The 72089-nt window shown below is 40.9% G+C and overlaps 2 protein-coding genes across 2 annotated transcripts; both read right to left on the bottom strand.

Annotated features, from left to right (window-relative positions):
• Positions 1-39601: 39601 nt before the first annotated feature.
• Positions 39602-51278, bottom strand: CCKBR (cholecystokinin B receptor). The gene is made up of 5 exons (XM_081262789.1): positions 51052-51278; positions 42531-42782; positions 42136-42385; positions 41675-41847; positions 39602-41512 (listed from the first exon to the last, which is right to left on the bottom strand). The coding sequence occupies exons 1-5, from the start codon at positions 51200-51202 to the stop codon at positions 40974-40976; spliced, it is 1365 nt and encodes a 454-aa protein (XP_081118915.1). The 5' UTR covers positions 51203-51278; the 3' UTR covers positions 39602-40973.
• Positions 51279-66643: 15365 nt separating this feature from the next.
• On the bottom strand, positions 66644-70518 carry CNGA4 (cyclic nucleotide gated channel subunit alpha 4; the record flags this gene model as incomplete). The annotated part of the gene is made up of 6 exons (XM_081281804.1): positions 66644-67104; positions 67953-68302; positions 69024-69669; positions 69927-70033; positions 70230-70331; positions 70457-70518. 6 exons carry the CDS (start codon positions 70516-70518, stop codon positions 66644-66646), a joined length of 1728 nt encoding a protein of 575 aa, XP_081137930.1.
• Between the last annotated feature and the right edge of the window lie 1571 nt (positions 70519-72089).

The raw sequence follows: 72089 nt of genomic DNA, 5'->3' as shown, positions 1-72089 counted from the left end.
AAGTGTACACCTTCCCCAGTCTTGTAAGATGGAGCTTAATTATTCTGGTAGTTATTTTTATTTAATCTACCACATGTCTCTTGGAGCATGGACACTTAGGAAGTCTGGCTTATTAGAGAAGACAGGTTTTGGATGATCCTACATTGTGAGTCACATTGCTTTTGGGCTTTTGTAGCCCTTCCCCTTTCCTATGCAAAATGAAAAGGATGAAGTAGTCTAACATTGTTCCAACTGTGTTTATAGAACTCCTTTTATTTCTCAGAGGCTCATCGACTAGACCGATATAAATCAATGTGGATTATTAGATACATCATTATTTTATGACACTTGTGCTGCTTACATATTTATGAGTCTACCTAATTTTTTTATTTCTTTACCAGTTTTCCCAGATCGTCTAACCATTTTACCTTAATTTTTAGATATCTCTTTTAATCTGGCTGGTCAAAAGTATTTTAATACTCTTTAACTTTTACTTACCATTTGAAATTGTTAACGTATGTTGATCAACACTTGAATGTGTGATTCAGGTGATTTGATCATTATTCCACAATTTTGTAAAGTTTATTTGAAAGACGTATGTCTTATTTTTAGCAAGTTTTTCTTTCTCCCATGCCATATTTTGAGGATGGTTATGGATTTATGGCTTTTTAAAAGACTCAATATGAGCTGATTATTGACTGGTTATTTTCTTTACCTTATGCTTAATTGTCATTTCCTGGTCAGTGGAAGCAGTTTTCATGACGGCTTCTATTATGGTCTGAATGTGTACCCCAAAATTCACATGTTGGAAACTAAATACCCAAATCAATAGTGGTAGGAGGTGTGTCTTGGTCATGAGGCTGTTCTAACAAATGGGTTAGTGCCTCTATAAGAAGGGCTTTTGAGAGTAGGTTTGCCCGTTTCTCCCTTCTGCCATATGAGGATGTAGCAAGAAGGCTCTAGTTAGATGCCAGCACCTTGATCTTAGATGTCCTAGCTTCTCAAATTGTGAGAAACAATTTTCTTTTCTTTAAAATAAAAAAATTTCTTTTCTTTACCCAGTCTAGGTATTCTGTTATACTAGCACAAATCAAATGAAGACACTTTTTTAAACAAATACTTGAGTCATCTATGAAAGTATTCTTGTTTTCTTGCAAAAATATTATATTCCAGGCTTGTCCTGATTTTATTTATTCCAATATTTGGTACTATTTATCTTTTGGTCTCTTCTGTTGCAAACCATATACATAATAACAACTAACTCTTTACATGGGTTAAAATATGTCCTTCACCGGCTGGGGATGTGGCTCAAGCGGTAGCGCGCTCGCCTGGCATGCGTGCGGCCCGGGTTCGATCCTCAGCACCACATACCAACAAAGATGTTGTGTCTGCCGAGAACTAAAAAATAAATATTAAAAAAAAATTCTCTCTCTCTCTCTCTCTCCTCTCTCTCTCTTTAAAAAAAAATATGTCCTTCACATGTTTCCCAAATGCATTTGTAATAATAATTTTCATGATTATAACAGAAATAAAACATGTGGCCACCTTTAAGTATTGAGGCCCATACTCAGCTTAGTTCACCAATTAACACTTTTCTATTTTTTTTAGAAACAACTAATAAGGATATTTCCAAATTAAGAGATAGTTTCAGTTTGTTATATTATTCAGCTTGCCACTACATTTCTGGGTTTAAAACAAAACATTTAGTGCAAAAGTTGCCAACTTGAAATTATATAAATTAATTTAAGAGGCCTCAGAGATTTTTACTAAAGCAAGAGCTGTGATGGATTCTTTTCCCCCTTTGATTCTGGAGCAGCAGTCTCACGAAGGATTTTTAACTGGCTCAAAAGACTCCCTCACACTCAATTCTCCTACTAGAATCTCTCTTCTCAATTATCAGAAGAAACTGCCTGATAATTTTTTATGTATGCTTCATTTTAAGTATCTTTTTTTTTCTCTCTGATATGTTGTTGGATTCAGTCTATCAAGATCATACTTATCCTTGAAAGAGAAGATCCATGGAAAAAGCATTCTGAAAAAATGGTTATGGCTTTAAACATAATTCATGGTGACATTTTACTTTCCTTGTTCAGAGTCCATCTTATTTCAGTATACTTGTGATTCATAGATAATTCTGGAATACACATAGCTAATAGCTTCAACTTTTTTTCTCACAGACAAATAACACATTTATTCAGGAAGTGATGAGATTTACAGTTTCTTAACTTCTCACACATATAAATTACACATTCATTCTGGTCAAAACATACTCTTCCAAAACAGAAGTTTCTTATATTTATGAATGCAAGCTTTATGTTCCAAATTAAGTATTTTTTTTTTTTTTTACATTCTTGAGAATGCTGTCACATCACTTCAAGGTCAGAATATCTCTCTCAATTCCTAAAACCCCCAATGCTTCAAGACATTCCTTTCTTTCATGGATGGATGAAAAAATTAAATATACACATTTTGAAAAGAATAATTTAGAGTTAAAAGCATCAATTTACAATCAGTATAGGAATAAGTGCCAAAATTCCAATGTTTCAGCACTTATCCATTTTTTTGCCATTCCTTTAGAAATGGTCCATGAATTTGGAGACTATACATAGTTATACTTCATACCCTTCACATCTAAAACCTTGACTTCTATCCTTTGCTAAATTAGGATTCTTCATTATTTCAAATTCTCTCTATTTTAAAGTTGACATGTGACAGGTAGAAGAACATTTTATATTAAGTAGGATTTATTACTTTTTAATTTGATAGAATTTGTCTTTAAAATTGGCAAAACATTACGTAAATCTCAGATGATTGATGTGCCCATACAATAAGAGATCACAGAGTAAGGACAATATCAACAAATGAAGCTTAAAAAAAATAAGTATCCATTAGACGAAGCCATTAAAAGATCATGTTATCACCTGATAACCTCACAGGACAACAGATTTTGGTATAGAAAGCATGCTAATAGACTCAACAGAGGCTATCATGAAATTATGGTGTGCACGAGATACATATGCAGAAGGGTGAAGAACTGTCTCCCACCACCAAAGCAGCTTCCTGTCATTTCGGTGAACTGTTTATAGCACATATCAATGGAACTGGCCTTCTACATGTCTATGCCAGAATGTCAGCTATAATTATTATTCAGATATTAGTCTGATAATTTTAGCCAATGTAATAAAACAAGAATATAAATATGTGAAAGATGTTAATATATTGTTAACTTAGCATATATAGAATCATATAAATTATATGAATCTATTAAATTCATTGCAATGGAAAATTGTTTAATTGTGGTAGTGGAATGGAGAAACATACACTTACATTTTTAATATGTCCCCAATTGTTTGCACATAAGTATGCATTAATTTTGGTAATAAAAAGGGGAAATTCTAAACCTAACTCAGTAATTCTCTGTATTTCTAATTTGTAAACATAAATTTTTCACCTACTTATTGTCAAAACAAAACTATATTTCTTAGTCAACTTATATTTTTTTTCATACCAGAAGTATAAGCAGAAATTTTTAATTAAGAATTGTGTAATTTTAAAGTATGAATCTTAAATTTTAATATTCCCTACTTGTAACTATTCATAGGCTTACATATATAGTCCAGGAAACATTTATTATAAAGTGTTAGCCAATTAGTATAGAAGATGTTAACAAATTTAAAATACCATATCCTCAATAATGTAATTTCACACAGCTATCAAAAATGACTTAAACTTGGCATGGTGGTACAAACCTATAATCCCAGCTACTTGGGAAGCTAAGGCCAGTTTTGGCAACTTAATGAGATCCGGTCTTAAAATAAAAATAAAAAGGGCTGGGAATGTAGCTCAGTGGCAAAACATCCTTGGATTTAATCTCTAGTTCTGAAAATAATAATAAAAAAAGATTTAAAATAATTTTAAGGATATGATAAAATTCTCAAAATATAATGGTTAAAAATATCAGAAAACCAAATCATTCATTCAGTGTGATCTTAGCTATGTTTTAAAATTAAAATGTGCATAAAAGGAAAAAGACTAGCTTAAAATGTTAACAGTGATGAGTCACAGCTTTTTCTTTATACTTTTTTCTTTGTTTCCGAATCAAGTTATGTTTATAATGAGTATATATTGCTTTTATAAACAGTGAAAAGTAAATATTAAAAAATGTTAAGCAACACTAAAAACAATAGACCCAAGTAAATCAAAGCTGTCAGAAATGAGAGAGAAGTTTTTAAGTATAAAGTAAGGGAACGAAGATTGAGGCAATTTTATGATGACATGTGGAGAATTCTAGGAGAGTTGAAGAGTGCTTCATTTGATTTATGGAGGAGGTTGACTTGAGATTGTAAGTTTTATTTTTCCAACATCTACATCAGGTACTGTCAGATTGTGCTGAGAACCCTAAAAATGCAGAACTCAAATTGTTATAGTCAGTCATTCTTGCCTTGACTGGGCTTTAATAATGGAGTACTCCCACATTCTAGCTGAGGAAGCTCATCCCAACCACGTCAGCACACACAGGAAAATAAAAATGCAGGCATCTAAGTTACTCATAGGGAGCTAAAGCTAAATAAAGAGGTGATAGGATGGAGGAGGTGGTGATGGCATGAATCCCAAGCACTGACTTTCAAAGCATAAATACTTGTCAGCTCAGTATATCTTCAAACAAGGGCCATGACTATGAACAGAGTCAAAAGACAGGAGTCTTCCCTGGAGGGAATAAGACAAAATGACAATACCCCATATAATCACCTACCTCTTATATATTCAGTGTACTATCCTCTATAATTACCAAGCTCTTGCATACTTAGTGTACCATATTTAATGTATGTCTCAAAAAAATAAGTTTTCCATCTCCCACCCCATTTCCTTTTTTCTTTGTTACTCCTGTTACCATGCCTCTGTTGCCCTAATTCCTGATGCTCAGACATGTTGTCTCCTTCCTCTCAGTCCCCACCCCCCTCATACTCAATTAGATAACACATCTTGAGGAAGTCAACCATGCAACATTTAATAAATTTATTTTCTTATTTTTGTGTCTTATATGAGCTCCTTATTGTGTCTTATATGGGCTCCTGAAATCATCTTTTAAATGTCTATACTTAAACTTATTTGAATACTCTCTTCATCAAAGTTCTATTTTTGATTTCCCCCCAAACTTGTTAACTTCCTTCATCTTAGTTAAAGTAGCATTTTTGTATGACATTTGCCATATTCTATTTGTGTAATTGTTTCAATCACCAACATGTAAGCTTCTTTCTTGAGAGAGGTGATGTATCTAATTTATCTTTCAGTATGTTACTGTTTAGATATTAGGTGTCCTCCAAAAGCTCATATGTATAAGACAATGAAAGAAGGTTTAGAGACGAAATGATTGGGTTATAAGATATTTTACCTGTAATCCCTGATAGGGATTAACTTGGTGGTAACTGTAAGCAGGCAGGGTGCGGCTAGAGGAAGTGGGTTCCTGGGGCATGCCTTTGGGGTATATATTTTGTCCTTGTTGAACAGAGCTCTCTCTTTGTGCTTCCTGTTGCCATGTCCCCAGCTGCTCCCTGCCCCCCACTCTTCCACCATGGTTCTGCCCTACCTTGGGCCCTGAGAAATGGAATTGGCCATCAATGGACTGAGACATCTGAAATTGTGAGCTTCAAAATAAACTCTTCCTCCTCCAAAATTGTTCTTGCCAGGTCCTTTGGTTATAGCAGTAAAAAAACTGACCAAAAATGCTTGTTCCATTTCACAGATGGTCTTGAGATGTAATTATTAACTTAACTTTCCTCCCTTTTTTCCCTAGTGCCAAAAAGTTCCTTTCAAAAGCATATCTTAGGTAAGAGAAATGGAACTGATGTCTTCTTAGAACCATAAAATCTATCTTCTGAGCACCTGTTTTTTTTTTTTTTACCAAATGATTAATTAATGATAGAAATACATGAATACCCAAAATACATTGAGGCTATCACCCCTTTTTAATAACCACCTTTATGCTGAAAGTGTCAACACCTCCACCTGTGTTGGGGGTTGATGCCCATGAAGTATTTTCTACTAGGCACAAATAGTACTTGGTTAGACACAAGTATAGCTCCTGTACTTTGATAGACACAAGTTCTTGATGGCACCCAGCTCTGGGATGCCTGCTCTTATATTGTTGCCACTACATGGGATGCTGTGCTTACTTTCCTGGAAGTTACTTATTCTGCCACTAGCAATTTCTGTCAGGAAGCTCTCTTTCTCACTACCATTGGTAGTGCCCCAGTATTCCACCACAGAGTTGAAATTCCCTGCCCTTGTTCCAACCAGGGTTGGGGGTGAAAGATTCCTAAGGGGAAATATTACTGATCTCACCATGTCTGTGGAAGCCCACCTCTTTCAAACATTTTATTTCAAAGGGGAATACCTCTGTTACAGGATTTCTCTTTTGCCCTACAAAAAAGTCAACTTGAAACCTTTCTCTCAAGGGAATAACTGGGATCCTCTGTCCTTTCTCCTGGCAGTGGGTTTTGGGGAATTCAAAACAATAACTTAAACAGACTCATCATGGTCTTCTGACTTTCAGTCATATTACCAGCCAGACTATTAAACATTATAAACCTTACAATAATGAGGGGTTTTATTTCTGTAAGCTTTTGTTGCTATCTACTAACATAGTCTTAAGAGTTCCAAGGTTTATAAGCAAACAAGCACTGGATATTTGGTTGTGACTGTCCCCCTTATCCTTCTTTTTTATTTCCTGAAGGAAAGACATAATTAATACATTTTGCCTAATAGTTTTTAGTTTACACTAATGAGAAAGAATTAAACAGGAAAAATGGAGTTCTGATTTACATTAAACAAAAATATCAACTTAAGGCTTATTTGAAGATGGCAAACTACTAAACTGTAAGGATAATAGAAATACCTGAAAACAGAGGAAAAACTTCAAACACAAGATAAGAAATTTCAGAAACAAAATGAAAACCAGATGCATTAAAAGTTAATTAGCATGTCTTGGGATGCAGAGGCAGGAGGATCACAAGTTTGAGGCTAACCTCAGCAACACAGCCAGACCCTGATTCAAAATAAAAAAGACTGAGAATGTAGGTCAGTAGTAGAGCACCCCTGGGTTCAATCTTCAGTATCAAAACAATGGTAACAACAACAACAAAACAAAATACCCCAAACAAAGAAAAACCCCACAAGTGTTTGAAATATGATATGTCAAGAGCTTTGTAATGTTGTGAACAACCAATAAAAAAATAAAAATAAAAAAAAACATACACACACACACACACACACAAATGGGAGCTGGGGAGGTGGCTCAGTGGTTGAGTGCCCCTGAGTTCAATCCCTGGTACCAAATAATAATAATAATAATAATAATAATAATAATAATAATAATAATAATAATAATAAAATTTAAAAGTTAAGTAAAAAAAAAAAAGAGTTAATAGTTTAGGTCTTAAATGTTCTCCAATGTCTTACGTATTGAAGGCTTGTTCCCCAGGGTGGTTCTGTTGGGAGGTGTGGAAACTTTTAGTGGGAGGTCTTTTTTTTTTTTTTTTTTTTTTTTTTGTCAGCACTAGGGATTGAACCCAAGGCCTCATGCATGTAGGAAAGCACCCTACTACTGAGCTATATCACCAGCACTTTTTATTTTGCTTTGAAACAGGCTTTGCTTAGTTGCCCAGGCTGACCTCTAACTTGGATCCCTCTGCCTCAATCATCTGAGTATCTGAGATTACTGAAGTGCACCATCATGCCTGGTTTAGTGGGAGGTCTTGATGGGGATTTGGGATCTCAATCCCTTCTTTTGCTTCCTGGCCATGAGGTGAGCCATTTGGCTCTGCCATGTGCTCCCTTCATGATGTGCTGCTGTGCCACAAGCCTAAAGCAACAGAGCCAACCAATCATGGACAGGAATCTCTAAAACTGCAAAAATAAACCTTTATCTTTACAATTTGATTACCTTAGGTGTTTATTATAATGTCAGAAAGGTGACGAATACAATGTCTTAGTCTCTTGGGGCCGATATAACAAAATACTCTAAACTGGGTGGCTTATAAGCAACAGAAATTAATTTTCCACACTTCTGGAGGCTGGGAAATACAAAATCAAAATGCTGGCATATTTGGGGTCTGGTGAGGGTCTGCTCTGGTTCACAGAAGGAGCCTTCTCTCTATGACCCCACGTGGTGGAAAGGGTGGGGTGTTTTATAAGGGTCTATTTTATAAGGGTACTAACCCCTTCATGAAGACTCCAAGCTGAGGAAAAGCACATTTGTGTCGCACAGCCCAATCAGTGTGCAACGACAGACCAGTCCCCTCATATGCTCAAATGTGCATAGTTCACACACACAGCCCATGGATGGCTTGTGACACCTCTACTTTCATTAACCTCCCTAAGGCCCCACTTCCTAATATAATACCCAACATCACCTTGGATGTTAGGATTTCAACACATGAATTTTAGGGGAGTACAAATACTATAATACCTTCAACAAGGAACAAAACTACACAAGTCAAATCCTTGAGAGAATCTCTGCAATGTGGTAGGCACTTAATTGACTTTTCAGTACCTCTTAAAGGATCAGCCATGTAGATTCATGGTGTAATTAGAGTTATATTATAATATATTATTCCATATCCCCTGATCAGAGCTGACTAGCCCAGGACTATGCTGTCCACTCAAGGTAGGTCAATTACAGTCCCTTCTCTAGAACCAGTTTTTTTTTCCTCTCTCTCTGGCACTGGGGATTAAACTCAGGTCCTCACACATGGCAAGCAAGGGCTCTACCACTGAGTTGACTCCCCTGTCCTCCACCAGTGTTCTCCACTGAAGGTAAGTTGGTCCCCCAAATTATGTTTGGAGATGTCTGGAGACATTTTTGTGTCACAACTGGCCTCTAGTTGGTAGAGGTCAGGATGCTACTAAGCATGTTACAGTGCACAAGGTGGTCTCCCACAACAAAAATTGGTCTTTCCAAAATGTCAATAGTGCAGAGGTTAATAGCCTTCATACTTGGTTGATCCCCTGTGAGACTTACACAGACTGTTTTTTACTTGGGTTTCTATAGCTAAGAATCGGGTGGAAAATATTTTCCTGTCATGCAGTGAAGGGCTCAATGGGGAAGCTTTATGTTTTACTTATTCTTTTGATCTGAGGGAGGACATTGCTTAGAATTTACAGAAATACTATAATAAGACAGGTTGTAATTTAGATAAATTATTTGATGAAGGCAGAATTGGTTTATTATTACTTATTATCTTAGCTAACAAATATACTTATCCTATGCCTCTTTCTTTATAGCTCTCAGTATAAAAGACTATTAATTTAATAATATTGAGTGTCAGTTAAAATGAATCTCCCTCAATCTGGTGTCCTATAATACAGAACCAGATATTTTAGTTGTGAAGACTGTAATCCATGCCTCTGCATAGGGTGCATAAGGAAAAAAATGAAAACTTAATTTAGGGTGATCCTTTTATACCACCAATGATATTGTATCAGAAAACCTCCAGGAACATGGGGAAGTATTTTCATAAGGATATGAGTGAATTTTGTTCTTCATATTATTTTCAGAAATGTTAGTACCAATTATCAGGACACCAGCCTGTGACTGTATTATAATGGAACAGGGTTTGGAGTGTTTCCCCCAAAGGCACCAATGTATAATATACAATACCAGATCTACCAGCAAAGCAAAATAAAATTAAGTGAAACCATGTACAATTATTTGCTGAAGTGATTTTTGGGGCAAGAGACCAAAAAATAGGACTATGTATATATGTGTATGTATTTTTCAGACATATTTTAAAAATTAGTTCAATATATTATGTTCTAACTGTGACTTAAGTATGATTATACAGAATGGGGGGAAGAGATAGTATGAATCCAGTGTGGATACATATTATTACCACAGCAGGGAATTTAAAAGGGACTTAACCATGTGAAAAAGGGCATTCAGTCCAGTGTTCGATGACCATTCTTGTCAGCAGTTCTTCTGAAACTAACAAGGAGGATTTTAAGTCAAAGTCTAATGCCTGCTGGAGAGTTGAGCATCTCATGTTGCTATGATGCGAAGGCCACCTGTACAACCTGTCATGGCAGCAAGTTGCTGTCCCTAGTGTCTGGTTCATGGATTGTTCAGCTCAGCCAGCATGGATGTAAGAAGCAGGGAGGGTTTCTGAGATAGGGGAAAGTACTGAAATGCTTAAAGGAAGCTCAGTAGTTCTTGGGCCTCCTCAGAGTAATGTCAGGAGGTATTTAGAGTTTGGGAAAATATCAAACACTGGAAAAGGCTTATGATACACATTGGGGCTACTGCATATTTCCATAAATTTTGTTTCTTTTAATTTAACAACAAAGAAGGTATCCAAGAATGGTATCCAGAGATTCCTGAGTAAAACCCAGAAGTAAATGAGTCCTGAATATTGCATTTAGGTTCAGTGGGTTGGAGAGGGTTCAAACAGATTGTTACTCCCCTGATGTGGATGGCAGTTGAGTTATATGTGAGAACTTTCCCAGTGTACATTTCAAACATATAGCAGAAATTTGGAACTTGCTGTGCATGTTTTTACCAAAGTAAACAGAGACTGTTAGAAAGAATAGGTGTGAATGGAAGGCAGAGAAAGTTATTGTTTTCTGTTACTTTTAATTTTAAAGATCTTCCTCAACTGCCTGAAGAGACATTTAGTATTCCAAGTTCTTTCTTTCTTTCTTTCTTTCTTTCTTTCTTTCTTTCTTTCTTTCTTTCTTTCTTTCTTTCTTTCTTTCTTTTAATAAAGAAAGCAAGAATTAATTTAAATAAAAACAAAATCTGCTGGTCATGGTGGCACATTCTTGTAATCTTACAGACTTGAGAAGCTGTGGTAGTAGGATGCAAGTTCAAGGCCACACTCATTATTTTGTCTCAAAATAAATAATAATAATAATAAAATGTCTGGGGATGTGGCTCAGTGCTTGCTTAGCATGCACAATTCCTTAGGTTCTATGCCCAGATCTGTGTGGGCACTCCAGCAACATACACACAAATATGGAAAATAAGAAATTGCTTTTAAAATCTAGAGTTAAATAAGTGAGAGAGGGTTTAGGGGTGGGGGGTGGCGCTACTGAGTTTTGCTGCATCCTAGATCACTAATGTAGTATACAGAGAAGAGGTACTAATTAAACAACCTTAGTTTCCTAGCTCCATCATCAAAAGGAACTAAAGAGTATGTCAGCTCTCCTTGAAGAAAATATGACTGCCATTTGAACATAAGCATGGAGATTTACCTGGCCTTGATTTAACATGTGGCAGAGTTTCAGCAATTATCAAGTTTGCCTTTGAGAGTTATTAAGAATATGAGGGATTTAAATCTCTATTTTTCTCCTGAAGTATAATTTTTGGGGCATATATAACCCATTAAGAGCAGTAGAATGACCAGGACAATGTCTTCCAAGAAGAATAGAAAAAACACCAAGTAGCCTCAGAACAAAGTGGTTACTATAAAGTTTCTAGAAAGTGCCCATGCTGTTTCTGGGGAAAATCACCAAAAGTTTCTTAGAAATGGTTGTCTTAAAGTCTCTAGTTCCTCCATGGCTGAGGCAGAGATAGGGTATACACTATGAGCCACTGGATGGTGCTTTAGTTCTAAGTAGGTATTAAACAATATTTTTTTCCAGAGATAGACAAAATCATGACTCTCATACAAATATAAGAATAAACACGCTGGATGTGGCTGGCAGTGCACACCTACAATCCCAGCGACTTGGGAGGCTGAGGCAGAAAGATGGCAAGTTTGAGGCCAGCCTTGGCAACTTAGGAAGGCCCTAAGCAACTTAGTGAGACTCTGTCTCAAAATAAAAAAGTAAAAAGGGCTGGGGATGTGACTCAGTGATAAAGCACCCCTGCGTTGAACTCTCAGTACCCAAAGTGTTAAAACCTGGTCAATGAAGAATCCCAAGAATAGATACATTTATAGAGCTGGAACATTGAAATGAATGTGCAAATAGAGCCCAAGTGAGGTTTTTTTGATTGTTTTTCCACTGGACAGAATTCATTTGCATTTCTATGGATAAGAATTAGCATTGCTGGCAGTTATTCACAATTCACAGAATCAGAGTCAGACAGTCCAGGTGTGCTCTAGAGTGACAACACATAATTTTCCATTTAAGCACAAATTTTTCCTTACTGTTTCCCCACTTTTGACAGAAAGTGTCTCTGAGAGTCTTGATCACAAAATGAGTCTGGTCTCATTAAGTTTGGCCTAGTTATTTGCATAGGTGCAGCAAGAATGTTAATTTACCACTTGGGCCTTCTTCAAGTTTGCTCTGCTGGAGGTTTCTCTAAGGAATCTCAGCTTGGACTTCTAAGTAAAGGGATGAATATCTTTGTTTTCATCTATTCTTTTTAGTGTGTGTGTGTGTGTGTGTGTGTGTGTGTGTGTGTTGCTAGATAAGGAACCCAGGGTCTCAAAAAGAATGCTAAGCAAAAGCTCTATCACTGAATCCCCTGTCCTTCAACTTGGACTTCTAAAAGCCTCTACTAATTTTCTGTCCTGAGGATAGAAGCCAAGTCCAAGGAACTTTCTCCAGAAGATTTCCTCTGCATTTGGAAACCGTTGTACATACCTGTACTTCCAGTGACTCAGAGGCTAAGGCAGGAAGATCACAAGTTTGAGGCCGTCTGGGCAACTTAGTAAGACCTTATTTAAAACCAAACCAAACCAAACCAAAAATCTGCAATACCTATATTTTGAGTACATTCTCCTCTTCTTGAATTTTTCAGAACATCCCAAGGATCCTGGCCTGCTGTGAAAGTGACACCCCCAACCCCACTTATCACTTCTAAGACTGGACTCTAAGAGGTATACAAGGCCAGTTTTCCTCCAAGGGCTTTAATTGCACTGGCTCTATTAACTCAACCTTAGTTTTCTAGCTCAATCAGGCTACAGCTTCCCCAGCCCGACAGAGAACCCCTTCGGTGGCATAGGGGGATCTGGTGAAGAAGGCATCAAGGACAGCCTGTCCTCTAAAGAACTGCTGCCTGGCAGCTACAGAGGCCAAAAACCATGGACTTGAGCAGTTGGCACTGGGGTCAGGGGCAGTTGTGCTCTTACCTGGGCCAAAGCACAGGGGAGGGGAGGGGGGCTTGGTTTCTCTCACCTTAGCCTGAACTCAAGGGAGGTAAACACTGCTGGAGTGCCTGCCGCCTGCCTCTGGTTATCTGAAATCTTTTCCAAAAAATACAAAAGGAACTCAGCTCAGTTGTTCCTAGTGCTTCTGGTTGGAAAGTACTGTATTGGGTAAAGTCCCTCAGGGAGAGAAACTTTAGGAAACTTCCAAAAATCATTCAGCAGAAATGCCAAGTACAAGCAGGGAAGACCTGTAAACCACCACTTCCATCTTTTTTACATAAGAATTTTGAATTTGAGAATTTTTTGTTGTTGTTTTTATCACTAATCTGATTATTAAGCATGGTCCTTCTTATGATCGTTTACTACTTTTGTGTTATGCTTAAGAAAACTTTACTCACTCCAAGGAAATCTTCCTGCCCAATCTGTGGAAGAAGTTTTAAGTAACTAACAAGAAACTTGGACTGTGACTCAGAATTCAGAAATCAAAGCAGTCCATGAAGAGAAGAGAAAGCACTAAAGAAAAAGGTAATTTAACCAGGAAGAAAATATTGCAAATTCAACGGCTATTCGGACCAGTGAAATACTGCCCATTTGGGAAATAATGCATTGCAGGAGAAAAGGTGGAAGATTGTGCAGGGGTTGCCCCCGGGCATTCTTGGGTAGGTTTGTAGTCTCCAGTAAATAAAAGAAGTATATTCCTTATCTTTAAGAAGCATTCCTCTAGAGAGGAAAAGAATGGTGAAGAAGCTTTGGTGAAATAACTTCTCTTTTGAATATATATCACTGTTTATGATCCCGAAAGTGTATCCATGATTTATCTGGGTGCTAGTCAGGGATTAAGGTAAAAATAAATTATGCATTTCCATGTTGCTACATCTTTCAGAAGGGTGGCACTTTTCATGATGTTTTACAGGGTATTGTAGGAACATATTTATGTTAAAGTCCTGATATTCATTATGTCTAAGGGGTGTCCATCATTACAGGAGTGTTCATTCTCAATTTTGAATAGACAGACGGCTTCATCACATTTGCAAAAATCTCCTAAATATGCTATGCCAGTTGGCCTTTTTCTATGTGGATCACAGCAATATGTTGAAATTGCTTGCAACATTTGAAGTATTCTTTGATGAAAATCACCCCAAACTGTTTTTTCATGTCAAGTCTAATTGTCTTCCACCAGACACATACTTAGATTGGATCTTTATATGAATTACAAATCGTTAACTCTTTGTGATCTGGCCTGTCTAGTCCAGCATGAGTTTTGTAGAAATGGGGAGAAGTTTTTATTTAGAACTGGATTAGGAATCCTGCAACTATATGGGTTTTATTCAGACAGCACAATTTCTTTTTTTTTTCCTTTAATTTTTATTGTTGGTTGTTCAAAACATTACATAGTTCTTGACATATCATATTTCACACTTTGATTCAAGTGGGTTATGAACTCCCATTTTTACCCCGTATACAGATTGCAGCATCACGTCAGTTACACATCCACTGTTTTACATATTGCTATACTAGTGTCGTATTCTGCTACCTTTCCTATCCTCTACTATCCCCCATCCCCTCCCCTCCCATCTTCTCTCTCTACCCCATCTACTATAATTCATTTCTCCCCCTTGTTTTTTTCCCCTTTCCCCTCACTTCCTCTTATATGTAATTTTATATAACCATGAGGGTCTCCTTCCATTTCCATGCAATTTCCCTTCTCTTTCCTTTTCCCTCCCACCTCTCACCCCTGTTTAATGTTAATCTTCTTCTCATGCTCTTCCTCCCAACTCTGTTCTTAGTTACTCTCCTTATGTCAAAGAAAACATTTGGCATTTGTTTTTTAGGGATTGGCTAGCTTCACTTAGCATAATCTGTTCTAATGCCATCCATTTCCCTGCAAATTCTATGATTTTGTCATTTTTTAATGCAGAGTAGTACTCCATTGTGTATAAATGCCACATTTTTTTTATCCATTCGTCTATTGAAGGGCATCTAGGTTGGTTCCACAGTCTTGCTATTGTGAATTGCAGACAGCACAATTTCTAACTAAATTGACAGAGGATGTCATGTCAGACGGGCTGTTCAGCTGCATTGCAGACACTTGGCTGTAGAAGCACACTAGAAAATAGACTTAGGTCTTTGTGTCTATAATGAAGGATGTTAAAGAAAGATACAAGAATAATACCACTGCTCTGAATAACCATTCTAAATAATTAATATACTAATTGAAATGTAAAAAAGTGTTTTTGATGAAAGCTTTTTGTCCCCTGTGTAAGAAATGTTAAGGAAAGTCAGAGAAATCCAAAAGAATCAGGAGATGAAAAATGATTGATTTCAATTTTTATGTCTGCAGTAAATGAAATGAAAATCTATTGACACTATTATTTATAAAGTATCCTATAGGATATTATATGAAGGAAAAAGTGTAAATGGTTAGCTTATACTCCATAATTTAGGGTAAATAGTTAAATTCAAGAATACTTTAAAATATTTTTGTTGAGAGCCACAGTTTAGTCGGAATGACGCCTGGCATTTTGCTAAAGGGAATGGTTGAAAGGTGACCCTGCTCTGGGATTAGGGCGGATCCGGGATTAGGGCGGATCCTGCTGCCTCCGGCGGGGCGCCCGATACTTTGGAGTTCCCGTGGGGTTCCAGGAGAATTGGCCGCGTGTGGAGGGAGTGTGTTCCCGAAAGTGGGTGTAGAGTGCCGGTGAGAGTTCTGGAATAAAGGTTGCTGTTTGAACCTACAAGGCTTTGTGGCGGCTCGGTTATTTTGTGCCCAGACAGACTGCGGCATTTTTAGTGTAATTAGTGACCAGGCTGTAATTAATTAAATAAATTGCATTCTGAAATTTGATGCTGAAGATTGGTTTGGTTATGCAAGGCACTGGTTATATAACCATTTTCCCAATTATATCTACTAAAAATGACAGTAGATTCTCATTGAACCTATACAATAACTCTTCCATTAAAAGTAAAAATGATCAAATTTCCAAATTTTGTGGGAAACAAAGAGAAAAAGATGTCACCTAGAAACTTACTCATTTCAGTTTAAAAAAGCAGAATCTACTAAATTTTATGGGTTTGGGCTGGGGATGTAGCTCAGAGGTAGAGTGTCTGCTTAGTGTATGCAAGACCCTGGGCTCAATCTCCATCACAGGGGGGTGGGGTGAGGGTGAGGGGCGGTAGGTGTTTAAATTGTTATAGATTATAGATAACTTAGTTAAAAAGAAAAAGTTTCTTATATATCTGGAAAATAAGACATTAAAACCTCAACCAATATTCTAAACAAACCACTATAATCATCTCTCATTAGTTCATTCAGTCCTATGTAATTAATTCTTTTTCTGCTGAATCTTGGGTTAGCAATTTCATGAACCCATCTGTTTCTTGGCTAAGAAGAGTTCTGGAAATCCTGACTCAGCACGTGGGTACTGTTCTGAAGTGCTTTAAGCAATGACTTCAGAAGCCTGTACCCAAGATGTATTCATTAATGTGTCAATGGTTTGAAGAGCCTGGTATGGACCTTTCCGCAGGCTGTGAAACCATCATTCTTTGTTGAAGACAAGAAGAGACAGAGCCTGTAGCTGATTGCACAGCCTTTGGGGAAGAATTTGAGTAAAAAACAAAACAAGAACAACAATAAAAAAACCTATCTTTTGATGCCAGAGACTTCAAATGGTTGTAGTTAATGACTGACAATTTTTTTAAGAGGAGAGGTCTGATGAGAGTTCTTTATGAGAATAATGCAACTGACAAGTAAACGTGGTTGTTTCTGTGTTATATAAAATAAAGCTAATCTTTTTTCCCCCAAAGCTTTGGACAACAAGTCTGCACATTTAATGATTCAGGATATTTTCAAAGAAGACAATGAATATTATGCTTGATATATAAAAGTAGACAAACATAATTTTTTCCTCTCTCTCCCTCTCTCTCTTTCCCCCTCTTTCTTTCCTCCTCCCCAACAGCCCCCATTTCTTTTCTTGCTTTCTTGTACTAGATATTAACCCAGGGGCACTCTGCCATTGAGCTACATCCCCAGCCCTCTTTTTATTTTTAATTTTGAGACAAAAGCTTGATAAGTCTTCCCCAGACTGGCTTCAAACTTGTGATCCTCCAACCTCAACCTCCTGAGTAGTTGGGATTACAGACACGAGTCAAACATAAATTTTACAGAAGAAAATTCTTGAGATATATATAACATATATAATTCCTGAATCATAATATATATAAAAGAATATGTTGATATATTTATAATAATAACATATCAAGAATGTACAAATAGCATCAAGTAAGGAAATATGGAATAGGTCCCAAACATCCATGTTTTAATAAAACTCCATAGGTAAGTCTGACGTTCATCCCCACATGAAAACCACTGAACTAGAAGATACTGGATTCAAACTAAAGAAGTAAGGTTTCAATCAAGTAAATATTTTAAGTAACAACTAAAATTATAACTGATAACATTATACTATTGTTGTTTAACATCAGACAAATCATCATCAAGACTCTGATAAATTGAAATATTGACAAATCTCTAAGAACTTCCCATGAAGGATTCAATTTCTAAAATATTTATATTAATAATATTTTACCTATACAAATTTAACCTAAGGAAGTCTGAGTATTTTTTTCTGATTTGACAAAATTCTTCTCCTGGAACTCATCAATAGTAAGACAAACAGGAAGATCTTAAGTTTGAAGCCAGTCTGGGCAACCTAGAGAGACATTGTCTCAAAATAAAATTCAAAAAAGGGCTGTGGGTTTAGCACCATGCTTGCCTAGTATGTTTAAGGTTCTTGGTTCAATATCCAGTAACATATGCATATTCCCCTCCCCCCCCACACACACACCCTGCAATCAAGAAGTGTTGGGATGGGATGGGATCATGGGGATGCCTAATATGTAACATGGCTGTGAAGAACCTAAGTTCTTTCATGAATGAGAAAGTGTTGTTTGATTTTTACAAGTAATCAAGAACATAATAAAATTAAAATAAAGCATAGAAGATTATTCTGGTAAAATGTTGAATCTCGTAACTAGGCAGGTTATACAGAAAAAAAGAACTTTTCATATTGTAGGTGAAGGCAATAAACAGTAAACCAGGGAAAGAAGACTGTCAAAATGGAATAAACTTTATTAATATCTTAACACATATCATAGCTTTTCAGACTCAGGTATTACAAAAATAAAACTTACTTACAGACAGTAGAATAGTAGTTAGCAGGGACTAGGGCAGGTATCAGTAGTTATTGTTTCTTGGTACAGCTTTAATTTGGGATGACAGAAAAGTCCTGAGGAAGGATGATGGTGATGGCTGCACAACAATCCAAAGGTTAATGTCATTAAACCACACACTCAAAAATAATTAAGGGCCGAGCATGGTGGTGCATGCCTATAATACCAGAGGCTCAGGAGGCTGAGGCAGGAGGATCACAGGTCTGGAGCCAGCCTCAGCAACTTATTGAAGCTCTATGTGACGTAGCAGGACCCTGTTTCAAAAAAATAAAAAGGGCTGGGATGTGGCTCAGTTGGTTAAGTGCCCTTGGGTTCAATCTCAGGTACCCTGCTCCCCACAAAAAATTTAGGATGGTAAATTTTATATTGTGTATATTTTACCATGTAAAAATATTTCTAAGTTTTGTCCTTCATCATGTTCTTTTATATTCTGGAACAAATTTACACTTAATTTTACACTTTCTTTTAGGACCAATTCTTACACTGTCTGCAATGTCAGAACTAATTTCATAATATTAAAATGTTTTTAATTTGTGATATATCTGTCATTGCCATCTTAAAATGATTCAGTAAATAAAATTTTAAATGTTTCCCATTTTCAACTTCCAATATGGTAAACATTGACAGTTATTCTCTACTGCTCTAATCCCCAAACACAACACACACAACACAATTTAAAGTCTTTGATATACTCAAAGAATGCAAAGAGTTTGGAGAGAGAAGGAAACAAACATAAAATCCTGAGAACTGTTGCTTTAGGACAAAACTGCTCTCTTCCCTTGAAAAACAGAAGCATACACACAGGTGTGTTTCTTTGAAACTTTTGCCCTCAAATATGATCTCAATGACTAACATAAATTATAACTTAAAATTTTTTTATTTGTTCTATACCTGATAGTAGAATGCATTTTGAGACATCATACATAAATGGAGTATAACTTCTTGTTGGTCTGGTTGTAAGTGATGAGTTCCACAGGCCATGTAATCATATATGCACATAAAGTAATAATGTCCAATTCTTCCTACTATCATTCCTACCACAAATTATAACTTTTAACCAAAGTAACTTATTCTGTTTCACAGAGAAAACTGAAGGGGGGGTCAGTGGACAACTGTGAACTATGTATCATACACCAGCTTTTTAATAGACCAATAGTTCATAAAAATATATATAACACAACTATCGATAATGACATATATCCCTTTTACTTTCATTTAACAAAGTGGAAAAAATAATACATTCTTTAGCAGACCCAAAGATATAGCCTCTCTGTAGCATATAAGAATTGAAGGGGCTGGGATTGTGGCTCAGCGGTAGAGCACTTGCCTGGCATGGGCGGGACCTGGGTTCAATTCTCGGCACCACATAAAAATAAAGGCATTGTGTTATGTCTATCTACACCTAAAAAAATAAATATTAAAAATTGAAAACTTCACAAAAGCTTAAAATTATGCTTGATAATCAATACTGCAGTAATCTTATCTTCTTAGGAATGATCTTGGTACCCAAATGATTACCCATTAATTAACTCAATTTCAATTCATTAATAGGGTTTTAAGTGACCTAAAATTCTTGGACATTATCTTTAAGTGGAATTAGTACAAAAGTACTGTTGAAATAAAAAAAACTGTAGGAATAATTATTTGATTTAGTTAATCACCATATAGTTTTTATAATCTTAAACATTAGGAGTAATATTAGCTTATTGCCAGTAAAATTGTAAAAGTTTAGAAAAAACACATCCAAGTAGAACATTATTACTATTATACTTGACACTAATAAGTCAGAGAAAATGTTTTTTTTTAGTCCTAAATATTAAACTAGACTCCCTTTCCAAAGATTAACCTAAATTTTTGAACTTAAAATATTGCTTTAATTTCTTTTTTCTTTTCTTTGTGCCACCCCCCTCTCTTTTGTTTTTGGTGGTACCAGGGATTGAACCCAGGAAAGGGGCACTTAACCACTGAGCAACATCCCAACCCTTTTTACTTTATTTTGAGACAGGGTCTCTCTAAGTTGCTAAGGCTGGCTTTGAACTTGGGATCCTCCAGCCTCAGCCTCCTGAGCCACTGGGATTACAGGTATGTGCCACTGCATCTGGCTGCCTTAGTTTCTTTCTTTTTCATTTAATTTTATTTTATATATTTTTATTTGTTCTTATTAGTTATACATGACAGTAGAATACATTTTGACATGTTATGCTGCCTTAATTTCTGTAGAAATAATTTTTGATGAAGAACATTTCAAGTATTAGAAGTTTAATTCAACTATTTTTTTCTGGGTATTTTGGGAATATTCTCTTAGTGTAAGTGTTTATTATCTCTATTAGAAAATCAGAAATCAGCTCCTTCAACACAAGATTTTATAATTGAATTTGTCAATACCCTCTAGGGAGAGGAAAATTTTACAAACACAATGAGAGGTAAAGGCCTTTCTAAATTACAGACACATTGGCATACAGAGACAGATGAAGAGAACTTACAGTTTCAACTTAAAATTGCAGTCATGGCTTAGGGGTAAATACAGTAACTCAAAACCTCACCAGTCCATGTTTGAGGGATCTGTGCTCTTTCATGCAGGGAATCCTGAGCCCAAATCAATCAAGAATCTGTGAGCATGAGATTCTTCACTGATTTGGGCTCAAAAAAAGTAGACAGACAAAAAAGACGAATATTCCAGATTCTCTATTGTTCTTTGCAACAGAGAATAGACCTCCATAAATTATTAATCCATTTCTAGAGATCACCAAGTGGTCATATCACAAAACTAAATTCTCAGTCTTTGTTACCACTCAGGATCATTACCTATGAATCAGCTAAAACCACAACCAGAACACAAAATGAGCAGACAAACATTAATATTAGAAAAAATAGCAAAGCTGCATGTGTAAATGGAAACAAAACTGTCTTTTGTGGGGAGAGGTCAAGGGAATGGTGTTTTGCATTGCTATTATCTGTAATTTAGAATTATAAGACAGCTCCTACAGAATCAGATTCAGATGGCAGGGTGTGGGGGGCTATTGACAATGCATTTTTTGTTGAAGCTCAAATGTTTCCTTACAAAAGATTATCATTAAGGTTGAGATGCTGATGTCATCTTCTATACCAGAAAGATATGGTCCTATTGTGCCCTACCTTATTACTCCAGGATTATGTTTATAACTCTCCAAACAGCCCCACAGGTTTCATTCAACCTGGCCAGGAACCCGACCCAGTATCAACAAAATCCCCAGTCAGGCCACACACAATGGAAAAAAACAAAAACAACTCTCCTTCCATGTTTCTGAAATCCCAATGTTATTTTTTGTTGTTTGTTTTTGGTATTGGGGATTGAACCCAGGGGCACTTAATCAATAAGCAACATCCCTAGGCCTTTTATTATTATTTTTGTATTTTGAGATAGTGATAGGGTCTCACTAAATTGCAAAGGGCCTCCCTTAGTTGCTGAAGCTGGCCTCAAACTTGTCATCCTCCTGCCTCAACCTCCCAAATTGCTGGGATTACAGGCTTGAGCCACCATGTCAGCTGAAATCCTGAGTGATTTTTCAAAACTTGAATTTGTTTAAAATCTTCCTCACTTCAGCTTCCAATGTGGAAAGAAAATACCTGCAAATCTAAAGGCATTTTCTTCTTTAACTACTTTCAACTTCTGTGCAGCCCCTATATAAAAATTATTTTTGATCCAAGGTCATAAATTGCCCATTCTCATTTCTCACCGGTAAAGGAAAGGAAAAAAGGAATTCTCACACAAACATACAGGGAGAATTACAGAAGGCAGACTATAATTCACATTTAGAATAGTGCTTAAAAATGGCAGAGGTGCTTCCTTCTCCTCTCTGCTCTTTAAAATGAAATGTTACTGTGCTCTAGAGAGCATGGCATGGTGTTAAAATGGGCTCTGGCTTGAATATGATTGAAGTCTAGAAGCAAAGGAAAAAAGAGTAGGCTTGATCAAATCCCCTTACTTCAAGGAGGGGCACTAGGCCACCTGTGCAGGACCAAAAGGTTTTAGGAATCTTTTATTAACACCCACCTCTCCACCCCTCTAGGATTAATGTTGAAGGACTTACAAAGAGACTTTGGGAAAATGGTTGAGGCACAGTGGCGTTTTCCCCTCCTACCGTCTCACCCTGGGGTGGGGTTGGGGGCAGCTCCTCTGAATCTCAAGGGTTGTGCGATACCAGGCTTTGAGACATCAGCTGGAAAACAGTGTCCCTTAGAACCGAAAGGGCCAGTGTGTCTGGTATTTGAGTGTGTCAGAGAAGATCACAGGCAAAAGATAGTGGCTGGAGTCTGTTTGTCAAGTGAAGAGGAACATCTAAACCACTAAAAGCAGAACTTATACCTTTTGTGGACCAGCTAGGGAAAGGAAAAAATGAACATGAAGGTTGTTTTCAAGGAGCCCCCACCCAAGTGGGTTTCTGGTTAGAAGAAATGGGTTCTCTGTCTAGGTTGAAGTCTAGAGCATATGGGTGAGAATCAAATGCTGAAGGCAGTGGAGCTGGAAGAAAGGCAGGTGTTATAGGCCAGTGACTTCAGTGGAACCAATTTGGAGGACCCACATGAGTGCCCCATAGAGATGAAACCCATACTGCATGCCCACCAAGACCATAAAACATCAAAACACCATAAAAAAGCCATGACATTCCCCCTAAGTGTGAAGAGAACACCTTCACCCTTGCATAGAAGCCCACTCTGTGCCACAGAGATTCAAGATAAGTCAAGTGGTATAATTCTTGAATGGAGATTCTGAAAAGGACTCCTCTGGATCACCAAGCACTCCAGTGCCCTAGAAGGAAGGTCTTTTTTCCGATCACTCTGCCTATCTCCTACCTCCACCCAAACCCTGCAGGATCCACAGGATCCATACTCTACAATGGCTTAATGGGAAAAGAAGCCAGGTGAGCCTGTGCCCTGCTTCCCCCCTCCCCACCCTACCATCCCTTCACTGCAGTTTTCCAGATGGAATCAGTCTGGGCTGGGAAGGAGAGAAAGGAGAAATATTTGTCTTAAATAAAGTTCAGAGCTTTGACTGTTACATGGGAGTGGACATTTTAACTACTGAAATGAGACTGCTTTATGACTAAAAATGACTGGAGGGCTTATTCTTCTGAGTATTTAGAAAAGCTATGAGAACTCACCTGAGGTTTCATTAAGGGACAAGGAAGAAATTAGCCTTTAATCAGAGGGAGTAGAAAAGGAAATAAAGTTGCTTTATGATTACATTCTTTCAAAGGCCACCCTTTTAACATAATGACCAGGCATGTTAGCTCCAAAAAAAGGCAGACTCTCTTTCCCAACCTCCAGTAAGCCTGCCACTGTTTTACAGGGATTTAAAAATTTCTGTCTTTGGGTTTTCCCAAACAGAAAAAGCCCTGCAGGCTCTGAGGAACTGATCAACCACAGCAATCAACCTGGAAAATATTAATAGGATTTCACTTTTTTTAAAAGGAGGGTCTTCTAATAGTGGCTTCAAATACTGAATATTTCATGGTATTCATCAGACAAAAAGTTCTAGGGATAGGGCTTGTTTGTCAGAAAAGAAAAGAAAAAAAAAGGGTTGGCTTATCTGGCTGTCAAAACCATGGAATGATCAAAGACGACAGAAGATGCAATGAATCTAAAAAACTTACATGGCAGTTCTCTGCATTTTGAGACTAATGTTCCAGGAAGCCTGCCAAAGATCCTCTGAGTTGTGCTCTTTATTTCTAAGCATGGTGAGTGTTTATGTGCATTTTCTAACAAAGTAGGTGCATTACAATAATTTTCTCCTTCACAATATATTGAAATGTCTTGAAACTTATCTGCAGAATAGGGTATTCTGGAGTTGTGGGTGCAGATGATGTTAATAGTCCTTCAAAAATCTGCCATTTATCATATACGTGTGCGTATGTAAGCCTATATAATATTGCGTATATATAAAAGAATTATCTACAATGAACTGATGTGAGGCTGCTTAAATGGAATCCTGTAGCACTACTGTAGCAAACCATACAGATTGGCTGGCTCAGTATCCAAGGATGCTTACACAATGAAGAACATATGTGAAAAGTGGGGAGATGTTTTGGGTACTAAAAATTAACTTAAATGTGAATAAATACAGCAGGAAACCCCCCAAATTTCTGTCCTGTATATCAGTATTTCTCAAACTTTCATGTGTATAAGAATTACCTGGGGGTCCTGTGAAAGCACAGGTTCTGATTTTGAAGGTCTGTGGTGGGTCTGAGATCCTTATTTCTAGCAACCTTCCAGGAGATACAGATCCTCCTGGATCACACATTAAAGAAGGGAACACCTTAAAGAAAGGAATGCATAGAGAACGGGGGAGATGGAATGAGGATAGTAAGCCCCAATACTGTTCCAGGGTCAGGTTCTGGGACCACTTCCAGGATAGGAAAGGCCTTCACCAATCAAGTCTCCCTAGAGGAGTCCTTTTCAGAATCTCCATTCAAGAATTATACCACTTGACTTATCTTGAATCTCTGTGGCACAGAGTGGGCTTCTATGCAAGGGTGAAGGTGTTCTCTTTACACTTAGGGGGAATGTCATGGCTTCAGAGTAGTGAAATCCTGGTAGCAGTATCTTAGGGTAGGCAGTGAAAGGACCCCCAAGAAAGGAACAAAGAAAACAATAGCAGGAGGTGGTAAAGGGAGTTCATGGAGAATGCTCATGATGTGTCACTGGAAATTCCTAGAAATAAATTTCTGGTGGGGGGGATATTAAGGGGTATAAGAGTTAAGGAAATATTTGACCTCAAAAGAACCAAATATGTGTTCCTGGAGTGCCTGAATTTGGATGCTTGCCTTACAGAGACCATCATGACAGTCTGTGTTAGTCAGTGAAAGAGTAACCCCTCAGGAGGGAGCTCAGAGTCACCAGTCAAGCAAGGGGACACTTGCTTTTTTGCTTTTCTCTTTCCCTAACACAAAAGGGAGAAACAGTGAAAAAGAAGTCACAGGAGTATCTGAGAACCTGCCCCTTTCCCTCCTCTCTACTTTGATAATACGTATTTAAAAATTATAAGCCTATTTCTTTCTGTGAAGTTTTGTATTTAATATCCTGGCCCACTTTTCTGTTGTGCTTATATTTTCTTACTGATTTTTTAATTTTTTTTTTAGTTGTAGTTGGACACAATGCCTTTATTTTATTTATTTATTTATTTATTTTTTATGTGGTGGTGAGGAGTGAACCCAGTGCCTTCCATGTGCTAGGCGAGTGCTCAACCACTGAGCCACAACCCCAGCCCCTTTCTTATTGATTTATAAGAACCTTTTTCTATATAAACAAAATGAGGACTTTATTGTGAAAAAAGCCCAATAGCTTGAATCTTAGAGGTTATCAGTTATTAACAATAATAGTGTCAATCAGTATTTTCCAGACATTCTATTCGATATTTTACATGGATTCTCTCATAATCATCTCAACAATCTCATAAGGTAGGGAATTGTTATCATCTCAGTTTTATAGGAAAAGGACACTGAGATTTGAGCAGTATAGATAATTGATCCATTGGAACAAAGTAAATATTGATTGGCATAAGGATTTGAACCCAGGCATACATTCTAGGAGAGGACAGGGGAAAAAAATGCAAAATCTTGGGACAAAAGGTATGCCAAGGCCTCCAGCTAATGATTATTAAGGTTATGATTCTTCTTGCCTCTCTTTTTAAAACAAGCATTAATGATGAGAGGGTGACTTGGTTAGGTACCGATTAAAGACTGGCAAGGGCCACAGGGTCACAGGATTTACTGTGTGAAAGGAAGGGGCACAAAAACAAATAAGTATGCAATCTTAAATACTTGTATGTGTTGGAAAGAAAACTAAAAGGAATATAAGAGATAATGGATGGAAGACAACTTAAGGAAGCAGGAAAGGCTTCTTTTAGTAAAACAAATATTTTAACAGAGACCTGAGAAAAAGAATATAATAAGTTGATCAAATGAAGAGAAAGGGAAAACATTTTGGGTAGAAGAAATTACTGATGAAAAAGAGACATTGTCCTTTTACTGATGTAGGAACAAATAGGACATCTGAATGAATGAAAAATGCTGGGTCCTTAGGCAAGGGTCAGAACACCCAGAAAGTGTTAAAAATCTCACTGAAGTGGATTATCAAGGATTTGGGCATTTTAGGGCTAATACCTCAGGATTTTCTGGTCCGTTATGGCATCAGAAAGTGATTCTTAAAAGTGAGATGATTGATTGTTCTGAGACAGGAACAAATCAGGGGCTTTCTCTGTCTCAGGGGGTCCTAATCTCAGCAGATTTTTCAGGTTCCACTCCCTTTTCTCATCCATTATCTCCCCTAACGTGATCAAATCTCTGCCCTGGGTTTTCAAACCATCCACTCATTTCTACCTTTCCTTTTATATCTTATAATTTTCTTAGCACAACACTTTTCCTGCAGGGAAGGAAGAAATAGCTCAATTTCCTTGCTTTTACTCAATTGAAGCTGATATTTTCTGCCTTTCTTCATTTGCTCAAAACTATTTTCCTGTCTTGAAATTTCATTTTCTTTTAATGTTTACTTGCTAGAGCTCTATAGAGTAGTTCAACTCAGAGGGCACTTCCTTCACAAACATCTCAGATTCCCCACAATCAAAAACTATTTTGCCCATTCAATGCAAGCATATATTCTTGCCTTAAAATATTTCATGTATACCTATATCTTCTAAAAGTGAGTGAATTAAAGTGAGTGAAGTGAGTTCAGAACATTGTACATCCACCTTCACAGATCTAGCCTGCAATCTCTCCTTCTTTCTGGTAGTGGGAAATATTTGCTCACTCAAATTAATTAGTGGGTATGGCCAGTGTGGTAACCCTTATCTCCTACCCATATTCCCAATATTCCATGAAGGTAAGAGTTATCTGAGTGTTTGTTAAAAGTCAGATTCCTGAGTTTTGCCCTAAATCTAAATAATCAGATTGTCCAGGGGAAAAGAACTGAGAAGTGTATAATAATAATAAATGCCCCAGGTAATTCTTACAATGATGGAAATTTTGAAAATATTGCCGAGCACATTTTTAGGTTAGGGAATTATTAGACACACTTTAATTTAGATGTTTGTTCCATTTGCTTTTTTTCCTGTGGCTGAACAGGTGTTATTGCAAAATAACTACTTTTATTGAAGCTCCCATTCCTTTATTTTTATTTTTGGTATCAGGGATTGAACCCGGGGTGCTTAACCACTGAGCCACATCTCCATCCCTTTTTTCTATTTTATTTAGAGACAGGGTTTCCCTGAGTTGCTTAGGGCCTTGCTAAGTTGCTGAGGCTGACTTTGAACTCATCATCCTCGGGCCTCAGCCTTTAGAGCCACTGGGATTATAGCATGCACCTACCTGCTGGGAGCATGCCTGGCTCCCAGTCCTTTGTGATGGAAACAAGGAAATGTGTTTTAGATGTAAAAATATTTCAAGATACATGTTTGGAGCCATGAAGAATGCCTGGACTACAGACCTAAGCTATAGAGTGAATTTCCATGGAATAGATTAGAAACCCAAATTTGGAACAGAATATGCCTAGAACAGGAGCATACAATATACACTAGGATATTATATTATGCTAGGAGTTTTTTATATAATGCAATACAAATTCAGTTCTCATACTTGTCTTTATTAAAAAAGTTTTTTATTTGCATTTTATAGGTTAAGAGTCTGAGTTTCGAAGAGGTCAAGTGACAGAGATCATAGAGCTAAATAACTCCAAATGTAGTGTGATTGTTTATTCATTTAACAAATACTGAGTATCTCCTATATACCATGTTCTTTTCTTTAAATGTATGCTTTCCTCTAGCAGCTTTTAAACTTTTTTTTCTTTGATTTTCTACAGTTTTTCTGTGATGTTCTAGGTGTATATTTCTTTTCTTTTTGCTGAGATTCATGGTTTCTTGAATGTGTGGCTTTAGTTTCTTGCTAGAAGCTGCCTGAATTCCTTGATGTGTGGGTTTCCCTAACTTAGTTGATAACAGCTTATTTCTTCGAAGCCAGCAACAGAGAGAGACTGAGTCTACTAACAAGACCTCATCTTTTATAACATAACCATCTTGGGAGTGACATCCCATCACTTTGTCACATTCTCTGTGTTGGAAGAAAGCCACAAGTTTCTTCCCCCACACTCCAGGTGGCGACCCTTAGAGCTTAACACAGCCTCCTATTAAACTACCTACTCCACCAGCCCTTGCCTTGATTTCTGTACAGTGTCAAAACAAAGACTGGCATTTGGGGAATATGCAAGAGTCTTCATGGCAATAGTGGCTCTGTTGCCTTCTTAATCCTTCAAAATTTCCCTGAACTTTCTGACATGATAATTCCTTATTTTTTGACATCTCTTAATTGAATTAAATTTTTTTTTGTATTTTGTCCTGTTTTTCTTTTTTTTTTTTTTTATTGGTTGTTCACAACATTACAAAGCTCTTGACATATACATTCATACATTAGAATCAAGTGGGTTATGAACTCCCATTTTTACCCCAAATACAGATTGTAGAATCGCATCGGTTACACATCCACATTTTTACATACTGCCATATTAGTGACTGTTGTATTCTGCTACCTTTCCTATCCTCTACTATCTCCCCTCCCCTCCCTTGTCCTGTTTTTCTTTCTTTAAGTTGTTTTTAGCAGGAAGGTTGATCTGACTAACCTGGTCCACCATTACTGATAAAAGGAAGTCTTGGTTTTCAGACTTTAGAAGTTCTAAAAACTTCTTAGAAGATTCACATTGGCTGCTGCTTTGGGAAACAGTTTGTAAGAGTGGAAGGAGAGAACTAAATTAGTTATTGAGGGTAAGAGATGATAGATAGGTCTTTGTCGAAGGTGGCAACAGAACAGAAACCCAGACAGAGGGGGAAATAATTTTACACTAAATTATTTGAAAACATAATTTAATAGTTTTGCATCATTATTTTCTTTTAAGCAACCCAGTAAAGGATAAGGTTGTATAGAAACTTCTCAAGATTCCAAAACTTACAGTGTTGCATTACATTCCAGTGTTTTTTGCCTTCAGGTTTTATTCTCTGTTGCAACCATACCAACCATCAGACAATCTATTCAACAATGTGAGTGTGTGTGTGTATCCTAGTTACATATTTTTAGAAGACAGTCCTGAGCTAGTGAATAATGAACTTCCATGTACTGCTACCAATGGTTTTCCATTTTTTCTGTAGAGTGGACAATGGGAAGGTATAGTTCCATCCTCAGAGGAGCCTTCTGAAGGGAGGTCACTTAAGACAGGCTGCAACTTTGATTTGGGTTGTAATCACACATATCTTCTCAACATCCCAGCTTCTCTTTCTAAGTTTGAGAAGATGTTGTGAATCTTAATAAATTTCTTTAACTCACTGACTATCTATGTTGCCAATTCGTAGTCATTGTGTTCCCCCCTATCTACCCCTCATCTCTATTTGACTTCTTGGTTTAGGAAGCTCAGCCTCGTTAGGTTGGGTGTCCTCAGTTTCACTTCCTCTGTTGTTCTGCAGTATTAAGTTGGGTACTTCGAAGGTTCCTATCTCCTCCAGCAGTACTCCCCTGGACAGATTCTATGTCCTAGTCTACGGGACCCATGGTCAAATATTTGCCTTCCTTTCTCTCCAGTCTTTACCCTGCTCATTGTTCTCTGGCCTCACTGGATCTCCATTTCCTGAATGAACCAATACCATTCCTGCCCTAGAAAATTCCCCTCCTGGGGATTCCAACTGAAAATTATTTTCCTAGACCTTCAGGTTGCTGGCTCCTCCCCACCAATCCAAAGTCTCAAAATCTTCCTTGGGTTCAGCATCATCAGTAGGTTAAATGGCCACCTAAGTCATATGGGTCCTGCACACCATTCTGAAACAAAGTTTCAACACATTCTAAAACAATGAGGGCGGGCTGGCAAGGCAGTCTAAGAGATAAGACAGCTGTGACCCTCCCTCACTCCAGAAGAACAGAGAAGCAATATTGTCACCTCAACATATTTGGTACTATTCAAACAGCAAGTGATTTCTTCATGGCTCCCAATTTCTAAATTGATGATTATTCTCAGTAATAACATGCCTGACATAAGGCTCCACACTGAAGACTTTCAAAGTTTCTGTAGAGAGACCTGGAGACCTGAGATAAGGTAAGGAGAGCACCTGCCACCCTGAGATTAATGAATGAGGAGGGAATAAGTTTTGACTCTGAGGACATTTTTGTAGGTTCGGCAAGTCATCATCACTGTGTAATCTATAATTGTTTTTATTCCACACTGGTCAGTACTGGTCAAGGTGTTGTTTCTACTCAGTTATTTACTTGATCTATAACTCTGGACAGGTCAGTTTATCTGACTTTTAAATTCTCCCATGAAATGGGGATGACACAACTATCTTATCACTTTACAGGTGTTGCAGAGACCAGATGAGAAAAAGGAAAGCTTTTTGGAAGATTTGAGTATTGACTAAGAGGTAGCACAATTACTGTTCTTTGCATTTTCCATGCCTGGGCAATGTGACCGGTCCAGCGTCTGCCTGGTCCTGCTAAATGAGAGCCCTGCCTGGTCATAAAAAAAAAAAGTCAGAATCAAGACTTAACCAGGTAGCTACTTCCACAGCAACAGTAATCTTTCCTGTCCTTGATGAGGTCTCCTCCTTGCTATCCTATGTCCTTTCTTCTCCCCAACACAATTTCTATTCCTATATTTAATTTTCTTCTTTCCCTTTCTTTGTCCCTTGTTCCTCCCCTTTCTATTGATTCCAAACTGACTGGCCCTGTCATCCTGGTTCCCTTCCTCTCTTTGTTCCATTCCCTTGCCCCCCACCCTCCTCCCAGCCCAACCCTTCTTCTTTGCACGTTCTCCTCCCCTCTCCCACTACCTCCCAGTTCAGAAAGCATTGTTGACTCTTTTGTGTCAGGCTCTCTCCCCCTCCTTTCAGCCTTCCTGGCTTCAGCCTGTGTTCTTGCTTTGGGTTCTCACTGTCAGATGCTGGAAGCTCTAAGCTCTCAGGAGCTCCCAGAGTGCAGCGAGGTGAGGGCAGGGCTGTGGCACCAGAGAAGTGAGAACATTTGAGAAGGGACAGACCTAGTTTTCCCTGGGGCTCACCTAGGAATGGTGACCTATAGGTCAGCACCCACAGAAACCTGGAGTTTCATGTGTTGCACTGAACCCCCTCCCTTAGGCACACTTGGCATCTTTGCATCTCCTCCTGAACTGGTTCGGGCTGGTGGCTTTCAAGCCCTGACCTTAAGTCAGCTTTCAAGGAGAAAGTCTGACAAAGCAGGCAAGAACTAGCACCCTTCTGTGGGAGGTTTCTCTTCACTGGTGTTCTCTCTGTAAAATAACTCTACTTATAATTTTTACAATGGTTAAATTATAATGGTTATAATTAAAAGTTTTATTTGAGGAATATACTGACTTTGCTGATAGTGAAATTGTATCCTTGCAAGCACCCACACTGTTTTCTCCCTTAAAAGCTTAAATATAACTCCCAAAGAAGCCCACCTAGTGCTTTATAATTCAAGATAAAAACTAAGCAGAGGCCTAGGGTACTTTCCAGTAAAGATTGCTCTTTGAACACAGGCATAAATTTATTTTCTTTTCCCATTAAAACCAACCGTAAAGGAATTTTACCTGCTCTTAGAGCATGTGTTGTAACATGGGTGAAAGTGAAAGGAATTGGGGGAATGGGATTTCTTCATCTGCACTAGACTGAAATGTGTACTGTGTCCCATCTTCTAGCTTTGTTCCTCCTCTGGCATCATGATGAGGATTGCCCTGTCTCCTAGCTGGGTTTAAAGGTATTCGTGTGTGTGTGTGTGTGTGTGTGTGTGTGTGTGTGTGTGTGTGTGTGTTGGAACCAAGGGCCTAGTATATGTTAGGCAAGTGCTTTACCACTTAGATACATCTCCATCCCTGGGATTCTCTCTCTCCCTCCCTCCCTCCCTCCCTCCCTCCCTCCTTTCTTTCTTTCTTTCTTTCTTTCTTTCTTTCTTTCTTTCTTTTTCTTTCTTTCTTTCTTTCTTTCAATAATAAATCCTCAGAAATGGCAAACACGGGATGACAAAATTTTAGAAACTTAAAGACAGATGGGCACAATATTTATTGCCTTAGTAGACCCATATAATCAGAATTCTAATGCTACAGGGTAAGTAAAGAACTGCTACAATTAAATGATAGAACTCTCAAAAGTCCCAGAAATTGGTGGTTCAAAGTATTCTGGAAATATAACTTTGGTAAAGGGGAAAAATAAAAGAGGATTTGCTGAAAGCTGTTGAGAAGAAGGCAGATTTCTAGAATCTATCCCTAAGTCTCTACTGATTTTCTCAACAGAGTACTAGTGGTTTCCTGCCTGGAGAAGGTAAAACCCAGGGTGGTTCAGACACAGTTGAAAGCAGGGACACCATATAAGCCAAATGGAAGCCCAAGTGTGTGTGTGTGTGTGTGTGTGTGTGTGTGTGTGTGTGTGCACGCTAAATGTATTAGCTACCCTCATGCCCTAGGCTGCTTCTCCCACTGGCTTCCCAAATGCCAGAACAAAGCCTTAATTTCTCTACACAGGAACTGAAAATGTTTTCTATGGGAGATCTAACCAGTTCAAGAAAGACCTGAGGGCCCTGGCATCTGGAGTTCCCTAACTACAGCTTAACCTGATCATTCCCATAATAAAACTCCAAGTTGACAAGCTCCTTCTGCTGCTCAGAACTACTACTAAGCTTTTAGTCTTCCACTGTTAAACTACCCATTCCACTTTGAATAGGGCTAATCTGAACAACCAACAAAATTTCAAAGTCAACAATAAGGGTATTCTGGTCATTAAGCAAAGCAAAGGATCAGAAGTCAAAACTTTGGACCAAAACAACACTTTCAAGACATTGGGGAAAAAATTCCAATCAAGAATTTATACCGAGTCAAAGTATAAATCCAGTTTGAGGATAAAATTAGACATATTCAGGCATAGAAAATATTAAAAATTTACCTTTCATACATACTTTCTCAGGAATCTTCTAGAATTTGTTAGGACCAGGACTAAAAAAAAAATGAATGAGAGGCTTGCCTTGGACATACAATTGGATAGACATTCAAAAACTCAGCAGTCAAGATAAGGAATTTTAATAGATAAATAAATAAATAAATAAATTTTTGTGGTGCTGGGAACTGAACCCAGGGCCTAGCACATTCTAAGCCTATACTCTACCCCTGAGATATACTCCCATCCCTAATAGATATTTTTTAAAATAAAAATTAATTTTAAAATTTAATGTAAACAAAATATGAAAGTGTTAAAGATTGGAGATAGGGTTGGGATTAAAGTTAGGTGAGTGAGGCTAAGTCATGCAAGTATAAGAAGAATCCTGTCTTTATTAAAAATTTTGGGGTTTTGCTGGTTATACAGGTCAGCTCAACCTAAAGTGGGAAGGCACTATCCAGAGACACGTGTACGAGGAGGTAAGAGACAGTCAGTGGGGGTCATCTTGAAGCTTGGTTACTATAACAGCAAAAGTTATAATATAGTTATATTGGGAGGAGAGTGGGAGTAGGAATGTGTATAGGTGGTAGGCCGGTGATAGAAATGGGGGTTAAGCCTTTATCCTCCTCGGTGGGTAGTCAATAGATGCCACTGCCAAACAGAGAAACTAAGCAGTAATATTTGCAGATAAATACTTTTAAAAATGCATATAAGATTTGACTTTGGGGAGGGGGTTCAGAAAAATAAAGCAAAACAAGGTAGGGGACTGGGACTGCTATTTGTCTTATGTTGTAGAACAAGTTGACTCTTTATGTGCATATATGACTAATAAACTTGAAATAATGTTTGACATGAAAAAGAGAATGACATACTCATTGCGAATGTAAAAGCCTATTGGAATTCATTACATGGATATAATGTTTCAGTATCATTTTTACTTTGAATTACATAAAGGGGAAAGTGCTAGAATCTTCTTACTACTATGGCCTCTAACAACCTTACTGAGCTTGTGTATTTTCCAAGGGAAACAAGTACTCCATTTCATGTAACCCTCACAACCACATAGAAAGTCAAGAAATAACCACAGGCGAGATGCAATAACAGATGAAGGAAACTAAGGCTTAGCAGGGAAAAAGTAACCAGTCAGAGCTGGTCTTTCCATAGTTAGTGAATGACATTGGAGGAGATTGAACACCAGATCCTTCTGGTAGTCCATGTACATGCCAGGTCATCAGTGTAAGTAAGCTCCCTACACCACAGCTGCATATTGGTGTCCTCTGGCTAGATCCCCACATTTTCTGTCTAGTTCTGTTGACTTATCATTTCAAGTTGGTGGGTGTAGCTGTTTCCCAAAATATGTGAGGACTCTCCACTTCTCTGGCTATAGTAACTAAAAATCCTATGCTCAAAGTCGGTTTCCCTGCCTCAATCATCCTACTTCTCTTGATTTTGCCTTTTCTGAGTTGAATTGAAGATCCACTCTGAAGGCATGCTGGGGGCTGGCTTTCAAAAGCCCTGAAGTAGTACCCCATTTTCCAAGGAGGGCCAATACTGCTAAATTTGGAAAGACTGGAGAGTCATCTGTGGTTTGAGGCAAGAGAAGAATACTCCCTCATCCCCCCCACCACCCACAAGCTAGGTTCTATCTGGAAGGCTCTGCCTCTGTCTAGGTAGGGCCTTTACACCTCTCCTTCTTGCCCACATTTAGTGTTATATCCTATTTCTTGAAATGTACTTGGGATCCTCTATTCCAATAGGGAGTGACCTGGGTTTCTGCCTCTCCCATGTTTCTCAAAGTCTGCTTGTCTCACCCTGGGATATTGGGCAGACTTATCACTCAAACCAGCCTTATCATTTAAATGTACATTCAAGAGTCTTATCTATCACTACTTATATGCCTACCTTGGGTTCTGATGCCCAAAACTGTTTGATTAAGACCAAGTGTTATTTCAGTGGGTCTAATTGGTTAACTGTCTCCTACCCTCAAGATGTGGCTCCATGGATGGACTAAAATTCCATTTCCCAAAGTCTGGACCTATCCAGAGGAAGGTGCTAATTTTGAGCATGTTGTTAGTGATAAAACAAGAATGCTTCTTGAGTTTGCAAAGCAGTGACTGAAGCTCAGAGAGCAGGAAGCAGCCAAAGAACAATGTTTAAAATCTGTAATAAAGAATGTGGTTTCCAGAGGGTTCTGTTTCTAGGTATTGGGTCTTAACAACAAAGCTCAGACTCTACATGAGACTTATTTTCTTCCTCACCCTTTCTTTTCTTCCCTTCCATGTGTCCTCTCCCAGAGATAACTTGAAGTAACAGTCTACAAATTATCCTTTGCTTCCTCCTCTCTATTCAGACATAACTAGCCAGAGTGTGTGGTCATTTAAGACTCTGGCTGGATATGTCTGTGAGAAGAACCAGCATCTGGCCCAATTTCCACCCCATGCATGTTCACTGTGACACCAACTTTTCTCTGGCTTATCCCCATATTATTTGGAGTTTCTGAGATTTAACCACAAAACTGATTTCTTGGAAAATGTGAGGGAGTGAGATTTTCAGAGCTGTTACCTTCTTGGGTTTTGGGGAGGATGATCTATGAGGGCTTTCCTATAGCAATAGTGATCCAAGCCTACAGAGCTATAGACTTAATATTTGATCTCTACTTTGAGCTCTGGGAAGAGTTCTGAGTGATTTGAATCTCTCCCAAACACATTCTTCTTTATCCCTGAATGATGCCTCTGGGAAATCAGAGCCAGGATATGGAGTAGGAAGATCATGAGCTTTGGGTTCAGGCAGACCTGGATTCAAATCCTGACTTGACTTTATAAAATTATCTTATAGCAGGCCCCAAACCTCATCATCTCAGACACAGGGTTCTGTCCCTTTCAGTTATTCATGACTGTTTATGTTATCCGGCTTTCTATTTTTGTAATAAAATGCCTGAGATAATCAACTTATAAAGAGCACGTTTTATTTTTGGCTCATAGTTTTAAAGATTTCATGAATTTGTTGGCTTAGGATCTGATTTCCTGAACAAGACTCCTAAAGTACCAGAAGTAAAATCAAGAATTAATGAATGGGATGGATGCAAACCAAAAAACTTCTTCTCAGCAAAGGAATCAATCACTAATGTGAGGAGAGAGCCTGCAGAATGAGAAAACGTCTTTACCACACACACTAGACAGAGCACTAATCTCCAGGATATAAAATGAACTCAAAAAACTTAACATACACACAAAAAAACACCAAATAACCCAATCAATAAATTGGCTAAGGAACTGAACAGACACTTCACAGAAGAAGAAATACAACCGATCAAAAAACATATAAAGAAATGTTCATCATCTCTAGCAATTAGAGAAATGCAAATCAAAACTACTCTAAGATTTCATTTCACTGCAGTCAGAATGGCAATTATCCAGAATATAAGCAATAGTAAGTGTTGGCAAGGATGTGGGGGAAAAGGTACACTCATACTTTGCTGGTGGAACAGCAAATTGGTGCATCCACTATGGAAAGCAGTATGGAGATTCCTCAGAAAACTTGGTATGGAACCACCAGTTGACCCAGCTATCCCACCCCTTGGTTTATACCCAAAGGACTTAAAATCAGCATACTACAGTGATGCAGCCACATCGATATTTATAGCAGCTCAATTTACAGTAGCTAAACAATGGAACCAACCTAGATGCCCTTCAACAGATGAATGGATAAAGAAAATGTGTAACACATACACAATGGATGGAATATTACTCAGCCTTAAAGAAGAATTAAATTATGGCATTTGCAGGTAAATGGATGGAACTGGAGAATATTATGCTAATTGAAATAAGTCAATCCCCCAAAACCAAAAGCTGAATGTTTTCTCTGATAAGCAGATGCTGATGCATAGTTGGTTGAGGGGATAGGAAAGAACGAAGGAACTTTGGTTTGTGTAGAGGGGAGTGAGGGAAGGGATGGGATTGTGGGGATGGGAAGGACGGTAGGATGAGACAGATATTATTACCCTGTAAACATGTAGTAACTCTGCAACATATACAGCCAGAGGAATGAGAAGTTGTGCTCCATTTGTATACAATATGTCAAAATGCATTCTACTGTAAAATAAATAAATTGATTAATTTAAAAAATTTTCATGAATTTTAGAGATTCATGATCAAATGACTCCATTGCTTTTGGCTTGTGGAAAGGCAGCACATCATGGTGAAGAGGTGTGGCATGGCAAAGCTCCTCAGTTCATGATGCCTGGGAAGTGAAAAGAGAGAAAAGCAGAGGCCAGTTATCCCAATGTCCCCTTCAATGACATGCCTTTGAATGCCCTGAAGATCCAAGGGCCCAAAGTCCTCCTCCTAATCCCCACCACTTACAGTTCCCACCTCCTCTCTCTTTCACCAAGTTGGGAACTTAGACTTCAACAAATGGGCCTTTTGGGGGGAATTCAAGACCAAACTATAGTTCTAACTACTTGCTGAGGGCTTTGTTTTCTTGTATTGTTTCTTCTTCTGGGTCTTGAAGCAACCTCAAGTCAACTTTTCTTTTGCTACATGCCTAGTGCAGTGATAAACACCTTGTGAACATTGTTAGAATTTCCAAAGTGGCAGTGTGAAGTTAATGTCACTATTCCCATCTTATAGCTCCAATTAAAAGTCACTGAGATAACTAATGCACTAATTCATACAACTTTTAAAAGGTAAGTAGGGACTGGAATCTAGGTCTTCCAGGATTGAAAGAAAGCAACACAATATAATGGAAAAAGTTTTTGGATTCAGATACCCAAGCTCAGTTCTTGGCTCTATTCTGGCTACAGGACCTCATATAACTCCCTTAAGCGCTTTCAGCTTCACTTTTTTCACCTCTCAAAAGAGGAGTAATGTTCTGGAGGTGTGTTCTAAGAGTGAAATGAATTAGTGTCTATAAAGTGCCTGTCACATAGTACCATAGCATTAGATTTCACCACCTCCCCCTCCATCACCTGGATCAATCATCTTTCCACTACATTATCCTGTTCCCAGCCTAATAGGAGAAATCAGACAGAGACATGAATAACTACAATGGAAGAGGGAAAACAGCAAGTACTGTGAAAACATACATGCTTTTCTAGAGTGACTGGGCAGGAGTTCATGGGGACAGTGGTATGAAATCTAGATCTGATATACTTTATCAGGCTTCAAGAAATGGAAAATTAGATGGGGGAGAAGCCCAAGATTCCACATCTGGTGACTGAACATGGCATGGAGCAGGCTGATGGAGATGTTATTCACAGACCAAAGGGCTGACTTTGTCAGACTATGCCTGTGTGCTGGGTTCTCGGTCAGGCCTGAACCACATTCCACTTTAAACAGGCTGGACCCAGCCCTTCCCCACACAGCTCCCGCTACCTCTGGTGGTCACCAAAAGTCCAAGTTAACAAAGTCCAGAGGAAGGGGCTAACGTCGGGGTAGCTGTCAATATCCCTTTATAAGGAAGAGTCAGGTATGCTGGGGAAACTAGAGGCAAGCCTATTCCTGCTGCAGAGAAAAGTTGGCATGAGAGACTAGGGCTCAGTATCTCCCTTCAGCTCCTCAGACCAGCTGGGATTCTATTTTTAACCAGCACTGTCTTAGGTTGACAGCTTGCAACGCCTTCTCCCTCCTTTTTTCCCTTCCTCCTGCCTCTTGCAGCCCAGAGCCCTGTGGAAGGATGGATGGGAGCAATCCCAGCCCTGGTAAACAGAAGACCCACTCTCCTTTTTCACTGTCCTCTCCAGAGTAGTTACTGGGTGGACTTCGGAGGTATATTGGCTACGAAGGTTTAGGTTTCAGGCTCCTCACTTAACACAGGCCCCTTCTGAGGCCCTGGGCAGGGTCTTAGCAATTTGGTATCTGTTATTTTTCTTTTTCCTTTTTTTAAAAAAGGCACCGAAATTGTGTATACTTTACCTCCTACAAAGCATGGATGTGTCCCTCATGGGTGTGGCTCTTTCCCCATCTCCAGCTCAGTGTCACTATCGTCATTGCTATCTTGCTCTAATTTATTGTCTTGAGCTGCTTTATTTCCTCTAGGTCTGTTTCCTCTGTTTTAGTCAGGTTTTATTTTTTTTAATTGCTATGATTAAAAGATCTGACAAGAACAATGTAGTGGAAGAAAAGTTTATTTTCAGCTTGTTGTCTCAGTCCACAGACGGATGACTCAATAGCTCTGGGACTGAGATGAGGCAGAATATCATGGCAGAAGAGCATGGTGGAGGAAAGCAGTTCAGCACATGTCAACAAGGAAGCAGTGAAAGTGATCTCAGCACACCAGGGACAAAATATAAGTCCCAAAGGCACACTCCCCGTGACCTACCTCTTCCAGTCAGATCCTACCTCCCTATAGTTACCACCCAGTTAATCCATCAGTGGATTAATTCACTGATTAGGTTGCAACTCCCATAATCCAATCATTCACCTCTGAAATGTTTTTGCATTGTCTCACACATGAGCTTTTAGGGGATACCACATATCCAAAACCACAATACCCTTTTACTACTGACATGTCAAAGAACTCCTCTCATAACACTATCCCTTGATTATCCAGGTATGTCCCTTGGTGAAGTCTTCTGTTCCTGTGTGTGTATAGAGGTGATGTCGCTGGTCTCTGCCTCTCTCTGGGGCTCGATCAGTTTTACAGTCAAATCAGAGTCTGGGTTCTCAGACTCCTATTCTGGTACAGTCCCCTCAGCCCCCAACCCAGCCAAGCCTCTGCCCTTAGGCCTCTTTGCTATAGTCAGTCAGGGTGCTTTCATTAGGTGGATTTTGGCCAGGCTCTGATGCTGGAGGCTAGAAAATGTACCATAAAAAAAGGCCCTACTCTTAACTTCTATACACCTGTCATGGTCTGATCCCTGGTGTTTCAGACACTCCTTGAATATGCTGAGTCTTATTATGCAATGCTTCCTCTTTTATCTTTTCATCAGAATTTTAATAAGCATCCATGCTTATAGTACCTTAACAATGGAATCAGGACATGTCATGGATATCCTGCCTCCTACATCTACTCCCAGCTACTGTGACACTCAAAGAGAGTAAACCCTGTCCCATCTAGCCTCAAATCAAGGACTTTTGGGCACAGGGGGTGCAAAGGATTGGGAAGCTATGGAAGGGATTTGACAGGGAGGACTTCACAAAATCCCACACCTCCTCACCTGCCTCTGAAAAAGTCCAGAAAGGAAGTCTAGGAGGAAACCAAGTTTATTATTATTTTTTTAAAAAGAAGTCTAGTGAAGGAGGAGAAGGCAGGTCCACAGTCCTTAACTGGAAAGAGATGAAGTAGTTTTCAGTGCTAAACAGCCTATTGATCAGGGAGATGTGAGATTAGGCCTGTTGGTATTTTCAGTGCTAGTTGAGGAAAGGTTTGTGAGGTCAAACTGGGGACAGCCTAGAACATACAGAGTCACTCCTATGCCAGGCTCCATAGCCCCTAAAGAATCAGCGCTGTTAATGTATGTGTGTGCAAAGGGCAGGTCAGGTCTTGTCAAAGTTCCCACTGACTAGGGATATTTCCCTGCTAGGGATGCTGTCCATGGTCAGTGCCAGATCTCTGGGGATAGGCTCCATCTATAATAGAAGTATGCCTCATTTTCTGTATAAGCTTGTTTCCTGCTTCCTTTACCTTTTCCTGTATAGGGGCTAGTCCACACTGTTGGGTGTCAGTTTTGGTTTGTATTTATTGTGCATGTGGATGGGATCTTGTGCTTAAGGGCTTGTTTGTTCTGCCTCAGCCCACACTACTGCCACCCCTCAGCCAGGCCCCAGGGTGCTGATGGTGGTGTAGCTCAGCCTGGACAGGGAAGCTATGGAAGGGGTAGGAGGGTCTTCGTCTGGAAGAGGCTTGGGGCGAGCTCGAGGAGGCCTCGGGCAACAGCGGGCACATGTGTCCAAGCAGGCCTGGCGAAAGCGACGGTGCATGAAGCAGTAGACTAGGGGGTTGACACAGGCCGAAGCATAGCTTAGTAAGTGGATGAAAGAGATGGGGGCCCCGGAGAGTGCCCGGTGTGCACCTGGGCCATCAAAGGCACGCCATGTGTTGGCGCTGTACACTGGCAACCAACACAGAAAAAAAAGCACAACGATCACCAGCAACATTCGCACCACGCGCTTCTTGGCCAGCAGCTTGGCCTGGGTGGGCCGGGGGCCAGGTCCTGACCCAGCAGTAGGCGCGGTCAGTGTGGTCAGCTCTAGTGCGGGACGGGAACGTGGAAGTTGCACGTAGCAGCCATCGCTGTCTTCACCAGTCAATCCAGACTCATTTCGGCAACGCCCATTCTGGTGGACAGGACCTGGGCACAGAGGGTAAACTGTCAGAGTGTAATGCAGAGTCATACTAACCTCCAACCCAATCTCCACTTGCCCAGGCCCTCCATTTAACCTGGCACCTTATAGCCCCACCTACTATAGGCTCCACCCTTTCCAAAGTCCCACCTCTCTAGGATCTTGCTCACCAGGTCCAGCCCCACTGGGCAGCCCTCCTTGGCTTCGGACACGGTTTTGGCTCTCATTGTCACTGTCTCCATCAAAGCGAAGTCCTAAGTAAAGCTCGCGGGAGATAAGCCCATAGGCCACTGCCATAACCACACCTGGGACGAAGAACAAGAGCAGGAGCAGCAGCACCGACCTAGAAACAGAACACAGTCCAAATACATGGGTTTCTATCAGTTGTTATCACAGAAGAGCCAAGGTTGGTATCTCTAGGGCTGTGGCCAGGTAGCTGATGAAGGAGTAGGGTTTGGGGATGCTGCTGAGAAGGGCAAGATAACTGGGGAGGGGCCCAAAATTAGAATTCCAGGGTGGTAGGTGCAGAATGGGAATTGGCACGATTCTTGAAGCAACTGGAGGATTGTTATGGAGAACGGTCATAAGCATCTGATGAAGGTATTCTAAGAAAGCGTTTGGGCACCCTCACCAGGTCTGGCGCACCCGTGCACTGGGCCAGCGATGCACACACTGTAGCACTCGAGGTCCAACTGGCTGCACAGCAGTGTACACAGGGTAGGGTACCATGAGCAGGCCGGACAGCAGCCACGTGGCTAAGATCACACGAACCGCATGGGAGCGTGTTTGCCACACACGTGCCTGGAGTGGTCGGCAGATGGCGCTGTACCGCTCCAGGGCGATGGCCACAAGGCTTAGCGTGGACACACTCACAGACACTCCTAGGCAAGGGAAAAAGAAGGAATGGCCTCGGAAATTTGCACCACACACTCACCAGTGTTATTTCCTCACCCTCTCCCCCAATTAGAGAAGACCCCTACCTTTGTCAAGGAGAGGATCAAGGGTTAGGGTAGTTGTCTCACTCACCCATGAGGTATGAAACCGCCTTGCAGATGACTGTGCCAAAAATGAATGTGCCCATAAGATTGGGCAGGAGTGTGAAGGGCATGCAAGCCACAGCTAGCAGGAGGTCACTGACTGCTAGTGAGAGCAAGAAGGCATTGGTGACAGTTCTCAGGCGGCGGCTCAATCCCAGGACCACAATGATGAGCACATTTCCTCCAACACTCATCAGAAAGATCACTGCATAAAGGGTGACTCTAATGGCCAGCTCCAGTTCTGGGCAGAAAAGGGAGAGATAGCATCAGGGGTTCTGGCTCCACTCAGCTAGAGCCCCCAACCCAACTTATCCCCAACCTCACCACCCAGCCAGATCCCTACATCCCAAGAACATACTCTCCCCACCCCCTTAGTAAGAGGTGAACTTAAATCCTTTACCTTTCTAACCCCTTAAGGCTTAGTTAAGTTGGCATAACTCTACTCTTCCTTAAGAAAGTCTGTATCTTCTCAAGGGTTGTTTCCAAATGCTTCCCTTCTTTTGCAGGCAAACTGCTTGAAAGGATTTTATTGTGTCTTCCCAGCCACCCAATCCATTGCTATACAAGGCTCTGTCCCCCATCACTTCTTCTCAAGATCTCTAATATTTTAACTACCAAATCTAAAGGTTCCTTCTTAATCTATACTATTTGACCTATCTGTATTATTTGACATTGTTGACCACCCATTATCTTTTGAGCCAGATTAGATCAAGTCCTTATTCTCTAAAACAAACAGCCCTTCCAAAACAAAAGATCCTTCACTACTCTGTACTGTCTGCCACCCTTTAGCATGTCATCAGGATACTCCAAACTGAACCTGCCACTTCCCACCTCCTCCTTGCACTGTACCCACTGAAGCTAAACTGGATGACTCAGTTTCTTGAATGCATCTTATGCCCTCGTGACTCCTTCCCTGCTCAAGTTGGCTTCTCAGTCTTTTGCCAACCCCCTACTGCTTCCCCTATCACAAACTTATTTTCTGTATCTGGTTAATACCTACTCACCCCGTGTCAAGTCTCAGATTGACTGCCACTTCCTCTATAAGGCCCTTCTGGACAGGTACTAATCTCCCCTTCTTCTGACTCAGGCATGCTCTTTATGCATCTAGTGGAGCCCTTTCTACTTTCTGCCTTATATTTCAGTCATCTCCATACATTCATTCTCACTCAATAAGCATTTGCAGAGGATTTCCTTTGTGCCAAGTACTGGGGACAAAGGGAAGAATATGGCAAACTCCCTGCCCTCTGAAAGTTCATAGTGGAAACAGAAACTCAAATACTTAAACAGATAATTGCCATGTAGTATGATGAAGAGTGAGGCTGAAGGACGAACAAAGTGCTATGGGAGCTCACAGGAGAGATCCCTCACATTGCTGGGTGACTGCATAGAGAATGGCACTATGCATTTGTGTCATTGCCTTTTGGGAGGTGAATTCATCTTTGGATCTCCATATCACAGCCATGCAGACCTACACAAAACTGAATTTGAACTGAAGTAGATGGAATCACCTATCCCTATGGCCTCAGCATGAGGGAGACTGGAGCTTGAAGGGAGAGATGTCAGGGGACAGACCTTCCCAGCTACAGAGGGGGTAGCCCTCTCTTCTCCAGCCGCATACATTGGCTGTCTCTTTTCTGAGCTCCCAATGGAATAATTTTCTTATAAATATCATCAACCAATTCAGAAGTTGTTGTAGGCATCATGTAAGTATTATTTTTAAGAAATCTCCAAACTGAACTCAGCAGTCACATTACTTGCTCAGGAACACATAGTTGTAAGGAGCTGAATCAGAATAGAGGCTACGTCTCTGCATCCCTAAAATGCTTGTCTTCCTCTGGCTCCTTCACTGCTCTGTCATTCATAATACTGCCTCCTTCTTCTCCCAAATATCAATTCCAACACTTCTTTCTCCCTTTCTCTATATTCTATCATGACATTTCTTACTCTATTACTGTATTTACTTTTCTGTCTTCCTCACTTGACTATGGACTTCTTGAGGGCAGGGACAATGTTCATCTCTTTTTCTAGGATATCGCTTGCAGTCAGCAAAATGCTTGGCATGTAGAAGGTAGTCAATACATGCTTGTTAATGAACCTGTCTCTCAGGACAAAAAAGCACCTGTCTTCCTCCTCTTTATCCATCCTTCACTTCTGTTAGGTGCTCCAGTATGCCCTCCCTTCTCTACCTTTGTCATGAAGACACATGATGGAGGGTGTTTGGGGTCAATGACAGGCTGTGATTTTGGATGCATTACTTTTCCTCTAAGGAAAGATTATGGACAAATTGTGCGTGGGTGTGTGTGCGCATGCACGTGCATGCTTATATAGGAAGAAACAATGAACCGTTGGAAAGGGGATTTTGTCAAAGAAGTTCTTGGACCCAGAAAACATAAAAGAGCTAGTGGTCTCTCTTGTACTCTCTGTGTCTCTTCCAAGTCCACTGACTCTCCATCTCTACCCTGCCTACTTCCTTAATCTGTCTAGTTCCATCACCTCTTCACATCCTCCTCTAGATCTCTCTTCAACTAATTCTCGATGCAATTATTACATCTCAAGTTGGTAGAACACTCTGAAATGTGAAAAGCATATTTCTCATTCTTTAATCCAGCTGATGTGCCCCATGTCTATGTCCTTGAGCTTGGCTAATTATAGTAGACCAGAAAGCTTCACCTTATGAACCTAATCTGTCCGAGGATTCCTGAAAGCTAGAAGCCAAAGTCCCAGTAAAAATGGCCAGAAATTGTACAACACTTTGCTATTTTACTGGACATTTCTAGCTGTTATCTTATTCCAAGCCATTGCTGTATTTCTAGATCTTTGCTGTTGAACAAATAGTGGACATGAAAAATTCTAATTAAAAGTAATCTTAGAGACAGGGTTTGGAAAGTGAGGGATGACTAGGTGAAACACAAGAGATTTTGTAGGCAGTGAAAGTATTCTGTATGATATTATAACAGTAGATATGCATCATTATACATTTCTTAAAACACACAGAACTGTATAACACAAAAATGAAGTCTAATGTGAAATACAGTGCTTAGTTGTATGTATCGGTATTGGCTGATCAGTTGTGATGAATGTGCCACTCTAACGTAAGATGTTAATAATATAAACTCGATGACTGTTGTATGTGGGAGTAGCAGGAAGAGTATATAGGAAGTTTCTATTTTCTGCTCAATTTTTCTGTGAACTCAAAACTAAAAATAGTCTATTAATTTTAAGAGTCACACACAAAACTAAAAAATTAAGGTGTGTGTGTGTGTGTGTGTGTGTGTGTGTGTGCGCACACGTCATAGTAGATGAGTGGCCACAGTGAACCCAGAGCTAACTTGGGGTGAAAGGAAGGGTGGTAGCAGCTTCTGGGGAACAGATATGAATGCCTTCATAGTTTATTCTTAGGCATAAGCTTCTTGGTAATGAGAGGAAAGTAGAAACCAGACCAGTGCACTCAGAAGACTGGGGCAGTTCAGTTCTTCTGGGGTCTGGAAGATTTGCATTTGTTCTGTCCAGACGTTGGCAGAGAAGTCTGAACACAAAATTCCAGATAAAGTAACATAAAATAAAAACCAGGATTTTCTAAGAAAGTACTCCACAGAACACTAAAACTACTGATGCCTCTATCCTGGAAGGACTGGTCATCCATGCACACGGACATCAATGTAATATCAGTGTCTCTGTGGTAAGCATGAAAAGCATCTGAATGACGATGGATATTAGTTGGGTTAATGGGAGACATCTAAGTGTCAGTGGATACGAACCATGGAGCAGAATATACTTGCAAGGATATGTAGGTAATAGAGTAAGCACTGAGTAAGACTTTAGTCTTTGAGATAACATGTGGGAGGCTGAAAGTAAACCTTATTTCCCTGGGTGATATATGAGGAAAGGTAACATTTGCATATCTGTAAGACAATATCATATTGAGCATGGGTTAATTTAAATTCAGGGAATAACTAATTAAGTGTTGTGATATTTGAACAAACAAGGGTAATAACCAAGTCTCTGTAAACAACATTGTATTTTGTAGATAACACCTTCAAGAAGCATAGGTTACATTCATAGATAAGTATGTTAATGGAGGAATAGGCAAGTGATGATGATGAGAGATTAAAAAGTAATATCCAAACATGTGGGAAATGTTAACACATTAACATGAGAAATTAAACTCAATTAAGTGTGTGTGTGTGTGTGTGTGTGTGTGTGTGTGTGTGTGTGTGAGAGAGAGAGAGAGAGAGAGAGAGAGACTGGGGATAGGTCCTAGATCTTGCATATGCTAGGCAAGCTCTACCACTGAGTTACATACCAAACCTCTTTTAAAAATTGTATTTTGGGCTGGGGATGTGGCTCAAGCGGTAGCGCGCTCGCTTGGCATGCATGCGGCCCGGGTTCGATCCTCAGCACCACATACCAACAAAGATGTTGTGTCCGCCGAGAACTAAAAAATAAATATTAAAAGTTCTCTCTCTCTCTCTCCCCTCTCTCACTCTCTCTTTAAAAAAAAAAATTGTATTTTGAGACAGGGTCCCCTAAGTTGTCCAGGGGACCTCAAACTGAGGACTTAGTCTCCTGACTTGCTGGAATTACAGGCAAGTGACACCATGCCCAGCTATTAATCTTATTTGAGTGAAATTATTGAGCTCATGAGTAAATACAGGTAATATTTAGTTTATTTTTCTGATAATATCTGGGCATATAAGAGTAATAACTGTAACTTTATGGGTAATATCTGGAGAAGGGTTACTTAAACAAGCATGGGCAATATGTAATTGTGTGTGGATAATAATAAAATGAAAGTGAGTAGAGTTTGGTGGATGGGTAACGTCTAAGTGACTGTGGGAAACAGTGAATGTGGGTAACATCCGTCTGTGGGTAGCACCTGAGTGGACATAAGTGATACGCAAGTCTGCAAGTTTATATAAGAATAAAGTGGGTGCCAGGTATGGTTGTGCATCTCTATAATCCCAGTGGCTCAGGAGGCTGAAGCAGGAGGATCACAAGTTCAAATCCAGCCTCAGCAACTCAGTTAGTGAGGCCATGGGCAACTTAGGGAGACCATGTCTCTAAATAAAACATGAAAAAGGGCCAGAGATGTTACTCAGTGGTCAAGCGCCCTGAGTTCAATCCCTGATACCAAAAAAAAAAAAAAAAAAAAAACAGAACAAAATTTGCAAATTTCTATTGGTAACATAGGAGTGAGCCTGGATGACATCTGAATCTGTGTGGGTAATATCTGAATGAGTCTATGTGTGTAATATCTAACTACCTGGGTAACATTTCAATGTGTGTGAGCAACAATATCTGTTTAAGTGAGGTCTATTATTGCCTCTGTGCTCTGAATCACTTTATATCTTGATTTTTCAGGGATCCTTGCTCTATAGACTATCTTCTTTCTTATCAGAACCTTCAATCTTCTTTCTTGGCCCTCTTCCATCAAAAAATCTTAAATATCCTATAAGTGACATACACCTGTAGTCCTAGCAATGTGAGAGGCTAGTTAGGTGGGCAGATCATTTGAGACGAGCCTGGGCAACATAGAAAAATCCTGCCTCAAATATAAATTGTTTTAAATGCCCTTATTTCTACCACTACTAATACTACTACTATACATACAAACAGGCATATATCAAAATAAACCAACCAACCAACAAATAATTCTTCCTTAACCCAGTCCTATTTCTGGTACTACCCTATTATTTCTCTTTCTCCCCCTCCCGTGAAGTTCTTGGAAGTTTTTGTTCATTTTTCTCAACCCCATTCCCACTGGCCAAATCTTAAACTTAACGTAGTCAGACCTTAATACCTACAAGTCTTCCTAAGGATTTCTTGTTACTGAATCCAAAGGATGCTCTTCTAACTGTTTTGTTCTCATCTGACTTGTATTAGCTGCACTGGGCCTCACTTATCACACCCTGCTTAAAACTTTTTTTTTTTTTTTCTTCTAGAAGGACATAGCTCCTCTCTCTGACAGTTCTGTCTGAATCTCCTTCATGGATTTTCATTTTTCTGATATTTATTTATTTATTACTAAGGATTGAACCCAGGGGTGCCTGACTACTGAGCTACATCTCCAGCCCATTTTTACTTTGAGGTAGGGTTTTGCTAGTTGCTGGGGTTGGCTTCAAACACATCATCCTCCTGCTTCAGCCTCCTGAGTAGCTGGGATTATAGGATTATACTTGTGCAAGACCAGCCCAGCTGTCTGGCTTTAAAATATTGATCTTCTGCTGGTAAGTTCCAGAGCCCTGGATTCAACAGTTGATTTGGTAAGCCCACTTGGATGTACCACCAGCATTTCAATTTAGTGGGTTTCAAATTGAGTTTATAATTACCTATTCCAAACCTGCTCCTTTGATATATATCTTTCTCATTATATAGTACCAACATTGACTCAACAATCCAAGCCAGAAAACTGGATGTCATCCCTTGACTCCTTCTACCTTCTCCACTTCTACTCAGTTGATTCCATTCCAGAAGGAGGTCTCAAATCCATCTACTACTCTCTATGACCACCGTCAAGACCTCAGTCTAATCTAGCATCATCTTTCACACAGACATGTGTAATATAATATCTTTCGAGAGTATTCCTTTGCATTTTACCTCATCCTCCAGTCCATTCTTTACACTACGCAACTAATCCTGGCACTACTGATGGATCTTTAAGTAGCTCCCAATGTCCTCAGGATAAAAATCCACACTTTTTAGCCAGGCCCCTAAGGCTGTCTGTAATTTCTCTAGGCTGGTCCCCAGCCTGAGTGTTTATTATTTATCTTTAATGATACATGATCCAGCCACTCAGAAACTATATGACATTGAACAGAAGTGCCACGGTTTTAAACTTTGGGCTTTTTACACATCCTACCCCGCTACTTGAGATGCTTTTTGCATCTTCTGCCTCTTCTTAGCTGGCTTGCTCTCATCTTTTTCATTTTCATTTTTACATAGCACCTCCTCAGGAAGCCAACTTCAATCCCATGGTTAGGCTAGGCCAGAGTGGCTCCTCCTGTGTGTCCCCATTGTATTCCTTGTCTCTTCCACTTGAGGTTGCCATTCTCTATTTACTTATCTCTCTTCACCACAAAATTCTGAGCTCCATGAAGTAGGAATTATGCCAGTTTTGTTCAACTCATATCCCTGCTGCCTAGCACAATCTCTGGTTCAATAAATATTTGCTGAATGAAAGAATCTAAGTGACAGTGTGTAACCAGTGGGGAAAAAAGGCATGAATTATTTTGTGTGATAAATAATACTTGGGTTACAATTTATTTCCCTTCTTGATTTTAGAAAAACTTTATTCTGCTTTATCATTGCTCCTTTTTTTTTTTTTTTAAAGAATCCCATTCATTTTCTTTTTACTGGACTCTAATTTCAATATGCCAGCTCCCAGGGATCATCCTCTGTGAAGTTCTCAAACCTATCTCCTTTGGGTCCCCCAGTCCAGCCCTTTTGTTCCTTACTGACTGTGATTTTCCATTGGTCTTTCTCTGCATTTGACTATGGACTGATGAATGTGTACACTGGGTCTAGTTCATCCCTGTGTCCACAGCACCTAACCTAGGGACTAGGATAGAAGGTGTTCAGAGAACAGTGAGGACAGGAAGGGTTCAGAAAGGGAAGAAAATGTATTTTAAGATGTTCATCAAGACAATGAGATGCTAGCTGACAGGAGGAGTAAAAGTCACTCTGAGGACTGGATGCTTGGAAGCAGTTTAAAGATGGGTGGATGGCAAGAGGTGATAGTAACACAAAGGGAGGGGGTGATGAAAGGGGCAGCCTGTCTAGCAGGGTGAGACTTAAAGAAGGGCAGAGTGGAGAGAGGATTTGGAAGTGGCTGGGAGACATTATGAGAGGAGGGAGGAAGGGAGAGGGCAAGCAAGCACAGAGCTGGGAAGCACAAAGCCTTTGAGAACTCCAACTTGGGAGGCAGAGGGGTTTGAGGATGAGCAAAATAAAGCAGTCAGGCAGCTCTAAGGCGCATCCCCCAGTGTCCAGTCTAATTCAGATTTGAAAATCTTATTTGGGAAGGCTGATGTTGGGGTGGGATACACAGCAGATTACAACTAACTTCCCATTCAGACCTCCCACCGTGCTCCCTCCCTCCACCAGCTCCTTCTTTTTGCCTTCCTTTCTTCCTTCCCTTTCCTATTGTGGTTCTGTGAGCTGGATGTAAAAGGGGGACAGACAAAGATCTAGAAGGGCTGGCAAGGGGAGGTTCTTGTCCCTTAACTATGTGTGCTGTGTGGTGCTGTTGTTTGGGGGTTACCAAGAGCTCTGGTGTGACCAGGGGCCGGAATGTGAAGGGTTCTGACCAGGCGATGTGAAGCTGTGATGTGGTTTTAAGAGCTGTAGGGACCAAATGGGTGAGGGGGAGCTCTTTGGGGGCTGAGCTAGTTCTATGAGGGGGCCGCTGCGGGGGGTTGTCGCTGCGGTGTAGAAGTCGCGGGGGAGGCTCTATTAGTATTACGGGGTGCAGCGAAAAGGAGCATGTGGTGGGGGCTTAGGGAGACACCCACCTCTTGTCCCGGCTCCGCGGATGCGAGGGGGCTCGCAGCTGAGGTTGCCCGAACTGCTGCTGTTGAGAAGGGGGCCACCTGGGCGGCACAGTGAAGCCCCCGGCCCGGGTCCGGGTCCCTGCACGCTCCGGTTTAGCTTAAGCAGCTCCATGACCCCAGCTGAGCCCGCTACCTCACTCTGCTCTGCCAGGCGGGTTCCCGCCAAGGCTCCACCTGCTCTTGCCGAGATTCTGGCTCAGACTCCCGTCTACCCCACCCCCTGCCCCGCCTGGTCTCCGCCCTCAGCCCTGGCCCCTGGCCCTCAGTTCCTGGGCTCGCCCCGCCTAGGCTCTGGTGCCTCCCAGGCTCTGGTCTGCCTCTCCCACCTGGTGACTCTCCGCCTTCCTCCCTCGCTCGCTCGGGAGTTACGCGTCCTCCAGCGTGACTGTCCTCCAGGCTCGCCCCCTCCCTAGATCTCTGGTCTTCTCTTAGAGATGTCTTTCCTGCCCACCTCCCTTTACCAACGCCCCCATGAATTCTGGGGAATTCGTGTGTGATGCGTGTGTGTGTGTGTGTGTGTGTGTGTGTGTGCTGGCGCGCGCTAGTATTGGCGGGGCGGAGGGAGATTGCGGGAGAGGGAGGGCGAGAGGGGGCAGTGTGCAGTTTTTGCCGGGCCAGCATCTTTCTCTGGTGGGTCAGGGGACATGGAGGTGGCGATGGAAAGGTGGGTTTGCCTTCAGGGGTCACCCACTGCAGCGCAGGTGCCTTAGCTTGCTTGGCACGGCGGTTATGGTACTGTGCCGCAGTGGCTGCAGTGACCGTCACACTACACTACGGAGTTTCTTAGTTCCTTGCAGCTCCCAACTGTGAGTTGGGGCTGGGGTAGCTTCTGCAAGTGCTTTATGGAACCACCCCATCTCTATCTGATATCAGACACCAGGCTTTTTTACTCAAGGGTTCCAAGGAACCCTCAGAAACTGGGAGGGATGGGGGAGGGCGTTGTTTCTCCACCGGGAAGTCCTGGCAGGGGAAAGGGCTGCCCAAAGAAAGAGTCTTACTAGGGTGTGGAGGTCGGCGGTAGATGGACGTGAAAAAATGCCTAGGATATATAGGATTGGGTAGTGTTTTAACCACCCACCCTGGACCCAGGCAAAAGAGAGGAGGCCTGGCTGTCTCTTTGGTCTCCAGGCAGCGTCCACCCCCAACCGACACGCTGACGCTCCCTGTTTGCTCTCAACGCAGGTGGAGCCGCCTGTGTAGAGTGTCAGGTTCCCACGAGCGGGGGGCCACTGGATGTAGAGCAGGAAGCTGAAGGGTGCCCCTGCAAGACTGAAGTGGGTTCAGCTTCATTGGGCAGGATTTGCCTCCTCTACTGTGTGAGTCCCGTTCCCTATCCATTGTTTTTCATTCCAAAAAATTCCAGTATGACTGGAAATTCTATTTTCTGCCTCCCAGAATTGGTTGCAAGAGATGGGGGCTTCATTAGACGAGCAGGTTAGAGTGGGGATGGAGTCTGGGTTTATGGGAAATTTAGAGTATTTATCTAATTAATCTTTTGGAGAGGACTTGGTCCTGTCCTTGTTTATAGGGACTGAGGAATTGGAGGAGGGCTTAAAACTGGGGTGTGTGTGTGGGGGGGTCATCACCTACCCCCACTTCCCTTTCTCCTGGCACTGCCTGCCTTGCTCTTCTGAGAGCTCTGGACCAGAAGAGCTTGATTTGCTATTTGTTCAACTCCAGCACAGGTGGAGCCACAGATAACCTGCTGAACTTTTCCCACATTGGATGAGGACAAAGGAAATGTAGGGAGAGAGGAATGGAAACAGAATTAGATTGCTTTCACTTATTCAACAAACCTTGTGCCAGATATAGGACCACTGTGCATTGTCTTGCATATATTCTGTCTCTGAGTAGCTCCCACTCTAATGGAGATTTTTCCAAGTAAACCAGTGATTGCAATACATGTCATAAATGCATCCATCAAGACACATAAATCAGAAATTTAGGAATTATTCTAAATGCCTTCTTCCTTTATGCTCCTTCACCCTTATAATGAAGGCTGTGTGCAAAACCTAGACTCCTCTCCAAAAATGATGGATTTATTCTCCAGCTGCTGAGAGTGCTTCTGGAAGATGGCCCTCAACTGTCAACCTCCTATCAGGAATTGTCTGAACAGAAGAAAGCCAGCTCATCCAAGGTCATGTACCCTTTCTGAGGCTTCCTGTTTTCATTGACTGCTCAGTGCAGGGATAGAAGGGTTCAGTCCTCCTACTCCAATAAAGGACAACTCTGAAATGTGTTCACAGCCCCAGAGCTCCTCATGGGGTTGACTGAGGCCTTTGTTGGGACTGAATTATTGCTCAGCTTCTCCCTTTGCCCAATCCTATTTTAATTCTCTCTCTTGCACTCCAAGAGCACTCCTTAGTAAACATCCTTTACAGGAATCTCTGTTTTAGAGTTTGCTTCCTGGGGAACATAACTACATCACTCCTGTATTAAATCAATCATGAAGTGCTGCTGATTTTAGCTACTGAGTGTTCTTTGATTCTGCCTGCTTATACATCCATAGACATTACCTTGCACCACTCTCCTAGTTTCCTAAGTGGGCCACTGCATTTTTCTGGTGCTTCCTTGCATCCACCTTCTACCTTATAGCTATAGTGCTGTGTTCAGAATGCCAATTAATTATGCCGCTCTCTGACCTTTCCTTTTGGGACAGATAAAACCCTTTAACAGGATCTGTGAAACCCTCATGGCCTGACTCCTGCTTACTTCTCTATCTTACTTCTTTCAAGGCACTGTATTTTTTTTCTTTCCTCTGTAGACACACTGGTGTTCATTTAGACTCCCCCACACACACTTTTATTGTTATTCATCCCCCAGGTACATGCCTTTTGCAATGCTCTCTGGAAGCTTCTTTCTTCCTTCTTTCCTCATCCATGGGATCTCAGTTTTCAAGCAGCAATTCCTCAGGAAAATGTTTTCCATGGCTTCCTCTCCTGGGACAAATAGAATCACGGGATGACCTGCAAAATGATTACCCTTGTAGAATCTTCTCTTGAACATGTGTGGACCTTTGAATATAATGAGGTACTACTTTCATGATTATGCTATGTGCCAAAGGGATTTTTCAGATGTAATTCATTTTACTAATCAGTTGACCTCAAGTTAGGAAAATTGTCCAACTAGTCCTAACCACATCACACTAAGTCCTCTTGAAGGACTTTCTCTCTGGCTGCTCACAGCAGCAAAAATCAGAGAGATTTGTAGAACAAGGATTCATCACACTATCAATGGCTTGAAGATAGAAGAGCTCACTTGGAGGAATGCAGAAGGAAGTTGCTGACTGGAGGATGGGAAGGATGTGGGGTAAGTGCCTGAGAGTGGCTTCTCATTGACAGTAGCCCCAAGCTGACAGCCAGCAAAGGAACAGACACTTCAGTCCTCCTCCAAATCTCTAGAAGAAAATTTAGTCTAGATAATACCTTGTGATATGCTGAACAGAGAACCCAGCTACACTGTAGACTTCTGGCCAACAAGTATGTGAATTAATGAGTAGGTATTGTTTAAACCATGAAATTCATGGTAACTTGCTACAGCAGCAATAGAAAAAGGATATACCTTCCATCTCAGGAAGCAGCAAGTGTAGACCCTTATAAACCAAGCAAGAAAGAAATGAAATATTGGGAATTTGTTGAGATTTAGAAAGAAAGATTTGGAAAGATTGCAGTGGCAGTTAGTATGGAAGGCAACCTAACGAGTGAGACTAATAGGATTCTATGATAGTAATTCTGGTGAGAAGTGATGGTGGTTCGAACTAAAGTCATTGAGGCTATACAGAAATCTGAAGATGACTTTTTAAATTTATTTTTGGTACTGGGGATTACTGAATCCAGGGGCACTTTGCCACTTTACCCAGTCCATTTTGAGACAGGGTCTCAGTACATTGCTGAGGCTGGCCTCATACTTGTAATCCTCCTGCTTCAGTCTCCCAAGTAGCTGGGATTGCAGCACGTGCTACTACATTCAGCCTTGAAGAAGACCATTTAACAAAGCTTGGATAAAGACCAGCCTGCTGGATAGGGAAAGACTATCCAGACCAGGCTGGGTAAGAGAGACCATGACAGAGAAGGTAGGAAGAAAACAAAAGAACGAAGCATCATAAAGCTAAAGAAGAAGTGATCTAGGGAGAAAGTGCTGATCTTGTTCAAATGCTTCTCTTGGATTAAAACAAACAAACAAACAAACAAGGATTGAGAAGTGTACTATGAATTTAGTGACTTGGAGATCCTTGGCAACCTTGAAAAGAGCCATTTTGGTGAGGTCACTGAGACAGAAGATAGGAGGGTATACTAAAAACTGAATGAAAGGAGGAGGTGGGATGAGTAACATTAGGCAAGTATGATTATTTTTTAAAAATTTTTTTAACTTGTAGATGAACACACAGTATCTTTATTTATTTTTAGGTGATGCTGAGGATCAAACCCAGTGCCTCACACATGTGAGGCAAGTACTTTACCATTGAGCTACAGCTCCAGCCCCGCAAGTATGATTATTAAGAAATTGAAAGGGGGCAGAACTAGAGATGGATGTGAAAGGAAAGATTTTTAAGGTGAGAGAACTATAACTTGTTCTCAGATGGAATTATTCCAATATATATAAAAGTCTGAAGATTGATAGATATGTAGAGAGTGGCAACACAGAGAATGGCTAATTTTTAAAAATATTTAATTGATTTTATTTTTTAAATACATGACAGCAGAATTCATTACAATTCTTATTATACATATACAGCACATTTTTTCATATCTCTGATTGTATATAAAGTATGTTCACACCAATTCAGGTCTTCATACATGTACTTTGGATAATGATGTCTATCACTTCCACCATCATTGCTAACCCCACTCCCTCCCTTCCCCTCCCACCCCTCTTCCCTATCTAGAGTTTGTCTCTTCCTCCCATACTCCCCCTCCTTACCCCAATATGGCTCAGTCACCTTATATCAGAGAAAGTATTCGGCATTTGTTTTTTGGGGATTGGCTAACCTCACTTAGCATTATTTTCTCCAACACCATCCATTGACCTGCAAATGCCATGATTTTATTCTCCTTTATTGCTGAAATATTCCATTGTATATATATGCCACATTTTTTAAATCCATTCGTCTACTGAGGGTCATCTAGGTTGGTTCCACAGTTTAGCTATTGTGAATTGTGCTACTATAAACATTGATGTGGCTGTGTCCCTGTAGTATGCTGTTTTTAAGTCCTTTGGGTATAGACTGAGGAGAGGGATAGCTGGGTCAAATGGTGGTTCCATTCCCAGTTTTCCAAGGAATCTTCCAAAGAATGGCTAATTAATAATGCCAGGTTGCTGAGAGGGAAAGGATGTATAGAATCCAGAGTAGAAGTGGAGATGATGGGAGAATCAATCTCGTTTGTAAGAGGAAATTAGTAGAAGAGGATAGTTATAGATGAAACTAAGTCACAGCCAACCACATAACTACTCTATTTCCATTTTTGTTTTTGCAGCTTTATGACTAGGACAGTGGTTGTAGGTGGAAGTGAAAAGTGAAACATCAAGGTCAGGGTCTTAAAGGAGAGCCACAGACCCTCTTTTCCTTACTGCTCTCGTTTGCAGGCTGATTGGGGATATGAAGGCAGGAAGGGTAACTCACTAGGGATGGCAGAATGACAGGAAGGAAGGACCCTGGGTCTTTTTTATTCTCAAATCATTTTATCATTCTTGGTTTTTACGCATGAAAAAGAAAAAAAACCCTACAATCTTACGTCTCTGTAATTTTTTCTCTATTGTCATAGCAACCTAACCAGCATTTTAACTAACACAGTAGATTTATAAATTTGGTAGGGAGCTGCTGTCTTATAGTTCTGTTATCTCTTTGAAGTTGAAGATTAGGCTATCCATGACTGATGTGTGTTTAAAATTTTAGGAGCCAAGAAAACCATATAATGGGAGAAGGAAAATGGAGACAAGAGGAAAGTAGTAAGACAATAGGAAAATATTGGGGCGCACTGGAGGGTTGATGACCATAAATTTCCAGTGTATCAATTTCTCTAGCAGAGATCAGCTAGTTGGATGCAAACATAACGAATATTGATGGTTTGCTTTATTCAAAATTGGGATTTTTAAATATCTTTAAAAATTTTTTTAGTTATATATGGACCCAATATCTTTATTTTATTTACTTATTTTTTTATGTGGTGTTGAGGATTGAACCCAGTGCCTCACATGTGTGAGGCAAGTGCTCTGCCACTGAGCCACAACCCTAGCACTCACAATTAGAATTTTAACACAGTTGTAGGATGTAAAAATAAAGGAACAAGAATGAAGTCATGGGCCATGAAATCTCTGCTGGACATGGAGAAGAGAGAGACTATGCAGGAGGTGACAAGGCTTAAAGTGAGAAATAGGTGAGTTCCAGAAGATTGGCAGTTGTCAGCAATGAGGAAGAAAAGTTACGAGTTTCAGGTCTATTGAGAATGAGGAAGCAACACGGTGCATGTAGGACCCCAAATCTGATAGATAATGTTGAGAGATGAGAAGTCATCCCTTTCTGCAGGGGATGGTATATCCCCTAAGATATACCATTCTTAGGGGACTGTTCGTTTTAGTACAGGTGTAGGGAGTGCTCAAAGAAGTTGAGAATATAAGAGTTTTAGGCTTTTGGAAAAGAAGTTATAGGGAACAAAATTTATCTGACAAGCTTTTCTTAGTCCCACAAGTCTGGATTAGGTGCCTTCTCTGTGTGCGTATGTAACACCCTGTATCTTTTAATATGGTAATTCCTACAATAACATGTCTTGTAATTGTTTTTTTGCTTATTATTTCAGGGCTCTGTTTCCTGCCTTTGTGACTGTATTTAGAGATAGAGCCTTGAATGAGGTAATCAAGATTAAATGAGGTCATAAGAGTGGGTTCCTAATCCAATAGAACTGGTGTCCTTATAAAAAGAAGAGGAGACCAGAGATCAATCTCTCTCCCTCTTTGTCTCCCTCTCCACTATACACAGAGGAAAGATCACGTGAGGACACAGTGAGAAGACAATTGTCTGCAAAACAGGAAGAAAGCTCTCATCAGAAACTGAATCTTCAAGTACCTTGACCTAGGACTTCTAGCTCTTCTAGTGAGAAAGTGTAATTCTGGTGTATAAGCTACCCAGTTTGTGGTATTTTGTTATGGCAGCCTGAGCAGACTAATACGTGCCCCTTTCTTTAATAGTTTATCAAAAGTCCCCCCCCCACACACCTCTCATTACTTGTTTTCTGTCTTTTTATCTCACACTCAGATTCTAGCTCCAGCTGAATGTTCATGCTTGACTTCAGGAAACTTGAACTTCAGTTTTCTTGTTTGTTCAATATTATTCATCATCTTTGGACCTTGCTCATATTCTATAAATGCTAGTGGGTAATGGGATGTGAGAGTCAGGAGATGGTGAGTTAGATTGATTTCATGAAGATGATTTACAAGGATGGCGAAGAAGAAGAAGAAGGAGAAGGAGAAGGAGAAATAGCTATAGTGGAGAAGGGGGAAATACCATGAGCAGAAGAGGGAAGAGAGGGGATAAAAATGTAGTGTTAAGAGGGTAGATACTCATATCTCAAAATCAGGAAATTTCATCTATGCCAAGAGTAATCCAGCATATGGAGAGAATGAGATTGCTCAGCTCCAGGAAACAGAGAGGGTTTAGATCTGAGCAAGGAGGGAAATGCAAAGTCAATATGGATAGTCACAGGAAACAATTGCAAGATGTTCTGAAGTAGGCTCAGGGTCAGTCCTGAGTGAAGCTGTCTTTAACTCAAGCCTTGACCTGCCTAGGTTATCTGCTATTTTTTGTTTTGCTTTGCTCTTTGGAGGGGGATTTTGGACCACCTATCTTCAATTTTATATCTAGAACAATTTCTCTTTCCTTTGGGGAAATTTCAGCCATCTGTGCTCCAATATGGGCACATGATCTTTCTTCCAGTATTCTGTAGTACAAATAAGATAAGAGGGGAACACTTAATGCTTCAGTAAGTGTTCAGGAGAAACAGCCAAAGAAAGGAGAATATAGTTCCTAACACACAGAGAGATAACTTGCTTTATTAGGTACTGCTATTTCTAACTAGCTTGTAGGTCCAGGAAACCCAGTGTTCATGACCCAGAGTCATGTAATGTGCTCTTCCTCCGGCACCCTGGTTCTAATACCCAGGAAGCTTGGATCCAGTGCTAGGAGTCATAGTTCAGTCCTTGGGGGTCCTGCTTGCTCCTTCCCCCTTTGCTTAGCTCCTCTCTCTGTGTCTGATTAGGTGCCTCTTCCACACCTTTCAAGGCCTTCTCTTCACTGCATTTCTATGATGTGCAGACATGCTTCTGTGCTGACTCTCTGCCTACGCAACCCCTGCCCACACAGGAGGCTCTTCTCTTGGAATAAACAAGGAGGGAGCAGGCTAAGAAAGCAGGTGGCTGGAACCAGAGCAGGAAAGGATGTTGGGTAAAAGAAAGAAACCAGGGGCAGGACTGGACTTCTACATTCCCAGGGCTTGTGCTGGGAGAGAGCAGAGACACATCCTCAGAGGCTGACTCTAGCTAGATGGTTATACTTTGCTTTACACACAGGCCTTCATAGGTAGGCTAAGAGAGGTCTGGATCTGCCAAGTCAGGGCTTCACTTGAGGGATAGAAGAGCCAAAGGAAGGTCATTCAGAAAGGGTTTCCATAAATGCCCCCAAGTTACTAATCTCCAGGGCCCTATAGGACCTGTTGATGAAGGGAAAGACTGAGGTCAGCAGGCTAAGGTACTGAAAATGGAAAAGCAATGACAGGAAAGGATCTGTGTAATTTAGGGGTGAAAAGTATAGGGAATTTTCATTCATTTCAGTCCTGAATGTTCCCAGCCATTAGTGGTACTACCTTCAACAGAGCTGCGTTAGACTCTGATTTGGGCACAATCTCCTCAGTAATGTCTCTTATCATCACCACTGATATGCTTTAGTCCTTGTGTAAAATGTAGGAAGAAGGGTTTTCACAGACCAATTGAGATCACAATTCCCTAACATCATTCCTTGTCCCAAAGATTTCATTTCTCCCTGGGTAATTCTCTCAGCTTTTCAAAAGCAATGCAATCCTGAGGCCTGGGAGGGAGTTGTAAGGAGGGATGGGAAGGAGTTCCTTGCTCCCTCTGCTGGCCAGACCTGGCATTGTCAGCACAGCCCAGAAGCCAGTGGAGGTTTAGCCCAAGCACAGCTGGACAACCATGCCCCAGAACCCTCAAAGTAAAACCACCACCAGAGGGACACGAATAACATCATAGCTGCTATTCATCATTAAGAAATCACTATCTTTCAGAAACTGGCAGGCAGTTTACATTCATTATCTCATTTACATTTTAATTCTATAGCATTTCCTACTAATGATCCTGATAGGTTTTATAGAAGAGACTGAGAGAGAGTTCCTCAGATAGTGATGTTTCAGAACCAAAACCTAACTCTGATTGATCCAAATACATGCTCTTTCTTATATTTTGTACTTTAAGGCTAGCTTAACACTTGTCCTGTCTTGGGCCATGACTTTGTTCCCAGCTCTAATCCAACTTGAACATCCATCTCTGATTCTAGTCTCAAGCTAGAATCCACCCACCTTGCCTCCTGCTCCTGGCTCCTAGCGCTTGCTCTAGATCTTTCTCCAGTTGAATGGCCTCTGTCCCTATGAATCTGATTTCCTCCCAAGGTTGATACTTTTATTTTCATCTGTCTTCTGGGGTTAGCAGCCAAACACTAAAAAGGAAAAAGGTGGGGTGGTGGGTTGGGCTAAAGAAGCTTTTGTGGGGGAGAAGCTAACTGGGAACACTGAAGAGGGGTGTACCTCCAAAATCTTAGCCCTGCTGAGGTATCCCACAATAATGACTTACGGAGAGAAGTGGGTGAGTCCTGAGGTCCTGTGGGAGGCAGAAGAACGAAACAAAACAAAACAAAAAACAGTTTGTTCTCAGCAGGAGGGCCCTTGAGCAGTCTTGACAGCCCTTTAGAAATTTAGCAGTGACTCCAAAACTCCTGTCTCTTCTCACAGCTGCATGTGTGCAGGCCTGGCTATTGGCATCCCTTCCCCACAGCAGCAGGTGGTCCCTTGTTTTTGGCTGCAGTCCTGATATCACACTTCAGCACATTGGGCAGACTTGCTAGGGATTCACAAGCTTTCCTTTTCACAACTGGATCCTTCTCCCCTGTTACCACAGTTACGGCCTATAACCTTCGTTCCCCAGGAAGCAAGGAGCTTGCCTAGTTCAGGAAGTCCCTTTCTTATCTCTCCATGAGAAAAAGTATGACAAACCTGGATTTCATTCCATGTGACTTAGGAGCCCTGTGAGAGTAGGAAAGCTAGTTCCAGAGCTTCAAAATGAGATGATAGTGGCCTCTTTCTCATATCGTTTTAAGGATTAATTGAAACAATTAATTGGCCTAGGACCTAGCATAAGTAACTCCCCAACAAATCAAATCTAATATTTTTAGTTGCTTTGTGGGCTTCAGTTTCCTGTTCAGGAAAAATGAACATAATAATAACTTAAATTTCCTAATATTGTTATAATGACAAAATAAGATAATGTATGTATAGTAGTTTAGAATGATTCAATGACAGTTATAAAAATATACATTTCCTTGATTCTCTAAATCAGGCAATTTGCATTTAAGCTTTTAACCACCTACCTTATGGGGGATTTGATCTCAGATGTGTTTTGTGGTATTCTTTCTGTTCTCTCTTTCCCTAGTTAGGGGCTTGTAAACATCTCTGGGTGTTTTATGTTAGACAGGCCTGGAACAGGCCTTTGGTCTTCAGACCATGCTGATTATGCTGGTATGGGTCTTGTTCAAGCCTGCGCACCCTTAGGGCACATGCTCTGAGATTCCAGTGTCTACTCCGCCATAATGACCATTCTCCAATTTCCAAAGTCTTAACTCTAGGTGTTCCCTATTCTGGTTCCTCTGTGGAAGTGGATTCCAGGCTGCTTTTCTCCCAGAGACTCTGTGATACACAATTTTGGCTCTATTACCTTTGCCTTCTGGTGTTATTCTTGTGAATATGGCAAAAGGGAATTTGCAGATGTAATTGAGGTTAATAATCAGCTGGCCTTAAAATGGGGAGATTATTTGGCTTATTCAGATAGACCTAAACTAATCAGATGAACCCTAAAGATCTTTCTCTTGTACTAAAAGGAGAAGTGAAAAAAATGAGAAAGATTTAATATGCCTTTGTTGTCTTGAAGATGAAGGGGACTTGTATCAAGGACACAATCAAAAGGTTCTGAATTCTGCCAACAGTCTGAATGAGCTTAAAGCAGATTGTTCCACAGAGCCTCCAGTTAAGGGCTCAACTCAGCTGACACCTTGATTTTGGTCTTGGGAGACTCTTAGCAAAGCCTGATTTTCTGACTCAGAATAGCAAGATAATAAATGGGTGGTGTTAAATTTGTGTAATATGTTACAACAGGAAAAAAGCCTAATATTATCTTTAAGAATCCCATTTCTTTTCTCCTCTTCTCCATCTTTTCCTTCTTCTTCTTTTGAAGTATTGGAAAATGAATGTAGGAGTTCTCTACCATTGAGCTATATCACTAGTTGTTTAAATTTTTATTTTGAGATAGGGTCCCAAATTTACGGAGACTGGACTCAAACTTGGATCTTTGTGCCTCAGTCTTCAGAATAGTGGGATTACAGGTATGTACCACCATTCCTGACCCCCATTTCTTTTCTTAGTTTTGGCAAATTTCCCTATTTAGGCCCAGAAGCTTCCATTTTTTCAACTCTAACCCCTTTCAGACTGTCAACAATTTACCTCTAAGTGAATTGTTTGTCAAAACCTAGGATCCCTAGTCATAAAACAGTCTAAGACAGAGTTTCTGACAATTTCTGTCTTGGACCTTCCTATACAAAAAAAAAAAAACTTTTTAAGTTTAGGGATATAAAGATTTAGGTAATTTCTTTGATAGGTGGAGGTATAAAATGTTCAAAGCCCAAAATGACTATTTCAATAAAAATTTCTTGCTACATATATAAGTACTTAGCCTAGTGCATGATACACATTAATATTCTTTAGACCAGAAAATATTTATTATTTTGTTATTTCAGGAACATAAGATTTTGTTCACTTCGGCCCACCCTGAACTTACTTTATCCAGCTTGATTCCCAAAATATTGTCTTTAACAAGGTGATGGAAACTATTCCTTGACTGGATGACTCTAGTATGGAATTGCTGACATTTAAGATGTCTTAGGCATAGTGATTCCACTATGGAGAATCTGATCTTGACAGATGTGGTAGTGCATATCTGTAATCCCAGCAACTTGAGAGGCTGAGGGAGGAGGATCACTAGTTCAGTTTCAGCAACTTGGTGAGACTCTGTCTCAAAATAAAAAATCAAAAAGACTGGGGATGTGGCTCAGTGGTTAAGCACCCTGGGTTCAATCTTGGGTACCAAAAAAGAAAAAGAATAATTAAAAAAGAGGGCTGGGGTTGTGGCTCAGTGGCAGAGCACTTGCCTTGTACATGTGAGGCACTGGGTCTGATACTCAGCATCACATGAAAAATGAATAAATCAAATAAAGATATTGTGTCCATCTATAACTAAAAAAATTATTTTTTAAAATAATAATAATAATAAAAAAGAAACAAGAAACTGATCCCCTCGTCTGGAATAGCAGAGGCAGAGCAAAATACATATCTGACTCTGGAAGAATTTTGCTTTTGCATCCAAATTATGCCAGGTATTCAGTTATCACCCCTACTCTACTACAGACCAGGATGGGTGGGAGTGATCACTTGTTCTAATAGAGCCTGCACATTGTATTGTGTCGACAAAAAGCTTACTCTGAGTTCCCTAATCCATCTGGTACCACCAATATGGTCTTTACTACATACCCACCCATTCCACTTCAACATGATTTGAGGACAGAGATGGTAGAAAACCCTCTTGAAAGAAGGTCAAAGGTTATGTTTTCTCTCATATATGGAAACTAGAGAAGAAAAAAAGAAAAGATAGATGCGGGCCGGGTGAGGGTTATGGTTTAGACAAAAGCTCACGTGTGAAATGATACAAGAAAGTTTAGAGGAAAATGATTTGGGTTACAAGAATCTTAATGTAATCAGTGCATTCATCCCCTGATAGGGATTAACTAGGTAGAAACAATAGGTAGGTAGGGTGTGACTGGAGGAGATGTTGCTGGGGGGTGTGCCTTTGGGATATATATTTTGTCCTTGTTGAGTAGAGCTCTCTCTCTGCTTCTTGGTGGTCATGTCCTAAACTGATTTCCTCCACCACACTCTTCTGCCATGATGTTCTGCTTCATCTCAGGCCTACAGCAATGGAGCCAGCCATCTACGGACTGAGACCTCGGAAACCTTGAGCCCCCACATAAACTTTTCCTCCTTAAAATTGTTCTTGTAAGGTTTTCTGGTCACAGCAGTGAAAAAGCTGACTAAAACAGGGTCATGAAAGAATTCCCCATGCAAAGACACTTCTCTGGGAGAATTCCAATTTTATTGCAAAAAGCTGTGTGCTTATATAGAACTAAAGGGGAGATGGTAGGGCTTAGATAAATGGCAGGCCACCCGTTTATTGGCAAGTTCTTCCAGATATCAGCTCCCGCGCCCAGGAATTAGTTCTCATTGGGGCTAAGGTTCCCCGTCAGCGAGATTTGAAATTGGCGGGAGAATTCACAAGGGCGGGAACTTTTCGCGCCACTGCAGAGAAGAAGAAGGTAGGAAGAAGAAGTCCTTAGGCGTCATGTTGGGGTTTTTTCTCTGGGGTACAGCTGCTGTTTATACTTTTCCCAACAGGTCAAGGATCTCAAGAAAATCAAAAGGAGATCAGTAGAGGAAAGGGACCGGGGGTAGAAGTAAGGGGAGGAGGGGGAAGTGCTGGAGAGTGATATTGGCCAAATTATATTATTATATTTTGTGCATGTACAAATATGTAACAAAAATCCCATCAATACGTTCAACTATAATGCACCAATAAAAAATATGGAAAAACATTAAAACCTCCTAAGAAACTGACACACACCTTCTTCTAATTTTGGACTCTATGTGCTTCAATTCTCTTCACTTTGACTAGCAAATATTTGTGTACTTATATGCCAGGCATGGTTTGGGCCTTGGGAATACAGAGATAAACAAGAAAGACCTAGGGCCAGACTTATGAATTTTAGTATTTTGTGAAGAAAATCACAAAATACCTGCATATTTTTAAATGATTTGAAGTACAATGACCCTAATAATCTCTCATGATAGTAGAAATTTAACTGCTCAGTTATACCTATAAGTCAAGCCCCAGATTCATTTTAATATATCTCCTGGCATAGCTCAGATCTGAAGACTGGCCTATCCTGGAGGAGCTGAAGTGGTGAGCCAGGGTGAATGTGATTCAGAGCTGATATCAGACTTCTCTGTAGACTCAATGCCTTTCCAGCCCCAAACCAGCAGCCCTTCTTCCAAGCACACCAAGTTACTCCAAAACTCCCAACACACTCATCTCTAATTTTCCCAATGATGTTCCACTCCACCTAGTCTCTACTCTCTATCCTATATTTGTGAATACCATGCAATGTAGGAGGGTTGGATTTCTGCCGGCACCAAGGCCAGCTCCAACAACTGGTTGGATAGGGAACAGCCAGGGACAGGTACTGGGAACTATTTCCCCCTTAGAAACAGTCCTGAACACAGGGAAGACCTGGCTCCAGATTCAAGGATTGGTCCAGAAGAAGGAAAAACCAGAGTTATATGGTCTGGTTCACTAAACTAGATCAAACCCCTTAGAGCTCAGAGTTGAGGACATACACTATGGTGTGGAATGCAATACCAGCATATGATATGAATATATCTATGAAAGCATGTGCACACCTGTTAGCGATGTCATGTATAAGATGACTTTTCTTTACCTCAGTACTCTGTATTTTTTTAGTACTCCAACTTTTTTGAACACACCTGTGCACCTCACCCCTGTGACTCAGAATTCAGACAGAATTCATCCTGGCCCACCACTGGCTTTGCCTTTTACTTTTAGTCCCATAAATGCTTATGAGGAGGCAAATACTTTATTGAAGTGCAATTTGCAGGGTACATTTGCTAACCACCCATATGGGGAGCATTCAAAGGACATCTTGGAACACCAAGGCTCTGAGTGCACTTTTATGTTTTCACAAGCAATGTACACATCTGTATGTGGTATCTCTGTGTCTGTTGGTGTATGACTGTCAGCATATGTTCAGGGGTACATGACTGAATGTGCTTATGTGATGTGATATAACTTATATCTATGCTTATGAAAAAGCATTGTGTGCTCTGAGAATGGGAACTCTAGAGCATATTCTATGGAATATATAATGTTGGGGCAGCGCGCGCGTGCGTGCGTGCGTGTGTGCGTGTGCCTGTGCGCGCGCACGCATATGCTGCTGAGTTGGGGGATGAATGTGTATTATACCCTACATCTCTAGCTGGGCATCTACAAATCAATTCACTCCTGTCTCTGTGAACTAGCAAATAAGATGGCTGTTTTTGCAGGCAGGCTTTCCTACAATTCTGAATTCACTTGGAAGGTGGGTATCCAGGGGACAGAGATGGAATCATTCTGGTCCTGAGGGTCTCTCCTGGCTGGCCCTTCCCCCTCTGTCCTTGGAAGTTCCTTCCCCAGGCTCGCCTTCATCATCAGCCTCAGTCAAGTCCTCAGGCATTGGCCACTCTCTGGTCTGCCACTCCAGCCGTTCAATACGGTAAGCAATCTTGAGTGCACTGGATTCCAGCTCAGCCAGTAGGCGAGCAAACTTGGTCTGTAGATCATCAAGCTGTTGATCAAGGTTTCTCAGCCGGGACTCTGTGGCTTCCTGTAGGGCAATCTCAGCTGCCTCAGCATTTACATCCAACTTATTCAGTTTCAGCAGGATCTCACGGCCCTTCTCCTCCATGACAGCCTGGGCTTGTGGATACTCACTCAACACCTCTCGGAGGTCCTCCTTGCTGAGACAGAATAGGTCTGAATAACCGAGGCTCTTAATGTTGGCTGTGCGACGGTTTCCAGACATGTTCCCTGTGGCCCGTGGGTGGACAGAAGGGAGAATAGTTAGCAGGGATGTGGGAAGGTACCATTTCACTCCTGAACTAGGATTCCCCCCTCCAATTCTGCCTAATTCTTTCATTCAATAACGTACTGGGGACCAGACTCTGTGATGGTTGGGTATCAGTGACATGCCTCAAAAATTCATGATCTAGAGGAGAAAGACATTTAATGGGATAGTTATATAACAGTATGGTTGGTGCAGTGTAGACATATGCACTAGGTACTATGGGAAGACAGGCAAAGAGCCCTTGTCAAGCTGTAAGGCAGAGAATTTAAGGAAGCTTGGAGGAAGAAATGCCTGAACTGGGTAGGAGGTAATTAGGGGAAATAGGAAATTGAGTGGGAGGAGAGCAATCTAACCAGAAGGAGGAGCAAGAATAGAGATGGGCAAATTACTAAACTTCTCTAAGCTTCAATTTCCTTATCTTCAAAATGAGAGAAGATCAGTTCCTACCTTATACAGCTGTGTGAGAATTTGAATTGATTCATGATAAACACTTAGAGCAGGGGATGTAGTAAGTATGAGATAAACATCATTATTACTATTACCTCCATCATTTTCCAGTGGTCTGTTGGTGCCTCAGTCAGTACCCATAAAGTATGCTTACTCTCCCTTCTAAGGACCCACCCTGCCAATTGACCTAGGCTCAGTTTCTTCTCAGTGTCCAGCTTCTCTTCTGAGCCCAGTAGTGACTCAGGAAGGGGTGAAGTTTCCTTCATCTAAATGTGCCCTGAAGTACCATCTTGCTCCAGCACAGAGTTCTGCTATCCCATTCTTTTCCCAACTCTGTTCCTGGAAAAAATGCTGGGGTACCCACCTTTGATGTTGATGATACTGATCTCCCCAAAGTAGAGCCCTGCACCAAGCACAGCATACTGTGTGACACCATCATCTGCTACAACAGCCAGTTGACCCTCGCGGATGATGTACATCTCTCTGCCAATGTCCCCCTTGCGGCATACATATTCGCCTGGTGAGTAGGTCTGCGGTTGCAGCTTTAGCACAAGTTCCTCCAGCAAGCTGGCCTCACAGTTCTGGAAGATCTGTACCCGGCTCAGAGTAGACAGGTGTACGGACACAGCTACTTCTGCTCGCAGCCGCTCAGGCAAATGCTGTAAGATGGCTACCTCATTGGTCATCTTCTTGTTGATCTGCAGGTGCTGGTACCTGGGAGAAAGGGTAGTGCCATTTCCTCACCAGCCTGTCTCTTCCCCTTCCATTAGGGCTTAGATCAGCCAAGATCTCAACCACACTCAGGTCTTGCAAAGGTCATGGAAGAACCTGATAGTTGGCTAATATCCTTTCTTGGTTATAGATGTGTTTTGGTCTCTTTGACCTCACCCAAGGTACAGATGCCTCCACCACTTGACAATGAGTACCATACTGTTCACTTTCTGTCAGACTCCATCCCACCCATGATCAATGTTTAGTATCTCCTCTACTGGTAGCTACTTCAGTCACCAAGCTCCCATCTTCTCCGAGAGCCTTCTCTCTGACTCACCAATTTTGTGGCACTTATATTTGTTTAGAACACAGTATGACATACCATGATACAGTCAATCATCTTGTTGGTCTTCTGCTGGTGAGGGTGGTGTTTCCCTTCTCCACTCACTCTTTCTAGAGCCTTCTGAGCCCTACCAGACAGTGGGCAGCTCCCATTCCCTGGTTACCATGTTGTCCTTCTTTTTGCAAGAGTTCCTCTTCCTATCAGTCTCTTACCCACCCTCTCCCCAGGTTAGATTCCCTCTGTGGAGAACACTCCTTTCCAAGCCCTCCATGAATGACGAATTTAGACCCTCTCAGCCCAGTCAGTGAGTGGCCCCCATCCCCAACCCTGTTCTGCTAGCACACTCCTCCCTCTACTGGTGTGGAACCCAGGTATTCTCACCAATCTATAACTCGCCGCTCCAGCCGCCGGTTGACATGGTGCAGCTTCATGTACTTCTTCACCAGGGCGTGATCTGGGTAGAAAGCTGCATCTGCGGTGTTCATGTTGTAGATTACAGAGCTCATGCTACCCATGATGGTGGCGAAACCCATGACGGCCAGCAGGAAATCGCCCACCATGAAGAGGTACTCCTCTTCCCGGGCTGGCAGTGGTGTATCGCCCACGGTTGTCAGGATCAGTGTGGAGAAGTAAAAGCTGTAAAGATACTGGCGCCGCAGACGTTCAAAACCAGGCCGCGCTGGGTCTGGGTACACCCATGCGTCACGCCCAAAGCCCAGGTACCGGGATAGTGCAAAGTATAAACAGCTGTTCCAGTGGATGACGACAAAAATGTAAAGCATCAACTTGGCAATGCGAAAGGCATTTGGGTAAGCTGTGCGGGTCTCTGTGCGGTCGAAGGCCTCGAAAAGGCGAGGCACACGAAGAAAGCGGTTGAGCCTCAGCGTAGGTATGTGTGGGCCCAGCTGCACATAGACAGCATCAGTGGGGATGAGTGAAGCCAGGTCCAACAGGAAGCTCCAGGTGCGGACATAGCGACTCGCGATTCTACCCTTGTCAACCACCAGGATACCCTGTTCTAAGAATCCTAGGGGAGGGAAGAAAGGGATGCACTGAGATCAACCACAGGTGAGGGTGGGCAGGCCAGGGACACAAACACAGGGACAGGGTGGAGGTGAGCATCACCCTCTTCAGGTTTTCTGGAGTGAGCATGGAGATATTGTCAAGCACAGAGAGACACATGTGAAAGTGGTACCATGGAGGGGACCTTGTTCTTTCTGCTATGAGGGGCTTTCTTTGGGAAGGGAACATGAAACCAAGGGTCAGTTCTAGGGGCTCACTGACCCGTGTGGAAGCGCACTATGATGTCTAGAAGGTAGAGCAGGTCACTCGTGTAGTCCAGCACGAACCAGGCCAATAGATAACCATGTTGCAAGTCAGGAAAGCAGGCTCTGAGAGGTGGTGCAAAGGGAGGACAGAGGATTGGCTTAAAGGCCAAGCTGAGTAAGGCGGTTCAAGCCGGGCCCCTAAATACTATTCTGCCTTGGGCCCTACAATGGGTGCTGCCCCTTCCTTAGGCCCTGCCCAAATGCCCACCGCTCTTCTTCATCCCTACTTAAGGCCTCTGTTTTAGCGCCCCTGCCAAACCTGCACACGATGATGATGAGGTTATACATTACTGGGAAGACCATTGTGTTCAACCACCAGTAGTAGTAATCCCCAGATGGATCCAAGACAGGCAGCTTCTTCCTGTGGGCAAAAAGAGAGATCCTGCCTCGTGTGTTCAGCAGACATTTGATAGGTGCTACAAAGAGGAATGAGGTTCCTTTGGAGTGAGGTGGATAGATCTGACACAAAGGACCAGAACTCCTTACCTGGTTTTGGATGGGGCAGGTGGGCTGGACTCTGTAGTCTTCACTTTGCTGTCTTGGCTCATGATTCTGTAGCCTGGTGCTGGCTTGTGCAATATCCAGGGCCTCTCTGCCTGTAGGTGGCTTGTGGAGGAGGGGGCTATTGCCTGACTGTGTGGAAGAGGCTGTCCTTGAGCTCTAGCTGTGACTTCTGCTCTTAGCAACACAATCAGGGCTAACAGTTACTGAAGGGTGGAGGCAGTGTAGCTCCAGCGACCCGCCCTGTCTCCCAGGGCTTAGGCTTACACCTTCCCAGCTAAACACCTTTAATGAGGTCCCTGGAGAAAATGGGTGTGTGTGCCTCAGAAAGAATCCTATACCTTATTTTTTTTTTTTTTTTTTTTTTCATCTTTTTTTTTTTTTTTTATTGGATGTTCCCTATACCTTATTTCTTTCTCCTTTATCTTAACCCCAGGTTGAGCTACATAGGGACTCTCTAGATCAGGAGACCTGGGTTTTTTATTGTAGGTTCATACACTATTTTACCTTGTTAAAATTCTCAGCTTGGGTCTCATTATTTACTTATTTAACAACTATTTGCTAAGTGACTCCTCTGTGTCAGGTGCTATACTAATCTCCGGAGACAAAGAGATGCCTCTCACATCAGTTGTGAGCTCTGCTTTTCTTATCTGTACCCTTATCTACTGCCACATCTACTTAAGCTCCTTCCTGCTGGATGATGTGATGGGGGGGGGCATCTTATGGGACTCTTTCCCCTGTTTCTTTCCTATTATCTCCAGTGCCTAATGCCACTAGCTTCCAACATTTCTCTTTCTGTGAACATGCTTAAATTTCTCCCATACCAAAATAACAACCCTATTAATTCTCCCTGAACCCGATGTCCCTTTCAGTACTATCATCTTTCTCAGTCAACAAGTCATGATCAGAACTCCTGCTATGTGTCAGGCCAATATTGTGTTAAGTATTGGGGATAAAAAAATGAATGGGACATACTCTTTGTCCTCTAGAAAGTTAAGTGGCTACACAGAAAGCTGTTATTGTACATAAGAAAGTTCCTAATTGAGTTGGGTTCTGTAGGATGAATAGGAGTTAGATATAGAGCTGGGAGGGTGAAGAGCACCAAAGCAGAGTACATAAAGTATGCAAAGACATAGAAACATCAAAATCATTGTGACTAGGAGAATACCAATCTAGTGTTTTTATTTTTTAAAGAGGACCTGTGGGGATAATGGTGAGAGAAGAGACCCAAGTGAAGAGGCAGCTCAGGGAGTTTTATCAGACATGTTACAAAGCTTGAATTTTACCCAAAGGCAATGGGTGACCAGGGTCAGATTTGTGTTTTTTTCCTTCATTTATATTTTGAAATCCCTTCCCCCCATAGCTTCTGTGATAGAATAATTTCTTGGTTTTCTGTTTACTTCTCTTTAGTTTGTTTCACAAGCTTCTCTGCCCATTTCTTCTAAATTGGTGTTTTTTTTAGGACACTGTTTTAGGCCTTCTTCTCTTTCTACTTGCTTTACCATTTCAGGTGGATCTTAGAATTTCCCACAGAATTTCCTTTGACATCTAATGACTCTCAAGAATTTTCCCTGTGCCAGGAATGGTGGCCCATGCCTATAATCCTGCAACTTGGGAG

The sequence above is a fragment of the Spermophilus citellus genome (genome assembly GCF_964194105.1).
Source record: "Spermophilus citellus genome assembly, chromosome: 2".
Taxonomy (NCBI): Eukaryota; Metazoa; Chordata; class Mammalia; order Rodentia; family Sciuridae; genus Spermophilus; species Spermophilus citellus.
The sequence above is the reverse complement of the archived record's forward strand: the minus strand, read 5'-3'. Positions and strand labels throughout refer to the sequence as shown.

Coding starts and splice junctions, on each gene's coding strand:
- CCKBR (XM_081262789.1), bottom strand. CDS start 51,202: ATGGAGCTGCTTAAGCTAAACCGGAGCGTGCAGGGACCCGGACCCGGG. Junction 42,783..51,051: donor CCGCGGAGCCGGGACAAGAG/GTGGGTGTCTCC, acceptor TTTTCTGCCCAG/AACTGGAGCTGGCCATTAGA. Junction 41,513..41,674: donor GCCCAGTGGGGCTGGACCTG/GTGAGCAAGATC, acceptor CTCTGTGCCCAG/GTCCTGTCCACCAGAATGGG.